General features: G+C 36.3%; 2 protein-coding genes across 4 annotated transcripts; both read right to left on the bottom strand.

Moving 5' to 3' along the window:
* Positions 1-45,403: 45,403 nt before the first annotated feature.
* Positions 45,404-60,932, bottom strand: LOC104668627 (killer cell lectin-like receptor 2). 3 transcript variants are annotated; one of them, XM_030939882.1, is made up of 9 exons: positions 58,765-60,932; positions 57,321-57,403; positions 55,843-56,009; positions 54,401-54,490; positions 53,200-53,439; positions 51,365-51,507; positions 49,807-49,910; positions 47,028-47,186; positions 45,404-45,515 (listed from the first exon to the last, which is right to left on the bottom strand). In XM_030939882.1, exons 3-9 carry the CDS (start codon positions 55,955-55,957, stop codon positions 45,512-45,514), a joined length of 855 nt encoding a protein of 284 aa, XP_030795742.1. In that variant the 5' UTR covers positions 55,958-56,009; positions 57,321-57,403; positions 58,765-60,932; the 3' UTR covers positions 45,404-45,511. The 3 variants fall into 3 exon arrangements, with proteins under 3 accessions (XP_030795742.1, XP_010369689.2, XP_030795743.1); XM_010371387.2 differs by lacking the exons at positions 45,404-45,515; positions 54,401-54,490 and having other exon boundaries at positions 46,818-47,186; XM_030939883.1 differs by lacking the exons at positions 45,404-45,515; positions 54,401-54,490; positions 58,765-60,932 and having other exon boundaries at positions 46,818-47,186; positions 57,321-57,699.
* Positions 60,933-63,842: 2,910 nt separating this feature from the next.
* MAGOHB (mago homolog B, exon junction complex subunit) lies at positions 63,843-71,873 on the bottom strand. Its single transcript, XM_010371389.2, has 5 exons — positions 71,703-71,873; positions 68,726-68,784; positions 67,925-68,035; positions 65,652-65,734; positions 63,843-64,205 (listed from the first exon to the last, which is right to left on the bottom strand). Exons 1-5 carry the CDS (start codon positions 71,794-71,796, stop codon positions 64,106-64,108), a joined length of 447 nt encoding a protein of 148 aa, XP_010369691.1. The 5' UTR covers positions 71,797-71,873; the 3' UTR covers positions 63,843-64,105.
* Positions 71,874-72,089: the final 216 nt, after the last annotated feature.

Below are 72,089 nucleotides of genomic sequence, written 5' to 3'. Positions count from 1 at the left end.
ATTACTTGAAATATTGATATATTTACTTATATTATTTAGGAATACTTTACAATTGCTATATTATATATACAAACCACTAGTCTCCACACATAGAGTGTAGAGACTCTATATTAATTCAAAAGCAATAATACACAAATTTGTGTAAATAAATCACATTTTAAGTTAAAAAAGGCCAGTCACCAGACTGTACACAAGGTTATTTTTAATATGTTTAAAAATATATAGTTCATTAGAGGAAGATACATTCTGTAAGAAATAACTCAGGAAAGAGGAATACAGAGTGTAAAGGACTGTAATTTTAAATAAAATACAATTCATTTGAAAACTTAGATTAAATTCCAAGAAGTATTTAATTTATCAAAACTTACTCCAGAAGAAACTTTTTGAAATGTTTTATAGATGGCAGGGACACAACCAACACTTACAGACTGGTATGTTTTCAGGTTGGTTGAGCCTGTGTCATACTGGTCATTAATATTTTAAAATCCTATCCTTGTCTACAACCATCAATAAAAATAAGTCTAAAATATGCTCACAAAGTAAACAACAGCTCAAAGTAAACAACAGCTCTGTACTGTGTTAAAAGCAAATTCCTCCTAACAGTTGAAAGGACAGAATCGCTTAATACTATCTCAATTCTCATAGAAGGCAAAACACAAAAGTAAGAGAGGGTTAGGTGGGAGACAGTCCATTTAATGAAACTAGAAAAATGTGCATCTGAGTGGAGAGAGAAAGGAATATTCCTCTCTTACATTCCATCACAACGCTCATAGATTTCTCATGTTTTACATTAATTTCCTAATTGGTTTTAGTTGCTGTTGTTGTTATTGTTGTTGTTTAATCTTCAAATAATTTTTATCCAGAATCTGTCTTTGGCCCTTTCTCTGTTACTACAATCTCAGTGAATCATCTCATTTATTGTCATTTGAATCATCTCATTTATTATGTACAATCATACATAATTGATTATGAATCATCTCATTGATTATGAATCATCTCATTTATTATGTACAATCTCAGTGAATCATCTCATTTATTGTCATGGTTTCATCTGCCACTTACATCATAACGGACACCCAAATTTATATAGCCAAACATGATCACTTTCCTAATCTGCATACTCATGTATCTGATGTTAAAAAAAAAAAAAATCTCACAAGAATTCTCCACATGCATTGTAAACTCACCATCCAAAGCTGAACTCCTTACTTTACCATCCACCTGCTATCATGACCCTTCTTTTTGCATCTTGCTGAGTGGGACTATGATTGAAGTTTTCCAGTGCAAAAGCCCACAAATCATCATTGATATCTGGCTGTTTATTCGCATCATCTTACAATTGACCAAATCTTTTTTTTCTTTTTCTCCCTTAGAGATGAGGTCTCGCTCAGTCACGCAGGCTGGAGGGCAGTGGCATGATCTCAGGTCACTGAAGCTCAACCTCTCACACTCAAGTGAGCCTCCCACCTCAGCCTCCAGAGTAGCTGGGACTACAGGTGCATGCCACCATGCCTGGCTGATTTTTGTATTTTTTGTAGAGATGCGGGTCCCACTATGTTGCCCAGGCTGGTCTCGAAGTCCTGGACTCAAGTGATCCTTCTGCTTCAGCCTCCTAAAGTAGTTAGATGACAGGCATGAGCCACCGCATCTAGCCCAATTGACCAAATCTTGATGATTCTACCTCCTTAGTGCCTCTCTACCAAAATTCTTTCCTTTCTATACCCAAGATCACAACTGTACTTCTTATATTGATTTCTATCCTGTATTACTTATGCAAGCTTGGATTCTGTAATCATTCACAACCCTGTCGGCCACTGCTGGCCACTCCCCCATGTCGGTACAATCTCTTCACCTGGAACATTCCTTTATCTCCATCCCCATCAGAGTTATCCTAATCAAAAAAATTTTTCTGCTTAATCCAATTTCATTTCTGAACCAAGTGTTGAAAGAATACCCTTCTTTGACCTTCCATAACTCCAGTTTTATTCCAGATAGCATGTGTCCAAATCTGTATACTCTGTCTTTCTAACTGGACTATGAGACCCTTAAGGATGGTATTTCTCTCTTTTAGCTATGCAATATTAGTATCTATTGTAATGCTTAACATATGGTCCCCTTCAAGAAACATTCATTGAGTAAATGAATGAATGAATGAATGAGTCATTCAAAAATACCCATTGAGCATCAGTGGCATGACAGACACTATTCCAAGTGATAATGACATTTTAGTGAACCAAATAGGAAAAAATGTATCTAGCCTCATGGAGCTTATTTGGCAATCAGTATGTGAATAGGTAATAAGGCTGACTGGAATAGAAACTAGTCAGAGGAGAAGAGAATTTGAAATGAAGATCAAGTCACATAACACTATTGCTTTCACTCTTACTTTCCTCTTCTCGCAATCTTCCAAAACTAAACTTTGGAGAGAAACATCAGAGGACTTTTCAAATCAAACAAGGAGTCGAATAATACATTCTTTTGACAAGAGTTATGTGAATAGAAACTCCAAAATAAAGATCTTAGAAAGCCTAAAACATATCCAAATTTATACCTTCTCCTTTAGACCATTCGGGTCTACTGTGTCTCAGTGAATTAGGAGTGACAAGTGCATATTCCACATGAGATATCTTCTTGTCATTCTCTTCTGAGAAATAAAGTGAAACAAAGATTGATCCTCATCACAATAATTGCATAAAATCACAATTTATATTGTAATTAATCAAAAATATACAACTATAAATCAATATCAAGAATTTAAACATTTTGGCTCTCAAAAAACGACAATAACAATTAATAACCACATGATGTCATGTTTTACAAAATAAGAACTTATTAAGGGCCGGGCACTGTGGCTCACTCCTGTAATCCCAGAACTCTGGGAGGTGGAGGTGGGTGGATCACTAAATCAGGAGTTTGAGACTAGCCTGGCCAACATAGTGAAACCCTGTCTCTACTAAAAATACAAAAATTAGCCGGGCATGGTGTCACGCGCCTGTAGTCCCAGCTATTCGGGAGACTGAGGCAGGAGAATCGCTTGAATCCGGGAGGTGGAAGTTGTAGTGAGCCAAGATTGCGCCACTGCACTCCATCCTGGGTGACAGAGTGAGACTCCATCTCAACAACAACAACAAAAAGAACTTATTAAATATCTCCTATTACATCATATGGGTAGCTAAGAATGAGTTCTTCAATTTGTCTGTCAATATAATATTCTATAATTCCAATTTACCAATTTAATAAAGATGTTAAAAGAGATGAAATTACTATATCACAAAGAGATTAAAGGCAATAATGATGTCTTCTGAGTTTTCATTTTCAAATTTTAATCCTAGGTATCCATACCATTTATATAATTGTTTATGCTCAAAGAACTGATCACATGAAACTGATACTTTTATAGTCAAGTCAAACTATCCTTTTCAAAACAGGATGTTCCCTACATATTGTTTGAGAGCTAAATAATAACCAAAAAAATCCCTCAGTAAATAATTATTAAAAATATTTTATAAGGTCAGGTGCAGTGGCTCTCACCTGTAATCCCAGCACTTTGGGAAGCTGAAGGCAGATCGCTTGAGTCTGAGAGTTCAAGAGAAGCCTGGCTGGGTAACATGGCAAAACTCTATCTCTACCAAAAATACCAAAAACAAAAACAAAAACAAAAACAAAAACCTAGCTCAGTGTGGTGGCAGGCGCCTGCAGTTCAGCTACTCAGGAGGCTGAGCTGGGAGGACCGCGAAAGCCCAAGGGATCAAGGCGGCAGTTAGCCATGATCACACCACAACACTCCAGCCTGGACAATACAGTGAGATGCTATCTCAAAAAACATATGCATGTATATATATGTGCGTGTGTAAATTCAAATACTGGTTTTATGACTGTGCGGGTCTTTGCATTCTTCCACTAAATCGAATATCCCTCACTTGTTATTTGTAGGCATGATGAGTGACTGTCTTTTTCATTCAGGTTAATAATAATAATAACCACATTGAGAAAATTTATATTTTACTCAACACTCTGCCCATTTTTAAGAATAAAGACGTGCATTTTTACACTTTTGTTTGTTTGTTTTTCTTTTTCTTTTTGAGACGGAATCTCGCTCTGTCACCCAGGATGGAATGCAGTGGCGTGATCTCGGCTCACTGCAACCTCTGCCTCCTGGGTTTAAGTGATTCTTCTGCCTCAGCCTCCTGAATAGCTGGGACTACAGGCGCACACCACCACGCCTGGCTAAATTTTGTATTTTTAGTAGAGACAGAGTTTCACCACATTAGCCAGGCTGGTCTCTGATTCCTGACCTTGTGATCTGCCCACCTCGGCCTCCCAAAGTGCTGGGATTACAGGTGTGAGCCACCGCACCCAGCCTTAAGGGATTTTTTAACTTAAAAAGTAGAATTCTAGCAGATAGGTCTTAAAATTATTTTTCCTTCTTTATTAAAGCAATACAGTAATTAATTTTTTCATTTTATATATAGTTACTGATTATGTAGTTTTATGCCAGGGTATGTGGTAGAAGTTAGGAATATAGCAGTCAACAAATACAGCAAGTAAATATCTCCCTGCTCATGAAGTTCACATTATAGTAGGGTGGAAAACAATAAACAAACAAGTCAAGTGTATACTATGTTCAATTGTGATAAAAGCTAAGAAGAAAAACATATTGGGAAAGAGGTGATAGGAAGTGCAGGAGTGGTAACAGGAGACTTCACTAGAGAAGGAAATATCCAAAAAGATATGAGAAGAGATCATGAATCTAAATATAGATTGCTAACTCCACCAGACCAGAAGCCATATCTTATTATTCACTATATATAAATAATAATTGACTGAATACATTTAGACAACACATGTGTCTTATTTTGTCAATAAATAAAATTGTGCTGCCATGAGCTCAGCACCCGTGGCTGCCTGTGGTGGCTCAGGGTGGCTGGCGCTCCCTGTGGCAGGGTTGGGCCCCACCTGACACAGCTGTGAATATCTTATTATTCACTATTATATAAATAATAATTGACTGAATACATTTAGACAACGTATGTGTCTTATTTTGTCAATAAATAAAATTGTTTGATACTCATACAATAAAAAAATCAAAATTACAGAGAAATAGATCAAAATACATATGGATAATTTGTTTTATAACAAAGAAAGCATTTTAAAATCTATGAGTTCTTTATCATTCTATAAGTCATTTCTCAGGCCCCTGCTCCTTCTCTAGCTATCCTCTCTTTTTTTTCTCTAATCATGTAATCGAATTGCATTCATTTTATTGAATCCATCATCTTGGCTTGAGTCTACTCCCTTGTTTCATTTGTCAGTTCCACTCCTCTCTCTTCCCTCTTCCCAAACCACAGCTGGTTAGTCTTTCAGGTCTTGGATGAAAAAAAAAATAAATCATTTATTTAGGAAAGTTTCATTGATTCTTAAACCAGATTACAATCAGCTATATGTTCCCATTATTCCAAGTATTCCCTATCCTAAAAATATTATGCAATAATGTTATCACTCAGTTTCTATTATATTACATGACCCATGAGGTTTGACACCTATCTAGCTCATTAATCTATTGCTTCCAATCATCGTATCTGGTACATTTTAAACATTGAATAAATATGTGTTGAATTATCTAATAAATAAATGATAAATTGATTAATTTGTTTTCATAAAGACTGTGAAATAGGTAAGGAATTTTATATTTGAGCTCAGAGAAATTAAAAGGCTTACTCAACATCACAGCATAATGTGGACAGGAAGCTCAGTTCTTAGACTCTTTCTACTGAAATAGGCCCTCTTGTCAAACTTAGACATTTATGGCCGGGCGCGGTGGCTCAACCCTGTAATCCCAGCACTTTGGGAGGCCGAGACGGGCGGATCACGAGGTCAGGAAATCGAGACCATCCTGGCTAACATGGTGAAACCCCGTCTCTACTAAAAATACAAAAACTAGCCGGGCGAGGTGGCGGGCGCCTGTAGTCCCAGCTACTCGGGAGGCTGAGGCAGGAGAATGGCGGGAACCCGGGAGGCGGAGCTTGCAGTGAGCTGAGATCCGGCCACTGCACTCCAGTCCCGGCGACAGAGCGAGACTCCGCCTAAAAAAAAAAAAAAAAAAAAAAAAAAAACTTAGACCTTTACCTATATGATATCAAGGTTAAATCTAGAAAGTTAATAAAAATGCTAATATAAAGGTTCAAGCATCTCCATAAATGAAATATTTTATTGATTTGTCATTTACATATACTAATTTTCACCTTAAGAGTACAGTTGGATGAATTTTAACAAATGTATACAGTCAGTATCCACATGCATAATCAAGATACAGAATGTTTCCATTCCCAAAAAGTTACCTCATGCCCCTTTGTAGATAATCCTCTCACACCACCTGTTTCCCTGGCAACCACTGGCAACTACTAATTTCTCTGTTTGCCCTTTCTGCAAGCTCGTATGAATGGAGTCATATGATATACAAGTGCTCATTTATGAATTATTTCTCTTATTAGAATGCTTTTGAGATTTATAAATGTTTTGAGTATCAGTAGTTCATTCCTTTTAACAGCTGAGAATTGTTCCATTGCCTGAATTGCTATTCATTCACCAGTTGGTGGATATTTGAGTTGCTTATGATTTTCGGTAATTATGAATAAAGAAGTCATAACATTTATGTCATATGGATTGTGTGGATGCATGTTTTCATTTCTCTGGGTAAATACCCAGTCGTGATTTCTGGGTCATATGTTAAGTATATATTTAACTTCATAAGTAATAGCCAATTGTTTTATGAAGTGGCTGTACCACTTCACATTCATATGAAGGTTTTTACAGGTTCCACATTCTCGAGAGCACTTGGTATTGTGCATCTTTTTAATTTTAGCCAGTCTGATTGGCTGTATAGTATGTCATTGTAATTTTAATTTCATTCTCCTAATAACCAATAATTTTTACACTTTTTTTTGACATCTGTATATCTTTTCTGGTGAAGTATCTATACAAATAATTTAATCATTTTTAATAATCTTTTATTTATAGTTTTCTAAGAGCTTTGGTCTTGAACTTGGGGGGTGGGAAAGTGAGGATCCTCCGGAAGGCCTGGGTGTCCCAGAGGGGCAGACGTGGCCCTGAGGCTGGCAGTTGGGAGGAAAGTGAATCAAGGACCCTCCCCTCAGTGCTGAGGAAAAGGTATTTGGCTCAGTCTCCTGCCCCCACTCCCCTACCTGTGAAGAGATGGGGTCCGCCTCTCCTCGCCTCTTTCCATGGTCCAGAGGCCATTCCTGGTTGAACCTCTGGAGGCAGCTTTTGCTGAACCCATAAAGGCTGATCATGATGGCACAGGACAGGGCAGCCTAGGAGATCCTCAAGAGGAGGTCTGCAGAGTCCCCTGGTGCCCCACTGGGCCTGATGGAGTCAATGTGATGGGCGGAACATCACTATCACAGCCTCCACCACTCCCAGGGCAGCCTGCCATTGAGTCTTCACCATGTCAAAGGGTAGTGTCAGGACCACTGTCACCATCCCTGAGACGCCACCAGCCACAAAGTTGAGGCCTGCTTACCTCTAGTCCTTTGGCATTCAACCAGCTCTTCTCCAGCTCAGAGTTGGACCAGTGCAGGGTTGAGAAGGGCACATCTTGAAGGCAGTGGGGCCCAACTCTGCCACAGGGAGCGCCAGCCGCCCTGAGCCACCACAGGCAGACACGGGTGCCGAGCTCATGGCAGGCTACGTGCTGAGCCTGCAGCTGTGTCCCCACAAGCTCCGGCAACCAAGGGTGCGCAGAGATCAGAGGTCAGGGCTCTGTCACACAGGACGGCCTGGAGTTTTGTCGTAAGCCAGTGAAGTAGATGGTGGTGGCTGGCAGGGTCATCACCAGGGTAGCCAGGAGGCTGTCCCCAGGTGTCCTGGTGCCTCACAATCTTCACAAAGGCACCCATGATGCCAGTGAAGCGGGTCCTGATGGCACAGCGGATACCATTTGGAGACAGGTGCGGGGGCTCCAGGACACCACTGCAGCACAGGAGGTCCCGCCCTGCGGCTCGGAGGGAGGAGGGCGATTTGGCTTAGGAGAGGTCCAGGGTCTGGAGCGAGGTGTCAGTCACAGCAGGGCATTGAGAGCGCAGGCGGACCTTCACCGCGTCCAGGGGTGTCCTGGAGATGGAGGTGACTGCTGCCCGAGGCCACCACTTGTTGGAGGAGGCTAATGCCCTCAGGTCCTGCTCAGCCACCACCTGACTTCAATCCTGCCTCCAGGCCGGGCAGGCGCAGTGGCGCCCGGGGGCACTGCAGGATCTGCGCATGCTCGCCTCCAGCCAAAATCCACTCTGAGAGCATTGCCGAATTTGATTTGCTGATATTTTGTTTAAAAAGATTAGTTCTATTGAGGGAGGATATTCGTCTGCAGTTTTCTTTCCCCAACATGCCTGTCTAATTTTTATGTTAGAGGAATTCTGGTCTCATGAAATGAGTTGGGAAATTCTCCTTCCTCATCTAATTTCTGGAAGAGTTTAAGTGGAATAGGTGTTACATTGTCCTTAAATGTTTGGTAAAATTTACCATGAAAGTGTGAGTTTTCTTCGTGGGAAGGCTTTTTAACTGCCAGTTGAATTACTTTAATAGATATAGAACTAGTTAGGTTAACTATTCCCTCGAAAGTGGACTGTGGAATTGTGTCTTTCAAGAAATTTTTACACTTTACATGTTATAGAATTAATGAGCAGAAAAATACTTAATATTCACTTATTATCCTTTAAATATCTGTAGCATCTGTATTACTTTTCCTACTTTTATTCCTGATAATGGTAATTTGTGTCTTCTTACAGTTTTGGGGGAATAATCCATTTTGCTGGCATGTTAAAAGAATCAGCTTTTGATTTATTTTTCTCTATTGACTTTCTATTTTCTATTTCATGGATTTCTGCTCTTAATTTTATTATTTCCTTTCTTCTGTTGGATTTGGAATTAATTTTCCTTACGTTTTAAATTCCAAAATTGGAATTTTGGATAACTGATTTTAGACCCCTCTTTTCTAAATAGCATTTTATAACTTCTCTCCAAGCAGTACTCCAATAGTAGCAGAATTTTGCTATGTTGCACGTTTATTTTCATTCAATTCAAAATATTTGCTAATTTTGACTATAATTTCTTCTTTAACCTATGTGTTATTTATAAGCGCATTTTAAAATTTTAGCATATTTGGGAATGTTCCAAATATCTTTCTGTTGTTGAATTTTTAGATTTATTTGTGGTCAGAGAACATGCAATGTATAATTTAAATTATTTTAAACTTTTGGGTCAAAATATGGTCTATCCTGGTGACTGTTCTATGTGCACTTGAGTATTTTTTTCTATTGTTGAGTAGGATATTCTATATATGCCAGTTATTTCAATTTGGTTGATAGTGCTCTTCCAGACTTTTTATATCCTTACTGATTTTTCTCTAAATGTTCCAGTAACCACTGAGAGAGGTGTGTTGACATGTTTGACTATAACTGAGGATTTGCCTATTTCTTCTTTCAGTCCTGGCAGTTTTGATGCAGGAGAATATGGTCAGGAGACAGGGAACCTAAGATTGATTCACGCTGACCTCTTAGAACTGAATCAAAAGGAAAACCCCACTTCTCTACACCCAAGTAACAAAAGAATCAGGGACTACTCCCTTTGCAACATCCCCTGCCCCTTTTCTGCATTGAAGATGAAAAATGAAAGTATCTTTGATTGGTTCCCTCGTGAAACCAATTAGACTGATCACAGGCCAAGTCTTCATGTGTAACCTTGTAACTTTACTTCAGCCTCCGATTGGTCACCTCATGCAACCAATCAGACTGATCACAGGCCACTACTTCATTTACGTAGGGTGTAAACCAAGTAACCAATTGGAAACCTCTAGAGGGTATTTAAACTCCAGAAAATTCGGTAACCAGTTTCTTGAGCTGCTTGCTTGGCCTGCTCCCATTCTGTGGAGTGCACGTTTGTTTCAATAAATCTGCTTTTTTTTTTTCATTGTTTTGTTTGTGCATTTCATCCAATTATTTGTTCAAAATGCCAAGAATCTGGACACCCTCCACCAGTAACAAGTAACAGTTTTGGTTCTGTGTATCTTCAGATCTGTTATTAGGTATATATACATTTAGAATTGTATGTCATCTTACTGCTTTTGATCTCATCAACATTATGTAATATTCTTTATCTCTGTTGCAGTAACTGACAGAATTTTCTTTCAGTATAACAAAAATGTCACTTTGTCATCTTCTGATCTGCGCAGTTTCAGATGTGAAATTATAATTCTTATTGTCTCTAAACTCTTAGATGACCTGTTACATTATTGTTTAACTCTTTTTTTATTTTTGGTAGTTTAGTTGGGATAATTTCTGTTTATCTTCAAGTTCACTTGATTTTTTTTCCCTATCCTGTGTCCAGTTTTTCTAAGAAGTGCATGGAAGGAATTCTTTATTTCTGATATCATAGTTTTATCCTTGGCATTTCCATTTGACTCTTTTTAAAAACATAGTTTTCATCTCTGAAAAATTTCAGCATATATCCATGCATTTTTAAATATTTCCACTGTTTCTTTGACATATTAAAAAATTAAGTTTCTCACTGATAATTTCAACATCTTGAACACACATATCTTGAATTTTTTCAGCTAATATTTCTTTTGGCAGGGGGTCCTTTTCTTGCTTTTTGTGTGTTTGTCTCTTATAATTTTATTGAATGGCAAACACTGTATGTCAGGCCAGCATGGCAATACCTCTTCCGTAAATCTGCAAAGTTGGGATGTTGAGCTAGTTTATGTTTCATTGTTCCTGTGGTCACCTTTAGTACACCACAGACTTCAAATTTTCCCGGTGGTGTACTGCCGCTACCTTACACTTCGTGCAGGGTCTGGGGAGTGGGAGGGTTTTTCTTAGTGCTCTTTTCTGATTTCAGCAGGCCCAGGACAACTGCAGTGTGAAGGAGTTCTCCCTCTAAGCTCTTGGCCCTCCTCTCTTGTGGCTTGTTATGTGAAAATAACGATAGTGTTGGGAGAAACAGAAATTCTAATTTATTTTGGCCTATTAGTCTTGGGCAAGGCCTTATGTGCCTTGGCCTCAGGAATGTGGTTTCCTCAGCATTCCCTCCTCCTCCTCCTCAGCACCCAAGCTCTTCTTGTGTCTATGGGGAGTCTTGGGCAGGAAAGAATTTCTCCTCTGCTGGCAGAGCAGATCTCTGCCTTGTGTCACTGTGAGATCCTCAACCCCAGAGGGTTTCCTGCTCCTTTCTCAGTTTGAACATCTTTTTCTTCTCCCCTTCCTTCAACAGCAGAATGTTTTTGTCTAGGATCAGTAATGGGGGAGTTTTCTGCCCCTCTTCAAGCAGTAGACTGTTATCGTGTGTTGCTTGGTGCAAGGTTTGTGGTGGGAAGTATGGTGGTTTCCTCCTCTTTTCTCTGCTACAAAGAAATGTTGCTTCTAGCTTTCTCTTTGCATCACGTTACGTTCTCTATAGAACAGGAGAAAGAGAGAGGTTTATCCTACCCCTCCCCCAAGGGAAGAAAACTTTTGCTTATACTGCTTCTCTAAAAGCACTCAAACTTTGCCTGATTCCTGGGAGCAGGAGGGTTTGTTGGCCCTCCCTAAGTATCTTAAAGGTTTTGCTTCAGGTGAGAAAAGGCACTGGGAAATGCTGAGGTTTCATGCCTAGACATCGCCATGGCTAAGGGGCTTTCTCTGGCTCTGCCCTGCCCCAGGCCTTCTAATGAGCTCCCACTTGAGGCTTGTGGAAAAGACCTGGAGACTCCCCTTGCAGCTAGGACTCTGAGTGACATATGAAAGCCCAACTGAGCTTAAGACTGTTCAAAATTTAGCGTTTTTATTTTACTCTTATGACTGCCATCTTTTCCTCTTATGCTCTGCCAAAAATGAAACCGTCTATGAGTCCCATCTCTCCTTAGTGGCGCATGTCCCTCTTGTAGTTCAGTTTAAGTGGTTGCCTTGTGACCTCAGCACTCTGATATCCTCAAAGTTATAATTTTATACATTATCTGGATTTTTCTTGTTGTCAGATGAGAGCGATTATCTCTGTGACTTTTTGTTTTCTAAGCACAAGTCCGAGCAAGATGATTTTTTTTTTAACTCAGCTGGTTCAGTTTCTGTTAATACATTATTTTTGAGTTAGCATTATAATATTGCTTTGCTGGAATAAAGTCCTTTGTAAAAATATATTTCTGGATGATTTTCAATGAGGGCACTCTACCAAGTGAACTGTAGGCTACACTTTATATAATTTTATTTCATATGTTTATAATAAGAATCCATGATACCTTTTAACTTAAAAATTGAATCAAAATCAGGCATACGAAATTAATAGTGATGATCTTAAATTGATTTAAATACAGTTGATACTATTAATCTGAAAATAACTTTGGAAATTGAGGAAGGAAACATGAAAGTGTTCAAGTCTTCACGTTTTCATACCAGAAAAACAATCTTTATTACAAGTAAAACATATTTTTAAAAGAATAAAAGTCTAGTGACTTCAAAATCTTTGTAAAAATGTATTTCTCTTAATCTTAAAAGGGAAAACTTAAGAAATAATGTCTTATGCTTAAGAAGAAATATTCTAAATATTCATTTAGTTTAATTTTCTGTCTTTATTTTCTACTAGATCCTGCTAACATAAAATTTAATACTTTCTTTACAATTAAACCATAATATGTAGAGTATTTTACTATTTTACTATTTTACTAAATGCATTTCTGCCTTAATATTCTGCTTATTCATCTGTATATATGTCCAACTATAATACATTAATAGATGGTATAATCACAATGACTATTTCTTGGTTACATATAACATTTTGGATTTAAAAAAATTTTTCCTTTGTAATTATCTGCAATTTTAAGTTTTAGTATAGAATCTATAATGTATTTTAAGAAGCAATTGTTTGTTTAATTAAACAAGCTTTGTAAAATTTTAAAATGGCTAGGAGTATTTTAAAGAATTTTTAAGTAATTATAAATGGTGAAATTTGTCTTCTTTGTGCTTTTATGTAACTATTTCTAATAATAATATTTCATTCTGGCTTCCAGATATTTAATCTGCACATGGTCATGCCTTTGAGAATATTGTACAAACACATTTGTAAAATTTCATATGTCATATGTATTATGAGGTAGACACATAGAGAAGAGCACACAATAACTGGAGAACATTGTGGAGAGACTCCAGAAATGTGTTCAATAAAATATAGCACCTTAAAGCAAAACAAAAAATAAAAATAAAAAATTTAACTCTTGGTGTTTCTGAGATAAAAACAAACAAAATACCTGTATATTTGTATCATAGATCAATTCTACATCATTTTTGATTAGAGATTAGAAGTAAAATCTAAAACACATACACACTAAACACACTCCTTACATATATATTATACTAGTGCATTTAAATATATGTTTAATATGCAGATATATGTTTAATATATAATGTATACCATTTGAATTTAATTAGGAAATAGTATATGTAGAGGGAAATCAATCTCTTAAAAAGTGGTGGTTAGTGTTAGCAAAAGGCACACAGGGCTCAATAAATATCTGTAGAAAGAATGTATGAATGAACAAATGTAAGTATGAATTAGTATCCAAATCTAGAGAGACAGAGTTATAGGGATAATAGCCCAGTTGTTTTCTTATTCTCAGGGATTTTCCCTCCCTCTCATTCATACCCCAGCCAAGAAAACACTCTGAAGAGTCTGAAGTAAAAGTTCATTTGTTGAACCCAATGTTTTCCCCGAGGCATTGGGAAGGCGAAGGCAGAAAAGCAGAGTGCAAAATGAAGTGATAATGGATGCTAACAAGAGAACCTTTGAACACCATGGGACAGAAACAAGGTCATGCATTTTCTACTATCTGTCTGTCACCTGTGGACAACTTGCCACTTCAACAGTTCTGGTCACTTTTAAGCTCCCCTAAGGAGAAGATAGGAAGCTTGGACACCCTGTGTGGGATTGAGAATCACAAAGGGACAATCTCGCCAACTGGTCAAGACAACTGAACTGAACTCTTCATTCACAAGTGGGATTCTCATAAGAGGAAGGAAAGCAGACACCGTCTGACACTACCCACATCAGGAAGAGGTGAACCTTCATGAGGGAAGAAAACAGATTCTATTAGAGGAAAAAACATTTAATCAGAAAAGAAGGCTCTGGAAAGAAAAGGCCAATTGGGGTTTTGTCTAAAGAAATAACAGAATATTTTTCTGCCAGAGAAAGCAATTCCAAGGACGGAATTTTCAGATTGACTGAAGAGTATTGGTCAGCATCATTAGTACTTTCAGTGAGAAATAATTGAAAATAAACCAGAGCAAGAGTTCCCCACGTGGAAACTCTTAAACAGTCACCTGGGAACTGTTAAAAATGCAAATTCTTGGACTCTCCACCAGAATCACTGAATCAGAAACTCTGAAATGGAACTCAATAATCAGTAGTTTAACAAGCTCTCCAAGTGAGTCTTATGCCAACTAAAGTTTGAAATCTCCAGGTGCTAGCACTGGAAGCAAATGAATCACAGCTGTGAACAATCCCTACCATTAATCCCCTGGGTGGGATAAATAAAAATGAGAAACTAAAAAGTTAAATGATAGAGGTTGACCATAGTTCAAAAGCAAGGCTATACCTGAATATAAAATTCTTTCTTAACCTAGATACAAAATGGGACTATGTTTAATCATTTATATAGCATCTCATTGTTTTTTATCCAGCTTAATTGAGGTATGATTGGCAAACATTATATATATTTAAAATGTACATGATGTTTTCATATACATTGTGAAACAATTACCACAATGAAGCTAACATAACCATGACCTCACGTAGCCACTATTTTGTGTGTGTGTGTGTGTGTGTGTGTGTGTGTGTGTGTGTATGTGGTAAAAACCCTTAAGATCTACTCTTAGCAAATTTCAAGTATGCAGTACATGATTATTAACTACAGTCACCATGCTGTATACATTAGGTCTCCAGAACTTACTCATCTTTTAACTAAAAGTTTGACTAACTTCTCCCCGCAACCCCCGGTAACCACCAGTCTACTCTCTGTTACTGTACGTTCAACTTTTTTAGATTCCACATACAAGCGAGATCATGCAATATTTGTCTTTTGGTGTCTGGCTTATTTCGCTTAGAATAACGTCCTCCAAGTTTATCCATGTTGTCACAAATAGCAGGATTTCTTTATATACTTATAGAATAAAAACTAGACTGAATTATGCTTTACGTTTCTTTCCTCTTCCCAATTTTTAATACCTGGAAATGATAATCTCCAGGTTGAGCCTAATAGAGCACTGTCTCTTGCCTGATGGTAATAACACCAAGAGCAGGTGCAGTGCCTATAGGGGGTCAATTTATAGCGTAGACACCATAGCTGTAAACACATTCTCAGTGATTCATTCCAATTACTCCCCTACCTAGTGGGTTTACACTGGCATTTTTTCATGCCTGCCTAGGTTCTTCCTAGTACCTCACCTTTTCGGCCCACTTTCACTGGCCATCCATTGTTTAAAACTCAGCCCATGTCATACCATCTTGTCAAAGCATATTCAAACCAACAGCAAATAATATAGTAAATAATAATGGAAATAATTATAGTGAATAATAAATAGTACATAAAATATATAATTAAATAACACATAAACGAGTTCTACATCACCATGCCAACTCAATCCTCCAACCTCATAAGCATTGAAAATCTATTATCAAAGACACTATGAAAATACAGCATAAAATAGACCTAGATACTTCCTGAGAGGTTAGCAACATCTAGCCCACCAGAGGAAGAGCTGCAGCTGGAGCTACCTGGGCTCCGTGAGTTAAAACCACACAGGAAGCCTCAAACACAGGGGCTCACTTACTGTGTACCAGGAGGCCCAGGGTGACCCTTGCAAGATCGCCTCTCTTCTCCCGCTTTCATCCAAGGTCTAGGAACAAGGCAAAAGTTAATTGTTAAACTAACAGGGATTTAAGATGTACCTTTAAATCCTTGGTTTGCTTTAAATTTGGCCTCTTGAGTATGGATTCTCCCCATAGGTTTACTGTAAGAAACATTCACACGAAAATGTGATATTGGACTAAAATGTCTGATGATTGAAAATAGAATGTTTGGACCCAGATTGGTGATTTTTGTTTTTTGTCTTCTTGGAAGTTTTCCTTCATATTTTTAAATGACTTCTCTTTTTTTTTTTGTCTTTTTTTTTTTTTTTTTTTTCCTTTTTTTTTTTGTGGAGAACGGGGTCTCGCTGTGTTACCCAGGCAGGTCTCGAACTCCTGGGCTCAAGCTATCCTCCTGCCTCTGCCTCCCTGAGAGCTGGGATTACAGGCGTGAGCTTAATAGTCATACTTTACCTTAGATTCCATATTTTTGTAAAGTACTTACTTTGTTGGGTTTATTTATTGAAAGTGAAAAAACTAATTCTTTTTATTGACTCTCTTCAAAAATAAGCATTGGCGAATTCTTTGTGCAGTCATTCATATTCCATGGTTTACTAGCTGAATCAAACCCATATATAGAAAAGACACGTGCCAAATACAGATTTTTGGGGGCTAGGGTTTTTGTTGTTGTTGTTATTGTTGCTGTTTGACATATATATCATCTTATCTAATTCTCCAAAATGATATCCATGTTTCAGAGATGAAGAATTAGGGGCATTAGGTGACTCACAAAAGGACATTCAATTGACTAATGCACATCTATATTTTATGTAGTCTATTTTAATCCTCGCTTATACTTACATAGGTAGAAAGAAGAAGATAACTTTTATGATCATTCTTACCCTACTTTTCTGTAATTAATTATAGAAAATATTTGTCAAATTTTTTTTAAAGGCCTTTCCATACAAATCACTTAGTTTTTTACATTCAAGGGCTATCACACACATGTGGTTTTTGTTTGTTTGTTTTTCTGGTTTTGAGACAGAGTCTCACTCTGTTGGCCAGGCTTGGGTCAGTGGTGCCATCTCAGCTCACTGCAACTTCCACCTTCCAAGTTCAAGTGATTCTCCTGCCTCAGCCTCCCAGGTAGCTGCGACTAAAGGCGTGCACCATCACGCCTGGCTAATTTTTGTATTTTAGTACAGATGAGGTTTCACCATATTGGTCAGGCTGATCTCGAACTCCTGACCTCTTGATCCTCCTGCCTCCGCCTCCCAAAGTGCTGGGATTACCACTGCGCCCAGCCCCCCCACAAATTTAACTATGAGCTCCAGGGATGGAACTGGGACAAGCTGGATTTTTGCCTCCAGGGGGCCAACATGAGCTCACAGTGATACCAGAAAATGAATGAGAAGAGAGGAAGTAGCTAATATGAGGGCTGAAAAGTAGGCAGATTGGGAGTTTTCTGGAGAACTGTGTGGAATGGGGAGAGAGCCACTAAGCAGTGTCCTTTTGCAGCCTAAATAAGGAAAGGTGTTCACTCTCATTGCCCCATAGAAAGCGTTTTTACACCCACCTTTCAGCTTTCAAAATGATTGCTCAGTGTCTCCATCATCAGAATTGCAACTTCAGTGTTTAGCAAGTTGAGAGTCCTCGGCTAGACCCTCAGCATAAACTCTTCTTTTTAGGAAAAGAGATTTTATACTCTCCCTAACATAGCCTTAAGTTCACAGTTCAAAGTCCTAACAATACCTTAGCCGGCTATGGAGCTCTGAACCCTTCAAACCTTAGTGCTTGCTCATCACAATTCAATCATCTGCTGCTAGAAAGAGGAAAACCATCTTTAAAAGCAGCTTTCCAAAGGTAACTCCTCCTCTCCAAACAGAGCTGCCTATACATATTCTCCCTCTTCACATATAAATTCTGCTGTGTTAAAACGCTGAGTTCTAGAGAAGAGGGGCAATCTTGTGGAAATCCATATTATTAAAAATCATCTCAGCCTCACAATTCAAATGTTGGAAAAATCAAACCACCAAGATATTTTATTAACAGTATTTTCTACCATAATCTGCCTTAATAACAGCACCAATAATCTTTTTCTCACAGCTAGATATCCTTTCCAACAGAGAAATATCTGTAACAAATGCAAATACTTTTTACTCATGTACCATATTTGCTGTTGGAAATCATTATACAATGAAAAATATATGTACAAAGTACAGTATGTCACATAAACCAAATATTATAGAATAATTCAAATGGGAAGAGTTGCAACTATTAAATGGGATGAAGAAAGTTTATTATACCATTATTAGTCTTTAGTATTGTACTTTTTATATTATTTTACAAAGTATCTGTTTATATAGCTTCAATCCAAGTTGATTATATATTCAGTGAAGGCAGAAATTCTGTTACTCACTTTTGAACCATCAACATACAGTGCAATGTCTGGCATATAAAAACCACTAGACAAATAATTACTGAATGAATGCTTTTTCTTTGATTTTTGTTTTTTGTTTGGGACAGGGTTTCACTCTGTTACCCAGGCCACAGTGTGGTGACCTGATCATAGCTCACTGCAGCCTCTACTTTCAATTGTCTCTGGTGCTCAGGCAATCCTCCCATCTCAGCTCCCTGAGTAGCAAGAACTATGGGCATGTGCCACCATGCCCAGCTAATATTTAAAATTTTTCCCTTTTTATAGAGACACGGTCTTGCTCTGTTGCTCAGGCTGAACTCAAAACTCCTAGCCTCAAACGATCTTCCCACATTGGCCTCTCAAAGTGCTGAGATTATAGGCATGAACCACCATGCCTGGCTGAATGAATACATATTTTTATGGTTTAACATAATAGAAGACAAACAGTTTTAAGTTACAAGTACTAAAAAGCTTTTAATTTCTTTGACACAGAGTCTTGCTCTGTGGCCCAGGCTGGAGCGTAGTGGTGCCTTCTTGGCTCACTGTAATCTCAGTCTTCCAAGTTCAAGGTATTCTGCTGCCTCAGCCTCCCAAGTAAGGTGGGACTACAGGTGTGAGCCACCACGCTCAGCTAATTTTTGTATTTTTTGGTAGAGATGGAGTTTCATCATGTTGGCCAGGCTGGTCTCAAACTCCTGATCTCAAGTTATCCACCTGCCTCAGCCTCCCAAAGGGCTGGGATTACAGATGTGAGCCACTATACCCAGTCGTAAAAAACTAATGTTATGTTATTGTTAACTTGATTTTTTCTTATTAACATATGATGTTCCAATGAGTCATTGTTGAAAATTGGAGTAACAAGGAGAAATATGAAGAGAAAAAACACTTCCTTATAAAATTACATTAATATGTTTCCTTTCTATAATTTCTATGCAACATACTGGGAATCACACATTAGTTTACAACCCAATTCATAAATTAGTATTATGCCAGAAGCATTTCTCATGTCGTTGAATACTTCATAAAAGTCATTTGAAAGTGTGTATGTGTTTTAGTTGTATGATTGTATCATATATACTAACCCTTTCATTACTGTTGGACACAAGATTTTACCTGGTACTTGACAATTCCAATAATGCTAAGGTAAAATCTTGAGTGTGTACCATTTTGTCCACGTTGTTTTCTGAAGATAGATTTCTAGTAGACTCTTTGGCTCAAAAAGTACTACCATTTTTAAGGTTATAAATATATTTTGCCAAATTTATGTGCAGTATTTATCTACTAACATTTGCTACAGCAGTTTATGAGAATACAGTTATCACTTTATTCTGACCAGCAAGACTTACTTTAAAATAAGCCTTGATTTTAGAGCTTGGCTTATGTGGTGATGCCATCTGGTGGCCATAGTAGAAAATTACAGAATCAGAAGTGAAAAACCTTTTGAAAACTGTCATGAGCTGGCAAATCGCACAAGTCTCATACGTTTTCAGAAAGCATTCTTGCTGTTTGGATTCATAAAAATTATCAGGAGCCATATAAAATGAAGATTACAAACTCAAACAGTTTGTAACACTCAACAGTCTGTAGCTCAACAGTTTGTAGCTCAAACATATAAAATGAAGATTACAAACTCAAACAGTTTGTAACATTCAAACAGTTTGTAGCTCCCTAATTCACCTCTTCAACCTGAGTTTTTGGAGTACCTACCACATGGTGGATATTCTATTCCCTGCTGATGAAAAAGATGAAGTCTCCATGCATGATTTCCAGGAATTTATAGTTTAATGGGAATATATAAATGCAAATTTACCACTATAAATTTTACCAAGGGTTTTTACAAGTGGTGACTAGTATTTACTAATATTTGTCATTTGAATCATTTTGAGTTTATCAAATGTACAATACCTAATTGTGGTTGACAGCCTCTAAAATAACTCCAACCATCATTCAACTTCTTGGTATTCATGCCAGTGTGTAATCTTCCCAGAGCATGTGCTCAAGTTGGCATCTCTGTTTCCCTTTCTCTCACACATACACACCCCCAGCAGAAAACAAACTAACAAACTGCCATGAAGTGAGTAACTCTATGGAGAGGTCTATGAGGCAAGACATTGACATTTCTCCCATTAACAGTGAGTGAGGACCTCAGACCAGCCAACACATGTGCATGAGGTTGGATATGAGTCTGCCCCAACTGAGCCTTCAGATGACTGTAGCACTCACCCACACCCCAAAGGCGGCCCTGTGAGAAACCCTAAGTCAGAGTCACCCATGACTGGATTCCTGACCCACAAAAAGCATAAGTTGTGGGATAATTTAGTAATTTGTTACACACAAATAGTTAACTAATTAGCAAATAAAAAGAATGTGAGGCTGGCCTGGTGGCTCATGCCTGTAATCCCAGCACTTTGGGAGGCTGAAGTGGGTGGATCACTTGAGGACAGGAGTTCAAGACCAGCCTGCTCAACATGGTGAAACCCCATCTCTACTGAAAATACAAAAATTAGTCAGGCATGGTGGCCCATGCCTGTAATCCCAGCTACTTAGGAGGCTGAGGCAGGAGAATCACTTGAACCTGGGAGGCGGAGACTGCAGTGAGCCGAGATTGCCTATTGCACTCCAGCCTGGCTGAAAGAGTAAGAAACCCTGTCTTAAAAAAAAAAAAAAGAAAGAAAGAAAGTTATTCAAACATTTGAATAGTGATTTCAACATAATTATTCAAGTCCTATACAAAATTACTTAAGTCCTATATAAAATTTAAACTACAATTACAGATTTAGTTAAGCTAAGTCTTTTTTTTTTTTTTTTTTTTTTTTGAGGCAGAGTCTCGCTCTGTCGCCCGGACTGGAGTGCAGTGGCCAGATCTCAGCTCACTGCAAGCTCCGCCTCCCGGGTTTACGCCATTCTCCTGCCTCAGCCTCCCGATTAGCTGGGACTACAGGCGCCCGCCACCTCGCCCAGCTAGTTTTTGTATTTTTTTTTTTTAGTAGAGACGGGGTTTCACCGTGTTAGCCAGGATGGTCTCGATCTCCTGACCTCGTGATTCGCCCGTCTCGGCCTCCCAAAGTGCTGGGATTACAGGCTTGAGCCACCGCGCCCGGCAAGCTAAGTCTTTTGAGTACCTCGAACACCTTAAATGGCAAATATATCCCAAGAAATTATTACAAAACCTATTGCTTGCTCTTAAAACTATCCTAAAGTATAACAATAGTTTTTAAACTTCATTTTTTTTTTGTTATTCCTATAATTTTTATTCTTCTCTAAGGCTATAATTCCACTTGATAAACCTTCCATTAGTTGTATTAATGCATCCTTTTATGTCTTTCTGGGCTTGTCGTGATCTACCTAGACCAACAAGCAAAATATTTCAGTAAATGACTGGTCAAGCAACTGATTTTTAGTAAGTTTGGAATCTGTGTGTTTTTCCCATGATAATTAACCCAAGCTTCAGGCCATGAAGTCTCCTCTTCAACTTCTTTTGTTATAAAAATAAGACAAATTATCATTTTTCACATAGGTTTGGATTTGTATAACCTAATATCTCCATCATAACTCATACATGTTTTAAGTCTCAACCAACATTTCATTATGTATTATCCTATCTCTGTTACATACTGATATTTTATGTTAGCACTATTATAAAGTATGTATGATTTATTGCATTATTTAAATTTAAGGGCCACTTAGAAATTCTATATCCCAGGAAAAGGGAAAAGAAAGTTTTGCAGTAAGCTCCCTTTTTATTATTATTATTATTATTTTTGAATTACACTTTAAGTTCTGAGATACATGTGCAGAACGTGCAGGTTTCTTACATAGGTATACACATGCCATGGTGATTTGCTGCACCCATCAACCCGTCATCTACATTAGGTATTTCTCCCAATGCTATCTCTCACCTAGCCCCCCACCCTCTGACAGGCCCTGGTGTGTGATGTTCCCCTCCCTGTGTCCATGTGTTCTCATTGTTCAACTCCCACTTATGAGTGAGAACATGCGGTGTTTGGTTTTCTGTTCCTGTGTTAGTTTGCTGAGAATGATGGTTTCCAGCTTCATCCATGTCCCTGCAAAGGACATGAACTCATCCTTTTTTATGGCTGCATAGTATTTCATGGTGTATATGTACCACATTTCTTTATCCAGTCTATTATTGATAGACATATGGGTTGGTTTTTGCTATCATGAACAGTGCTGCCATAAACATACATGTGCATGTGTCTTTATAGTAGAATGATTCATAATCCTTTGGGTATATACCCAATAATGGGATTGCTGAGTCCAATGGTATTTCTGGTTCTAGATCCTTAAGGAATCGCCACACTGTCTTCCACAATGGTTGAACTAATTTACACTCCCACCAACAGTGTCAAAGCGCTCCTACTTCTCCACATCCTCTCCAGCATCTGTTGTTTCCTGACTTTTTAATGATCGTCACTCTAACTGGTGTGCGATGATATCTCACTGTGGTTTTGATTTGCATTTCTCTAATGACCAGTGATGATGAGCTTTTTCTCATATGTCTGTTGGCCACATAAATGTGTTCTTTTGAGGAGTGTCTGTTCATATCCTTCCCCCACTTTTTGATGAGGTTTTTTTTTCTTATAAATTTGTTTAAGTTCCTTGTAGATTCTGGATATTAGCCGTTTGTCAAATGGATAGATGGCAAACATTTTCTTCCATTTTGTAGGTTGCCTGTTCACTGTGATGATAGTTTTGTTTTTTTTTTTTGTTTTGTTTTGTTTTGTTTTGTTTTTTGTGCTGTGCAGAAGCTCTTTTGTTTGATTGGATCCAATTTGTCAATTTTGGCTTTTATTGCCATTGCTTTTGGTGTTTTAGTCATGAAGTCTTTGCCCATGCCTATGTCCTGAATGGTATTACCTAGGTTTTCTTCTAGGGTTTTTATGGTTTTTGGTCTTTAATCCATATTTAAGTCTTTAATCCATCTTGAGTTAATTTTTGTATAAGGTATAAGGGGGTATCCAGTTTCAGTTTTCTGCATTTGGCTAGCCAGTTTAACCAATACCATTTGTTAAATAGGGAATCCTTTCCCCATTGCTTGTTTTTGTCCAGGTTGTCAAAGATCAGATGGTTGCAGATGTGTGGCATTGTTTCTGAGGTCTCTGTTCTGTTCCATTGGTCTATGTAGCTGTTTTGGTACCAGTACTGTTATTTTGGTTACTGCAGCCTTGTAGTATAGTTCAAAGTGAGGTAGGGTGATACCTCTAGCTTTTTACTTTTTGCTTAGGATTGTCTTGGCTATATAGGCTCTTTTTGGTTCCATATGAAATTTAAACTGTTTTTTTGTTTGTTTGTTTTGTTTTGTTTTCTAATTCTGTAAAGAAAGAGAATGGTAGATTGATGGGGATAGCATTGAATCTGTAAATTACTTTGGGCAGTATGGCCATTTTCACGACATTGATTCTTCCTATCCATGAGCATGGAATGTTTTTCCATTTGTTTGTGACCTCTCTTATTTCCTTGAGCAGTGGTTTGTTGTTCTCCTTGAAGAGGTCCTTCAAGTCCCTTGGAAGCTGTATTCCTAGGTATTTAATTTTCTTTGTAGCAACTGTGAATGGGGGCTCACTCAGGATTTGGCTGTTTGTCTATTACTGGTGTATAGGAATGCTTGTGATTTTTGCACATTGATTTTGTATCCTGAGACTTTGCTGAAGTTGCTTATCAGCTTAAGGAGATTTTGGGCTTAGATGATGGGGTTTTCTAAATATGCAATCATGTCATCTGCAAAGAGAGACAATTTGACTTCCTCTCTTCCTATTTGAATACCATTTATTTCTTTCTCTTGCATGATTGCTCTGGCCAGAACTTCCAATACTATGTTGAATAGGAGTGGTGAGAGAGGCATCCTTGTCTTGTGCCAGTTTTCAAAGGGAAAGCTTCCAGCTTTTGGCCATTCAGTATGATATTGGCTGTGGGTTTGTCATAAATAGCTCTTACTACTTTGAGATATGTTCCATCAATGCAGAAAAGGCCTTTGATAAAATTGGACACCCCTTCATGCTAAAAACTCTCAATAAAGTAAGCTCCCTTTTTAAGACATTTGGCTAAGTCATCAATTTATAACACAATATTCAACTCCCCTTTCTCTCTCCTTTCTTATTGTACATGATCATCCTGGGTCTAGTTCTGCTTTTTCTAGACTGCTTGACTCACAATTCCCAATATTTTTTATCCTTTACTTATGCAGTTTTTAAAAATGCTCCTGTATAAACACATATATTTAAAAGAGGAAATAGAATAATTTAGATATATTAACATACAACTTACTAACATTTTTATTACTTTATTGAAATACATTTTTAAAATATAATCTATTATATTCCTCCTCTTAGATTACAACTACCAATAGTAAAACATAATATCTTCTTAATATCACTGGCAGCTAGCACAGCACTTGGACAGGTGACCTGCAAGTAAACAATTCATGATTATATTGCAGCAGGAACATATTGGCATGATAAATCAGATGAAAGAAATTAACATATAAATTAAACGTACTATTGCAACAGTGTTTGAAACAAAACAAATATTAATTATCCAGATCAAAACAAAATTACAGAAGCATAAAACTATTGAGGAGGCAACAGCATAATGTGGAACACTGCCCAACAAAAGACATCAAAAAAGATGAATGTAAGAAAATCTTTTCGGCCGGGCGCGGTGGCTCATGCCTGTAATCTCAGCACTTTGGGAGGCCGAGGCGGGCGAGGTCAGGAAATCGAGACAATCCTGGCTAACATGGTGAAACCCTGTCTCTACTAAAAATACGAAAAATTAGCCGGGCGTGGTAGTGGGCGCCTGTAGTCCCAGCTACTCAGGAGCCTGAGGCAGGAGAATGGCGTGAACCAGGGAGGCGGAGCTTGCAGGGAGTCGAGATTGTGCCACTGCACTCCAGCCTCGGCGACAGAGCAAGACTCCGTCTCAATAAATAAATAAATAAATAAAATATTTTCATCAAAACATGCTATGCACATGCTGCAGTCTCTGCCTCAAGTTGATTAATGGGTGTGTCTGTGTGTATGCAAACACACATTTACACATACAAATAATGACTTTCTACATTGAGAATAAAAGGTTAATGTGTAGAATTTTAACATTTAATAAATTACTAGAGTGGATTGATAGAACTCACATTTGTCTTAAACCCACCTTCCTAAGGTCACTCACAACAAATTATAGCATGTGCTTTTATTTTCTTTGATTTTTTTACAACTGCTATAACTACAAGAGCAAGGATAATTGCAAATCAGACTTTTATATGCCAGGCATGTTCTGAAGTTTTCCAAAGCTATTAAAGACGAGATAGTTTCCTTCAGTTCTTCCGCTGGTATGGCTATCTGTTGATGGAGGAAACAAGGGCCAGCATTAAATATTCACTTGGATTACTGAGAAGGATAGTCAAAAAAGAACTAATAGAGAATTAGAAGAATGGTGATAAGAGCCTAAACTTTACTGTATAATGCATTGTACACATTTGCCTGACATTCATGTGATTTCCTTAAATAACAAGAGTCTTACATTGCAAACATACATTGACTCTATTAGAAATAAAACAAAACAATCTCTCCTGCATTTTATGCACTGTAATTAATTCAAAGATCCAGGAAGAGATGATGAAGTATTGCTCTGAGTTCTTGGGCTCAGCCTCAGAAGCCATTAGGGATGTTATTTCAAAGAGATTACTTTTTCTTTGCTATTAAAAGGCTTATAAATAAGTCTTTCATTATTTATATGTAAGCTTATAAATAAAAGGCTTATAAACTTGTATATATCAAATGCAGAAAGAAATATTTTGATTTAGAATAAAGAAAAATAGTCTAGGAGCAGGTAAAGTCTAGGAGCAGGTAAAGTCTAGGAGCAGGTAAAGTCTAGGAGCAGGTAAAGTCCATGACTGCTACCTTGGGGAGAAATGAGTTACATTTCCCTGGAGGTATTCAACCAGAAAGACAAGTACTTGGCAGGGAAATTGTAAAAAGAAATTCACAAACTCATTGAATCGTTGGATATAAGATCCTACTCAAAATTTAAGATTATATGAGAATAGGTGTTTACCATAACTATATTGACTGCCAGTAGTTCTGGACTGTACTTTTTCTTTTGTCATGAGATTTCACCTCTGTGTAAATATTCTCCCCAGTCATTTCTGAAGAGTAGAGAAACATAACGAGATAAAATATGGGGAAAGAAGAACTTTCTCCATAATCATTCAAGATGTAAACCAAAAACAAAATTCTAAGCCCCCCAACCATCTGAATGGACTCTGCCTCTCAGTCAAGAGCATTTAAAAGTCAACCTGGGCCGGGCGCGGTGGCTCAAGCCTGTAATTCCAGCACTTTGGGAGGCCGAGATGGGCGGATCACGAGGTCAGGAGATCGAGACCATCCTGGCTAATACGGTGAAACCCCGTCTCTACTAAAAAATACAAAAAAGTAGCTGGGCGAGGTGGCGGGCGCCTGTAGTCCCAGCTACTCGGGAGGCTGAGGCAGGAGAATGGCGTAAACCCGGGGGGTGGAGCTTGCAGTGAGCTGAGATCTGGCCACTGCACTCCAGCCTGGGCGACACAGAGAGACTCCGTCTCAAACAAAAAAAAAAAAGTCAACCTGAAAAACTAGTTGAGGCCATGATGGGAAGGAGGAGTCAGACATGCCTCATTATACCCTCCTGCCTTTTGGAATTACTGATGGAACAGACGCTTTCAGTCCCCTAAGAAACATTTACAGCCTATTCTCTCTGAGGCCTGCTAGCTGGAGACTTCATCTGCATGATAAAACCTTGGTCTCCACAACCCCTTATCACAACCCAAACATTTCTTTTTATTGACTCCAGGTCTTTAGATAATAACTCTTTCAACCAATTGCCAATCAGAAAATCTCTGAATCAGCCTATAACCTGGAAGACCCTGCTTCCATTTGTCCCACCTTTCTGGACCAAACTAATGTACATCTTTCATGTATTGATTGATGTCTTATGTCCCCCTGAAATGTAAAATTGTAACCCAACCACCTTGGACACATGTTCTCAGGTTCTCTTGAGGGCTGTGTCATGGGCCATCAGTCATTCAAATTTGGCTCAGAATAAATATCTTCAAATATTTTACAGAGGTTGACTCTTCATCAACAAAGAAAACAATCATTATAATTCATACATCTCATACAACATATTGGAAGTAGTTGCTAAAAAAAATTATAATTGAGTAGGTTTTCTTCATTTACAAGAATTTCTTTACAGGCCTTCCTGAGTAAAGTGTATATTGGAGTTCTCCACCATTTGTGGTCTTCCACAGGGTTGAAGATGCTGTTGCGTCAGTGATGGGTGGAAAAAGATTTGATTGGAAAGAGACAAAACTGTAAGATGTTATCATTTCAAAGAGGCTCTCCTCCTACTATAATCAGAAGAAAATTAAAATAACAGGTCAGAATACATAAAGGCAGAGCTGTCAGGAAAAGGGCAAGCTGAGAAGTTGCAGCTTTGGCTTCCTGAGAGATTTAAGACCCTGTTAATTTTTAAACCACAAACCATAAGGGTTTCCTGTTTTCTTTGGTCTTGTTTTGTTTGTGTTTCATCTGAAACCAACTTGTTTTGTAGTATGGCACCAATTGTACACTGTAATGTCAAATTGTAAGAATATAATTTATAGCTACAGCAATAATAAATCCAGAATTCTGATTTATTCATTCTGCTTATCCTACAAGTCCATTTCTACTTGTCAGATAATCTGCATCTGCATGGACTTCTAATTCAGTGTGAGACCTCTTTTTTGTGTGATAAGGAGCCCACTGAAATCTATAACAGTCGCAGGTAGGTAGATCTTATAAATTTGGACATGTGTAATAAAAAGTCTAGAGGTCAAGAGACAGAGGGCTGTTAGCAGCTCAACAGCATCATCAATGCCATTTGCTTTCTAAATCCTTCTAATCTTCTGTGTTTCGACATGTGGACAACTTTGTGGCCACACATAGCTGCCATAGCCCCAGATCAGTATTCATGGCAAGAAAAGAATAGAGGCAAAGCAAGACACTCCAGAAGTCCTCTAGCCAGCTTTGTCTTTAGTTTGATGGCCAGAGGTGGGTCATAAATGGACACTCTGTAGCTGCAAGTGTGCTGGGAAAGTGAGTAACTTGTGAGAATGGGAGGAGATTTGGAATGATTCATGGATTGGCCAACAGTCTCCGCTACTTGATTCCAGTGGTTACACAAGATTTAACCTTTAACCAGATATCAACAAATTTTTTAGGGCCTATTATTCATACTCCAAAATAAATACAAAAGTTAGGGATCCAAGAAGGCTCTTTCAGTTCCCAGAAAGGGGATAACATATATGCTATATTCCATAGTACATAGTGGATAAAGAAAACAATATACTATGTTTTTGGTGGTATTTTGATCCTCTGCTCAGTTACCTGCAGCAATTATCAGTAAAAAAAATATATAAATATAAAAATACTTTTAAGAAAAGGAACTTGAGCAAATGCCTTTGAGGAAATAAAAACAGTAGAGTTAGAAAAAGTTCACCTGAGGTGTGTGTCAGGGTTAATGGTGATTCCAAAGATGCCATAGGCAGTAATGACTAAATGGAAAAGGAAAGATGGGTGAGTTTCTGGAATCTACACCAAAGAAGAAAGGAAGAATAGTTCGGCCCTAAGCAGAAATAGTTGGATATTTTAAAACTCCTATACAGTATTCATTCTTACATCTATTATGGAAACCTTTTTTTTTTTTTTTTTTTTTTTGCCTACTCCAGCTAAACATGTGCTGGTTATCCCCATCCATAACTCCTCCCAAAGGGCCCAATAGCCTACCTTCCAGCAAAACTAATAGTCCATGGTTTAAGTTATTTATTCGGACTATAATAAATCTAAATAAAATGTCATTCTCCCTTTTATCCAACTGCAAAATACATACTCTTCCTCTAAACTCAATTGAATGGAGTTCTTTGAGAAAACTTCCCTGATAATGTGCTGTGAGTTCTTTGAACACCTTAATTATGGCCCAATGACTTATGTCTTGACATTGCATTTCAATTACCTGTATTTCTGTTCTCTGAAGTTTGAGCTTCCTGAGGGAAAGATCTAATTTATTTACCTTTACAATTTCAGTACTAAGTATAATATTTTGCACATAGAGTTGAATAAACAACTGTTGGACAAATGAGTAAAGGAACAAATAAATGTTCTGTTAAGGGAAATAATTATAAGCAAAGGAGTCTTAAAAAAGGAGCCATTAATTCTGTATCAAGGCATCTAAAAAGATCAATTTGACTTACTTGAATGGCTTTGTTTCTAAACTAAAATACAAAGTTTATGTTTTGAAAGTTTTCAACTTATAAAGAAAAAAGTCATATAATAGTCTGTATAACTCCAGATAATAAAAAATCCCTGTCTAGATTATTATAGTTTATAAGCTAAGAATAAAGGCTAACTAAAAAGGCTGATACAAAATGTTCCACAAAAAATATTACCATTTCTAAAGAAAGGGAAAGATAAACTTACCTCTTCTCTACTTTCTTAGTCTGTTTAATTCACATTATTCAGTTCCAAAAGAAAGAAGTTTTGGAAGACTCAGAATTATTCCATTATCAGAACAGAAATTCTTTCACTCAATTACCTGGGTTTTTTTTTGTTTTGTTTTGTTTTGTTTTGTTTTTTTGAGACAGAGTCTTGCTCTGTCACCTAGGCTGAAGTGCAGTGGCATAATCTTGGCTCACTGCAACCTCTGCCTTCCAGGTTCAAGCAATTCTCCTGCCTCAGCTTCCTGAGTAGCTAGGATTACAGGCTCATGCCACCACGTCTGGCTAATTTTTGTATTTTTAGTAGAGACAGGGTTCACCACATGTTGTCCAGGCTGGTCTTGAACTTCTAATTTCAGGTGATCCATCTGCCTGGGCCTCCCAAAGTGCTGGGTTGACAGGTGTGAGCCATCAATTAACTGCTTTTAACTCACTTCAACTTGGCAATATTCTAATCCAGGGAATTCACTCCCCTTTCCTAATGTTTTAATATTCTGAATTCACTCTCTCTGAATTTCAAATATCAGTCGCCATCAGATAGAATTAAAGGTATTAACAAAATCTTTAGAAACAATAACTGATGACACTTTTGTCCTTTACCTGAAAGCTCCACGAACAATTTGATCAGAAATAGAGTTGAGAGCCTCTCACTTTCCCTGATAAATGCTGAACAGGAAGAAAATATCACATGTCCAGAACAACTGCAAATATTGTCAGCAGCACAACAGGAGATGCTGACATTTCAGCAGCATTCTGACAGTTTCTGTTCTGGTCAGAATTCTCATAGATGTTTACATTGACACTTTTCACTTAGGGAATAGAGCTAAAAACAAGTGCCTATGAAATAAATATCTTTAACTGGTAAATGGAGAGAAAAAAATACCACAGATAACTAGACAAGGAAGGATGGAAAAAACAAATGAGAGAAGAAAAAAGGGAAACAAGGAAAGAGAAAGGGAGTGAAATGAGAAATAATCTAGTCAAAACTCTAAATGAATTAGATAATCTCTGTAATCACTTTACATGTGGTTTCCATATTGAGATCTTGTCTTTCCTTGATTTTTGTATGATGGCAGAGGAAATTCAAGCCAAAAACTCCAAAAAGCTCCTTTTGGAGACAAGAATGTTCTGACAGCACCTCCTACGATATGACAGAGTCAAAGAAGAAAATATACAAGAGAACTCTGCTATAGAAAATTACAAATTCAAACCATGGGAAAATGGGGTATAGAAAAATTATCTCTTAATTTAGACAGAGAAAGGATTATAAATACTGAAAATTGTCATTTCTATAAATGTCACTGCTCTTATGTTTTACACTGTGTAAAGATGTGGAAGAAAATGGCACAATTTTCTTTCAAAAAAAGGAAAACATTCAAAATATTGAAATTATATATATTATATATGCAACATGATCCGCAAGTCTGGAAACATAATGAAGTTTTATAGTAGTGATTTATTCCTATGGTGACATTACTTGATATGTTCAACGTGTTGTTCCTCATTAGCAATGTGTTATGCATAATGGGGACCAACATGGGACATTAATGCAACATTTCTATCAATGCCTGCACATGTTTCTATGATATGTTGCCTCCAATGATTTTTGTCTCTAATTTTCAGAATATAAACCTGCTCCATTAGCATTTTCTGGAAGAAGCAATCAAATGGGTTAATCTGTGAAAGTAAATGTTGCCTATATTTCCCAACATTATGGCCATCCTGTATTAATGTATATTATGTATATTCTGAACTGCTCCATAATTGGAATAGTCATTCCTTATCAATAATTTACTTGCTATCATGGACAATCATTTACTTGCTATCATGGATATGTGTCTTTTAGTTAATGATCCCTTTGCCAACTAGCCCGGGTTATAGGCAGTGAATAGATCATACTCATTTTGAATTCCCAGTACTTACCACAGCTTCCTATACATGGTAGTTGTTCAGTAAATAATTCTGGAAAAAAAATAAACTTTAAATATTTCCTTTTTATTTAGCCTTGGAGTACATCTTGGATATATGACACTTAAGCACATATCCTTATTTCCTCTGATGGTTTTATCATAATAATTGCTCTGAGAGATTTTTCCAATGAAGTCTTAGCGTTGCCACATCTCCGCTTATGCTTTTCACCACTGAAAGATAGCTTTCTCCATATTCAATTTTTTAAAAGCTTCTTTTTTTAAATGCTCACTTCGCTTCTAAGATATCTGGACCTAATGGTTTTCATTTTGTATTGTTTTAATGACAAAAGCCAAACTTCTAAGTGAGGAAATAAACTGTTTAAAGTTTATACAAATTGTAAACAAGTGTATGAGAAAAATATTTTTCAGTGGAATTCGAATGACAGACATTTACTAAATGCAATCCAAAGTGACATGATAAAAGACAAAGAGTTTCATAGAGCAGGAAAATGGGCAGTTAATTCTGGCTGGGATGAAACGTGAGAAATTAACATGCCGCTTCAGTTGATTCTTGATAGAAAAATTTTAGCTGTAGAAATGGGAGGGATACAGCACTTCAGGTCAAACGAAACACAACTAGAACACATAATAGGTGAACAAGTAGCATCTAGCATACAGACTTCAAAGCACACAATAATCACTTCTAAAATAGAATTATGGAATTCTGTGTAAAAAAAACTGGATTCTACTTTGAGACTTTGACAGAGATAGGCAGATAAAAGCAAGGAAAAAACTGAAAACAACCCTATTCCACATTATTGATTCCCAATATTCTTCTCTTTGCATCATGAGTCAGAATCTACCATTAAGGATAAACTCAGTTTCAGGCTCAACCTTTTTTCTTTTATTTAGTTTAATTTGTATCTCCATTTGGTCTTCTTACTGCTGTAACAGACCGAAACAGTTTTTTTGTTTTGTTTTGTTTTGTTTTTTGGCAGTTTTTACATAACTGCCATAATAACTTGCATGATTTTCAAATGCCTATGATAACATATATATCTGCCTTCATAGCTGGGAAAATGTCCATTATTCTCACTAGTAAGATAATGGAAGATATCATAAAAAAGCCTCAGATGGATTTGAATATTCCCAACATCGTGGCAGAAAAATACTATGTGAAATTTAATATGATTTTAATGTCCAAATAAGGAAAATCCTACTTTGTATACATTAGGTAAATTATAAGAAATTTTATTTGCCAAGTAGAGTAGATTATGGCAAAAATGCTAAATAAATTAACAGAATGTAAAAGACAAGCCACTGATTGGGAGAAAATATTTGCAAAACCATATTTTTAATCAGCAAAAGATTACCTATTGAGGAATATTTTGGTTGTTTCTGAATTTTTTTTCTTCTCTTATAAAGCTAGTATAAACAGGTATAGAGAGACACCTCACAGATAGCAAATAAGCATCTGAAAAGATATTAAACATCATATACTATTAGGATATTGCAAATTGAAAGAATGAGATACCACTACACACCCATTAGCATGGTAAACACTTAAAATACTGACAACCCAAATTCTGACAAGGATGTAGAGCAACAGCTCCATTCTCATTCATGACTGGTGGGAATGCAAAATAGTACAACCTCTGAAAGATAGTCTGGCAGATGCTAAAAAAAAAAACTAAACATACACTATGAGCCAGCAATCATACTCTTTGGTATTTATTTAAATGAGCTGATAGCTTAAATCCACAAAACAACCTGCACATGAATGTTTATAGAAGCTTTATTCATAATTGCCAAAACTTGGAAGCAACCAAGAGTCCTTGTCCAGGTGCGATCACCTGTGGTGGTACTTCCTGACAATGAAATATTATTCAGTAAAAAACAAATGAGGTATCAAGTTATAGAGTCATGGAAGAAACTTAAGTGCATGCTGCTAAGTAAAAGAAGCCAATCTGAAAATTCTGTATGAGGTATGATTCCAACTATATGACATTCTGGAAAAGCCAAAACTATGCAGATGGTTAAAAAAAAAAAAAATCAGTATTTGCCAGGGCCTCAGAGAGAGGAAGGAGGAGAGGAATAGATGAAGCATAGGATTTTTAGAGCAATGAACATATTCTTTGTAACACTGTAATGGTAGATATATGTCATGCATTTGTCAAAACCCATAGAATGTAAAATACAAAGAGTGAAACTAATATAAACCATGAACTTTACTTAGTAATATATCAATATTAGCTCATCAGTTATAACAAATATACCACACTAATGCTAGATATTAATAGGAGAAACTGGGAGGAGGGTGAGTGAGTATATGGAAACTCTCTGTACTTTCCACTCAATTTTTCTGTAAAACTAAAACTCAAAATTGTAGTCTACTATTTAAAAAAATTCTAATGATATCACTATATACATATCAGGAGGGATAAAATTTAAAAATAATGACATCACCAAATCATGGCCAGTATGCAAAGAAAATGAATCACTCATGGGTATATAAAATGTTACAGCCTCTTCGGAAAACAGTTTGGCAGTGTTTTATAAATCTAAACATGAACTACCATAGGACTCAGTAATTGCATTCTTGGGCATTTATCTCAGAGAAATTAAACATGTTATGTTCACACAAAAATGTCTATCCCTGTTCATAGCAGCTTTATTTGCAATAGCAAAAAGCAAAAACAAAAAACCCTATTTCCTCAAATATTCCTCAATAGGTAAATGGTTAATCAAATTGTGATACATCCATACCTACTTGGCAATAAAAGGAACAAACTATTGATACCTACAAAAACTTGTATACATTTTCAGGAAATTACGTTTAGGTCACAGACTATATGATTTCATTTACTTAACAGTCTTGAAATAAAATTATAGAAACAGAAGGAGTCAGAAACAAGGAATGGAGAAAAGGAAGCAGGTGTGGCTATAAAAGGGCAATAATAGGGAGCCTTGTAATAGAATCACTCTGTATCTGTATCAATGTCAATAACTAAGTTGTGATATTATACTATGATTTTACAAGATGTTACCGTTAGAGGTGCTCTGGTTTGAATGTTCCTTCCAAAACTCAGTGTTGAAATTTAATAGCCACTGTGACAGTATTGGGAGGTAAGATGTTGAAGAGCTGATTAAAGTCATAAGGACCCCACTCTTAAGAATAGATTAATTCCCTCATGAGAGTGAGATCATTTTCCCAGGAGTCGCACTGTTGTAAAAACAGACTCGCTCTCTCTCTCTCTCTCTGCCTCTTACTGTCTCTCCATGTAATCCCTTCACCATGGGATGACCCTTGCCAGATGCCAGCGCCATGCTCTTGGACTACCTTGGTTTATAGATGCATAACTAGCCTTTCCTCTGTCTTCACATGGCATTCCCCTCTGTGTCTCTGTGTCTTTTCCTATCTCTTAAAAGAACATCTATCATTAGATTTAAGGGCACCTTAAGGCCCACCATAATCCAGCATGATCTCAAGATCTTTACCTTAATTACATATGCAAATACGCTTTTCCCAAATAAGGTCAAAAATAAGGTCATGTTCATATTCTTCAGGAGGAGGGCTGGAGCCTACCTTTTGGGGGACACAATTTAACATGCTGTACTACTGAATTAGAAACTCTGGAAGTGAGACTCATCAGGCTGTGTTTTCCAGGTGAATCAAATATCAGATTTTGATTTTGAGAAACTAGAAACTAGTAGTAAGATCCACTGACACTGACCAGTACATACCCTTGAACTCTTCACTGGCTTGCCTGATTACACACCAGAACCAGCTTTGGCCACAGGCCAGCCTCCCAACAGCATTTCACACTACTGTATAAGTTTTTTCAGTTTTATTTTTTATGGACACATAATAATTGTACATATTTATGGGGTATAGTGTGATGCTTCAATACATGTATACATTGTGTAATTATCAAATCAGGAATCAGAGTAATCGGCTTATCTATATCCTCGAACATTTATCATTGCTTTGTGGCGAGGACATTCAAAATTCTTTCTTCCAGTTATTTTAAAATAGACTCTACAGTATCATTAACGATAGTCATTCTACTTTGCAATAGAACACCAGAACTCATTCCTTCTATCTGTAATTTTGTACCTGTTGACCAATCTCTCTCCATTCCTTCCTCCCTATACCCTCCCCAGACTCTGGTAACCACTATTATACTCTGTACTCCCATGATACCAGCTTTTAAAAATTCCACAAAACAGTGAAACCATGTAGTATTTGTTTCTGTGCCTGGTTCATTTCACTTAACATAATATTCTCCAGGTTCATCTAAATTAATGCAAAATACAGGATTTTTTTTTTAATGACTGAATGCTATTTCATTGTCTATATATACTAAGTTTTCTCTTTTTTTTTTTTTTAAGGCGGAGTTTCACTCTGTCACCCAGGCTAGAGTGCAGTGATGCGATCTCAGTTCACTGCAACCTCTGCCTCCCAGGTTCAAGCGATTCTCCTGCCTCAGTCTCCCAAGTAGCTGGGATTACAGGCATGCACCACCATGTCCAGCTGATTTTTGTATTTTTAGTATAGATGGCGTTTTGCTATGTTGGTCAGGTTGGTCTTGAACTCTTGACCTCGAATGATCTGCCTACCTCAGCATCCCAAAGTGCTGGGATTCCAGGCATGAGCCACCGCACCTGACCTATATACTACATTTTTTAATCCATTAATTCATTGATGAGCACTTAGGTTAATCCCATATTTTGGCTATTGTTAATAGTGCTGCAGATGATCTCTTCGACATACTGATTTTATTTCCTTTGGATAAATACCCAGTAGTGGGATTGTTGAATCATTTTTAATTTTTTGAGGTACCTCCATATTGTTTTTCATAGTGACTGAACTAATTTACTTCTCCACCAACAGTGTTTAAGTGTTTCCACTTTTCTACATCCACACCAAGGCAGCATTTTTTTTTCTCTTTTTCATAATAATCATTCTAATGGGCATGAAGTGATAACTCATTGTGGTTTTGATTTGCACTTCCCTGATGATTAGTGATGTTGAGCATTTTTGCATATACCTATTCCCATTTGTATGTCTTCTTTTGAGAGATGTCTATTCAGATCTTTTGTCAATTTTTTAATTGAGTTGAGTTTCTTATGTATTTTGGATATTAACCCCTTCTCAGTTGCATAGTTTGTAAGTATTTTCTCCCATTCTGCATGTTGTCTCTTCACTCTTGATTATTTGATTTGCTGTGCAGAAGCTTTTCTGATGTATTCCCATTTGTCTACTTTTGCTTTCGTTGCCTGTGCTTTCAAAGTTTTAACCAAAAAATCATTGCCCAGACCAATATTATGATGCATTTCCACTATGTTTTCTTCTAATAGCTTTGGTCTTACCTTTGAGATTTTAATCCTTTTAGAGATGATTTAAGTATAGGTGAAAGATGAGGATCTAGTTTCCTTGTGCCTGTGGATATCAAATTTTCCCAGCACCATTTATTGAGGAGACAGTCCCTTCCCCAATGTGTGTTCTCAGTGCCTTTGTTGAATATCAGTTGGCTGTAAGTTTGTGGATTTATTTCTGTATTCTTCATTCTGTTCCATTGGTCTGTGTGTCTATTTTTATGATACCATGCTGTTTTGGTTACTATAACTTTGTGGTATACTTTGAAGCTAGGTAATGTCTTTTTGCTTAAGATTTCTACTATGAGCAGGTGGCCAATGGGCACATACAGAGAGGCTCAGCATCACTGATCATTAGGGAGATGGGAATCAGAGTCACCACAGAAAACTATCCAATCACAAGGTAAACAAGAGACAAAGAAAGGATCAAATAATCTATAAAACAAACAAAAAGGATTAATAGAATGCCAATGCACAGTGGGCTTAATACCTAGGTCATGAGTAGATAGGTGCAGCAAACCACCATGGCACACGTTTACCTATGTAACAAAGCTGCACATCTTGCACATGTACCTCAGAACTTAGAAAAAATAAAATAAAAGTAATAATAGAATGTCAGGACTAAATCCTCATCTATCAATAATAACCCTGAATGTAAATATATTAAGTTCTCCAATTAAAATATTGGAGAGTGTAGAGTGCTAAATTGATTTTTTTAAAGAATGATCTAACTTTATGATTCCTACAAGTGAAGTACTTCACCTGTAAGAGAAGCACTTCACCTCTAAGGACATAATAGACTGAAAGTAAAAGGATGAAAATAATATCCCAAATGGAGACCAAATGAAGACAGGAGCAGCTATATTTATGTCAGTTAACTAGGCTATAATTGAAAAGCTATAAAAAGAGACAAAAATGGTCGTTATGTAATCATAAAGAGGTCAATTCAGCAAGAAGATATAACAACTATATAAATACAGCTGGACCTCTGTATTCACGAGTTCTACATCCATAGACTCAACCAACTACAGAACGAAAATATTTTTTAAAAATATTCAATATGTACTGAATATATATAGAGCTTTTATTATTGTCATTATTCCTTAAACAATAAAGTATACCAAATATTTTACATTGTATTATATTTATAAGTAATCTAGAGATGATTTAATGCATACAGAAGGATGTACATAAGTTTATACAAATTCTATGCCATTTTATATCAGGTACTTGAGCATCAGTGAATTTTGGTAAATGCAAGTGAGAAGTGAAGCCAGCTGGACTTCCTGGGTCAAGTGGGGACTTGGAGAACTTTTCTGTGTAGCTAAAGGTTTGTAAACACACCAATCAGTGCTCCGTGTCTAGCTAAAGGTTTGTAAACACACTAATCAGCACTCTGTAAAAACACACCCATCAGCGCTCTGTGTCTAGCTAAAGGTTTGTAAACATACCAATCAGCACTCTGTAAAAACACACCAATCAGTGTTCTGTGTCTAGCTAAAGGTTTATAAACGCACCAATCAGCACTCTGTAAAAACACACCGATCAGCACTCTGTGTGTAGTTAAAGGTTTGTAAATGCACCAATCAGCACTCTGTAAAAATGGACCAATCAGCACTCTGTAGAATGGACCAATCAGCGCTCTGTAAAACAGGCCAATCAGCAGGATGTAAGCAGGGCCAAATAAGGGAATAAAAGCTCACCACCTGAGCTGGCAGCAGCAACCCTTTAGGGTCCCCTATCATGCTGTGGGAGCTTTGTTCTTTCACTCTTCACAATAAAGCTTGCTGCTGCTCACTCTTTGGGTTTGCACTACCTTTATGAGCTGTAACACTCACTGTGAAGGTCTGCGGCTTCACTCCTGAAGTCAGCCAAACCACAAACCCACCGGGAGGAACAAACAACTCCAGACAGGCCACCTTTAAGGGCTGTAACACTCACTGCGAAGGTCTGAGGCTTCACTCCTGAAGTCAAATGAGACTGGAAAGAAGAAACTCTAGACACATCTGAACATCTGAAGGAACAAACTCCAGACACACCATCTTTAAGAACTGTTACACTCATCATGAGGGTCTGTGGCTTCATTCTTGAAGTCAGCCTGACCAAGAATCCACTGGAAAGAACCAATTCTGGACACAAGGATTTCTGGAAACAATTCCCCAGGGATACTGAGAAACAACTATATATAGGCACTCAACAATGGAACACCTAAATATACAAAGCAAATACTATTAGATCTAAAAGGATAGACTGCAATACAGTAATAGTAGCAGACTTCAACATCCCACTTCCTAAAACGGACAGATCATCTACGTGGAAAATCAACCAAAAAAACCCCATTTAAACTGTACTCTAGATCAAATGGACCTAACAGATATTTACAAAACAGTCCAACCAACAGCTGCAGTATACACATTCTTCTCATTAGCACTTGAAACTTTCTCCAGGATGTATTATATGTTAGAACACAAAACAGGTCTCAACAATTTCTTTTAAATATCAAAATCATATCAAACGTCTTTTCTGACCACAGTGGAATAAAAGTAGAAATTAATAACAGGAGGAACTTGAAGAACATATTGGTCAATAAATATATTTTAAAAGAAATTAAAAATATCTTGGGACAAACAAAAATGGAAACACAATATCTCAAAACCTATGGGATACAACAAAAGGAGTTCTAAGAAGGAAATGTATAGCCTACATCAAAAAATTAGATGTCAAATAAACAACCAAACATTGCACCTCAAGGAATCAGAAAAAATAAGAACTAAATCCGAAATTAAAAGGAAAGACAGATAAAGATTTTTAAAAAGTGGCACATACACACCATGGAATTCTATACAGTCGTAAAAAAGTATGAGTTCATGTCTTTCGTGGGGGCATGATGAAGCTGGAAACCATCATTCTCAGCAAACTAACATAGAAACAGAAAACCAAACATTCCATGTTCTCATTTATAAGTGGGAGTTGAACAATGAGAATACATGGACACAGGGAGGGGAACATCACACACCGGGGCCTGTTGGGGTGGAGGGTAAGGGGAGGGAGAGCATTAGGACAAATACCTAATGCACACAGGGCTTAAAACCTAGATGATGGGTTGATGGCTGCAGCAAACCACCATGGCACGTGTATACCTACGTAACAAACCTGCACGTTCTGCACATGTATCCCAGAACTTAATAATTTTTTTTAAGAAAAAGAAATATAAACATTAAATTAGAAATGAAAAAATAGAGACTAAAACAATACAAAAGATCAACAAAACAAAGTGTTTTCTGAAAAGATAAAATGAACAAATCTTTTGCTAGACTAAGAAAAAAGAGAAGATTGAAATGAATAAAATAAAAGATGAAAATGAAACATTACCACTGTGTATTTTTTAATCATTTTTGATGCTTCAACCTTTCCTGTTTCATGCCGAGATCATCACCACATCCTACTCACTCTATTCAAATAAGAAAATCTAATCTTGAGTTACAAATTTATTAAAATTCTTTAATGATAGAATTTCATTTCTATGGACACTGAAAAACTCTTCTCTACTGCTATATACTGAATATTTATGTCCCCCAAAAATTCATTTGTTGAAACCTTATCCCCAGTGTGATGCTATTTGGAGATAGAGACTTTGGGAGGTGATTAGGTCATGGGGGTCGTGCCCTCATGAATGGGATTAATGCCTTTGTAAAAGATATCCTAGAGAGCTTCCTTGCCTCTTCCTCCACTAGAGAACACAGCAAAGATGGCCATATGTGAACCACGAAGCAGGCCCTCACCAAGTACTGAATTTGTTAGCACTTTGATCTTGGACTTCCCAGCCTCCAGAACTGTAAGAAATAAATTTCTGTTGTTCATAAGCTATCCAGTTTATGGTATTTTCTTATAGCATCCCAAAAACAACTAGGTACCAAGAAATTGATATTTTAGTTCCCAGGACCATGCCACGGGTATAATTCATTAATTCATCAAATATTTATTTAGTAACTACTGAGAAAAGACCCTTTAATGCCCTGTGGATACAACTATAAAAAACAAAGATTAATTTTAAGGTAGAGTAGAACATATAGACTAGTGGATGAGACAGAACAAAACTTTAAAATATGTGAAGCAAAACATAACAGATAAGTAGACAAGTAAAAATCATATTTAAACATTTAAAAACCATTATTTCAATAACTGATAATCAGACCAAAAAAATCATTAGGACAATAGAAGTTCTGAACAAAGCTACCAATTACCTTCACCCAACTGATATTTATAGAACACTCCATTCCACTAGAGCACAATGCACATTGTTTTCAAGTATACATGGAACATTTATCATGATGGACTATATACTAGGACATATAACAAGTATTGACATATTTTAAAGTATTAAAATCATATAGTATATTTTCTGGACACACAGAAATTAAATTAGAAATCGGTAACAAAATTGTATCTGGAAAATCCTTAAATATTTGGAAATTAAACAATTTTTTTCTTTTTTTTTTGAGACAGAGTCTCATTCTGTTGTCCGGCTATGTTTTTGTATTTTAGTAGAGACGGGGTTTCACTATGTCGGTCAGGCTGGTCTCCTACTCCTGGCCTCAAGTGATCCACCCACCTCAGCCTCCCAAAGTGCTGGGATTACAGGTGTAAGCCACTGCACCCCGCCTAAAACAACATACTTTTAAGACATGAGCCAAAAACAATGACCTAACAAAATTTGTGGTATGCAGGAAAATAGCACTTGAAGGGAAATTTATAGCTTCAAGTAGTTATATGTGAAAAGAGACTTTCACTTATGAAGTCAAGATTATAAAAGCAGTTAAACTCAAAATAAGTAGAAGAAAGGAAATAATAAAAGACATATAAGAAACTGAACCAAAAACAAGAAATAAAAAGAATGTTCATTGAAAAGATTAATAAAGTGGATATAAATCTCTAGACTGATCAAGGAAGACAAATACAGTATCAGAAAAGAAAGAACATAACTACAGGTCTTACAGACAGTAAATACATAGATTATAAAGGAGTATTATTGTTACGGGTTGAACTATGTCCTCCAAAAGTATATGGTTAAATCATAACCCCCATACTTGTGAACATGACCTTATTTGGTAACAGGGTTGTTTCGCAGATGTAATCACGTTAACATGAGATCATTAGGGTGGGCCCTAATCCAGTATGGCTAGTGTCCTTATAAAAAGAGAAAACCACATTGAAGGCAGAGATAGACAGGGAGAAATTCATGTGATGACAGAGTCAGAAATTGAGGAATCAGCTGAAAGTGCAGTAACACCAGGTACTGACAGCCACCACTGGATGCTAGGAAGAGGCAAGGAAAATTCCATCCAGAGTCTCAGAGAGAGTGTGGTCCCGTTAACACTTTAATTTTGGACTCCTGGCCTCCAGAACAGTGAGAGAATAAATCTTTGTTGTTTTAAGCCACCAAATTTCTGGTACTTTGTTACAGTAGCCCTAGGAAACTAACAGGACTATGAAAAGCAATATGCCAGTAAATTTGACAATTTAGACAAATGAAACAATTTTCTTAAAAGACACAGATTAACAAAATTGACAGAAGAGACAGAATATCTAAATGGGCCTGTCTGTTAAAGAAATGGTATTCCTAATTCAATACACTCTCCCAGAGAAAACCTCAGGCCTAGATCATTTCACTGGTAAATTAGATCAAATTTGAAAGAAAAATACAAATTCTGAAAAAAAAAAAACTTTCAAAAATAGAAGCATATTCAAAAATATCCCAGATGAGTCTATAAGACCAGTGTCTTCCCTATACTGTAAACATTAACAATTTTTTAAATAGATCAATATCTCTTATGAATATAAACACAAAAATCCTTTAAAAATTACCCAGTTAAGTCCAGCAACATATAAGGAATATAATATATTGCAACCACATGAGATTTTTCCAAGAAGTGTAAGTTTTGTTTAACATGCAGAAATCAATCAATGCAATTCACCATATTAAGTGACAAAATGAGCGCTATGTAATTATCTCAACACACACAGAAAAATGTATAAAAAATCAACTCCCATTCATGATAAAACTCTTAACACACTAAGAATAGAAGAAAACTGCCTCAAAATGATCTAGAGAATCTATGAGAAACCAACAGCTGACTTCATATATCATAGTGAGAAACTAAATACTTTTCTCTGTAAGATTGGGAACAAGGAACAAACGCCTATTAGAACCACTTCTCTTTAACATGGTCCTGGAGGTCCTAGCCAGTACAATAAGACAAGAGAAAGAAAAGGAAAGGAAAAGTAAAACTTCCCTTGTTCTTATAGGACATGATTGTGAACACAGAAAACTCTTAAGGAATCTACAAAAAAAATTGCTAGAAATAAGAAGTACACTTAGCAAAGTGATAGGATATGAGGTTAATTTACAAACTCAATTTTATTTCTATAAACTAACAACAAATACTTTGAAAACTATTTTAAATTCCATTTAAAATATGATCAAAAAATAAATTTCACAAAATATGTGTAATGTATTCTCTAGCCAGGTGTGGTAGCTAACGCCTATAATCCCAGCACTTTGAGAGGTCAAGGCAGGTGGATCACAGGAGGTCAGGAGTTCGAGACCAGCCTGGCCAACATGGTGAAACCCCATCTCTACTGAAAATACACACACACACACAATTAGCTGGGCATGGTGGTGCATGCCTATAATCCCAACCACTCGGGAGGCTGAGGCAGGAGAATCGCTTGAACCTGAGAGGTGGAGGCTGCAGTGAGACGAGATGGTGCCACTCTACTCCAGCCTGGGTGACAGAGTGAGACTCCGTCTCAAAAAGAAAAAAAAATGTGTAATATATTCCAAAAGGTATCACATTGCTCAGAGAAATTTAAAAGACCTAACTAAATGAGAGATAAATCATGTTCATTAATTCTAACAATATTATTAAGACATCAGTTCTCTCAGATTAATCTAAGGAGTCAAGGCAATCCTGGCCAAAATCCCATTAGGTATTTCTGAAGAAATTTTGAGAAAACGCAAGAACCTGGAATAGCCAGTATACTTTTGAAAGAGAATGGATTTGGAGAATTGGCACATTTGATTTCAAGGGCTACTATAAAGCTACAGTAATTGAGACATTATGGTACTATTACAAGAATAGGCATATAAAATGCTGAGACAGAATAGAGAATACAGAAATTGACCAACACAGGTAGGTCAATTAATTTTGTACAAAGGCACCAGTAGCTCAATGAAGAAAAGGAAAGTCTTTTTAACAGCTAGTGCAAAAACACCTGGATATCCATATGGAATAATAGTGAACCTCAACTTTTTTCTGACTTATATAGGAAAATTAACTTGAAATGGATATAAGCTAAACATAAAACTATCAAGCTTCTAGAAGCAATTATATGAGAAAATCTCTGTGCTCTTAACATAGGCAAAGATTTCTTAGCTAGAACATCAAAAAGTATGAATAAGGAAAAAATGATGTTAGGCTTCAGTAAATTTTTATTTATTTATTTATTTGTTTGTTTGTTTATTTATTTATTTTTCCATAGGTTATTGGTGAACAGGTGGTGTTTGGTTACATGAATGAGTTCTTTAGTGATGATTTGTGAGGTTTTGGTGCACCCATCTCCTGAGCTAAAATTTTAACACTTCTGCTTCTTGAAAGACACCATTAAGAAAATGAAAAGGCAAGACATAGCCTGGGAGAAAATATTCATATTATCTATATCTAACAAAGGATTTGTATCCAAATTATATAACGAACTCTTACAACTCCATTATCAGAAGACAGATGAACTCAATTTTTTAAGTGGGCATATGAATGTTTTACAAATATACATATGGCCAATAAACCCATCAAAAGATGTTCAGTATCATTAGTCTTCAAGGAAATGCAAATTAAAAATGACAATGAGATACCACTATACAGCTCCTATAATGGCTACAATTAAGAAGACACAATATCAAGTGTTGAAAATGATGAGGAACAAATGTAATTTTCATATGTTGCAACTGGGAAAGTAAAATTATGCAACCACATTGGAAAATAGTTTAGAAGTTTTTTATAAAAGTAGGCCAGGTACGGTGGCTCATGCCTGTAATGACAACACTTTGGGAGGCCAAGGCTAGAGTATTGCTTGAGGCCAGGAGTTTGAGACCAGCCTGGGCAACATACAGAGACCCCATTTATTAAAAAATAGATAAATAAAAGTAAACATACACTTACCATACGGCCCAGCAATCGGACTCCCAGGTATTTACTAAAAAGAAATTAAAATATGTCCACACAGATACTTGCACACAAATGTTCATGGCACCTTTATTCACAATAGCCAATAAATGGAAACACATCACATGTCCACAGGTGGATGAAGAAACAAATTGTGGTATATCTGTACAATAGAATACTACCTAGTAAGAAAAAGAACGAAATACACAAAAGCATAGATAAAACTCAAAAACATGCTGAGTAAAAATAAGCCAGATACAGAAGAATACATGATGCATTAAATTCTAGACTAAGGTAAACTAATTTGTAGTGATAGAAAGCATATCACTAGTTGCCTGGGGCAAAGTGGGTGGGGAAGTACAGAAAGGAACTTTTAGAGATGATGAAAATATTCTATATCTTGATTTCATACTGTGTAAGATATATACATATATATATATGTTAAAACTCATATTCTTCATGACTTAAGTGAGTGCATTTTATTGCATGAAAAGTAAAACTCAATAAAGTTAATTTTTAAAATGTCAAAGTCAAGAAAAAGCCTAAAGAACTGTTTCAGATTAAAGGAGGCTAAAGAGACATTACAATCAAATGTACTGCATTATCCTGAACATGGAGTTTTTAAAAATACATATAAATGACATTATTGGGACAAGTGACAAAATTTGAACATGGATTACAGATTAGATCATCGTACTATAACAATGCTAAATTTTCTGAGTTTGATAATTGCACTGTGATTATATAAAACAAAGTCCTTGATCTTGGAAAATATTTAGACAAAGGGGCATGAAGGCCTCAACTAATTATTAAGTGGAGGATAGAAAGAGAGAGAAATATAAAGCAGAGCAAAATATAAACAACCAGTAAGTAAGAGTAAAGATTATATAGAAGTTCCTTGTACTATTCTTGCAACTTTCAGTAAGTTTCAAGTTATATTTTATAGCAAAACAAATGTTTTAAAAGATGAGGTAACTTCTAGATGGGAAGAAAAAAATAACTATATTCTAGTTCACAACTGTTTATCAAAACCAGAAGATGCTGAAATAATTTATCCTATTGATAAGAAAAAGATGCAGGATATAATATCAGAGTTCTCTAACTGGTTCTGTAGGTAGTTCCAAGAATTTACAAAGAATAAATAATTCCTTAGGGACATTAAAGGAAGGATTAACCACTCTCAAAAGAGAAAATCTGGCCAGGCGCGGTGGCTCAAGCCTGTAATCCCAGCACTTTGGGAGGCCGAGACGGGCGGATCACGAGGTGAGGAGATCGAGACCATCCTGGCTAACACAGTGAAACCCCGTCTCTACTAAAAAATACAAAAAACTAGCCGGGCGTGGTGGCGGGCGCCTGTAGTCCCAGCTACTCGGGAGGCTGAGGCAGGAGAATGGCGTAAACCCGGGAGGCGGAGCTTGCAGTGAGCTGAGATCCGGCCACTGCAGTCCAGCCTGGGCAACAGAGCGAGACTCCGTCTCAAAAAAAAAAAAAAAAAAAAAAAAAAAGAGAAAATCTCCTCTTTTCCAGGAAGAAAGATGGCATCTGATCTTTAAAGTCATAGTCCAAAAGAATTTTCTTTTTCTTCCTGTTCATCTTTATTTTTTCAAGAATTAACTAAGTCCTGCAGTTAAAAGCAATGATTTATAATCACAAATTATTATAGGAAACAAAAAAAGAAAACATTCCATTTTCACCTTTTCTTCTTAGTGCACATTGAATCAGAGAAAATAGAGTCAGTTCTCTTCTCACAGATGCAATTGTACTTTTGAATGCAATCAATAGTTGCCATTCTTGTTGAGGTCAAAAATGCACATTCTCCTCTCCCAGAAGAAGAACGCATTATTGTAGAATTACTGTAGAACAGAAAACATATGTAGCCAGCTGTTTAATTCCAAAGCTTACAATTACATAAATCATGATTTTTTTAAAATTCTGTTGCCTAAATGTCTAGAATATGGAAATGTTTATCATAACTTCATCACTAAAATATTTTCTTTTGTTCTTAGTCCATTAAATAGAATCATGACCTCTTAATCACACCCACAATCTCCCATTTTATTCCACACTGACAATTTTTGGTCAGAAGGCAAAAGTACCTTGCAGTATTGCAATGAAATTATGATATATTGCTTTCCTGTGCTAATTTTTTTCCAATAAAAGTGAGAGATTAAAAAGAAGGTGGCCAGGTACAGTGGCTCACACCTGTAGCCCCAGCACTTTGGAAGGCCAAAGTAGGCTCATCACTGGAGCCCAGGAATTCAAGACCAGCCTGGGCAACATAGTGAGATCCCATCTCTACAAAAAATACAGAAATTACTAGATTACCACGGTGTGGTGGCACATGGCTGCAGTCATAGCTACTCAGGAGACTGAGGCAGGAAGATCACTTGAGCCCAGGAGGTCGGGGCTACAGTGAGCTGAGATCATGCCACTGCACTCCAGCCTGGTGACAAAGTGAAATCCTGCCTCTAAAACAACAAAAAAGAGAGAGAGAGGAATTGAATATCTGTAACATAGATAACCAGGGCTCATGTATATATATTGTAAGAAGAAAAGGGAAGAATTGGAATATAGTCAGAGATGAGATTGATTGATTGTGTTTTGTCTCCTTTCCTCCCCCACCCTATAGCTAGGAGTTATTAGCTAATGACAATTCTTTGAAAAATATCTAAAGCATGACTTCTATTTTAGCAAAATGGTTGATTAAGTGAGTTCTTTAAAAACAATTTAAAATACTGAATAAAAAACGTTAAACCTTCTTGAATAACTTCATAAACTGATAAGAAGCAGATTCATACTCAGGCTGAATATGAAGTAAAGTAAACCCAGTGCAGAGGGCAAGTGAAGCACTGAAGATAGTTTTTCCCTTAATGGATGTAGTAGGCTGAAATGAATTCCACTCAAGATGGAGATTCTAAGTAGAAGATAAGCTACATAGGACTGAGAACTCAAAGGGATATACGTTCAGTATAAACCACCCAGAATTGTCTTGAACCTTGGATCTAAGCAGAAAAGAAGACTGATAATCCAACTTAAGAATTCAAAATCAAAAAGCATCCCTCGTATGTTTGCATTTGCTGTATTACTTAAGAAAGTTCAAATCCGCTACAGGAAAATAAAGAAACAGGTAAGGAAGATAAATGAAACCAAGTAGCCTGTAAGGCATAGGTAGAACTCACAAGATGTGTTAGGTGTGAACAGGTAATATTAGTAACATATGAGGTGTTAGATATAGATACAGTAAATAAAGTATGTGTGCATTAAACATAAACAAAAAAGAAGGGACCAAACAGACACTAAACATACACAAAATACACATGAGGCTCATACACACTCAACATTCAAGAGGTCTTAAATTCACCACCCATTGGTGATTCCCATTCTGGCCTCTGCCCAAGAAACACAAATTAAATCCACAGCTGCTCATCAGGTTAACTGGAAACGTACAACTGTGGCCAGGCTTACACGTTCCTGTAAGACAGAATCTTCCCTGTAGAAAAACGTGTGTGCTGGCCACAAAAACTTTGTCTGTTGGGTCCCCTTACTCACACCACAAGATGGCCCTATATCATCATCAGGGGAGGATTATGCAGCAGAGAGAGTCAGGTCATATGAAGACTGCATAACCCAAGATTCAGGTGATCCTTTCACCCTGCACCTTATCCCAAGTGCAACAACTTATCCTCTCTTTCCCTTTGGGCTGTGCTATGGGTTTTATATTGGTTTAACCAACTGTGATTTGATGATCTTAATTTGGCCTGTAAGCCCTTCTGTTCTGTGACCTCTGGAATAGTTTGCCTGGGAGTGTGCTTGAAGAATATGATTCCATCAAGGTAATTCCCTCTGCATGACATCTTTTGCAGGTTTGCAGTCCAGAATTACAATACTTGCAGAACCCACCCTTAAAATTATAATAATTAAGATTTTTTTAAAGTCAGTGAATAGTTTAACCAGATTAGAACTAAATCTAAACCCAAGAGTTTACTAATAATGTACTTCAAAATAGAAGGTCTATAGTGAAGGTGTATATACATATATATTACATGTTTTATATGTATGTATGTATAAACTAATTATATAAAGTAACTTGAAATAAATTTTTTGGATACTCAGTATACTCATTTGTGGTTGTGGGAGAGATCATTATGGCTGACTTATAGGATGGTCCAGTCAGTTCATACCACCACCTTCCTTTATGATTTTGTTTCATTTTATGTACCTCATAATACATATTGCTGGGCATGTGTTTAACATAATACTTTTAAAATTATTATTAATAACTCTTTATGTCCCTTCTCTTCCTTTTCTACCTATACCTCCTAAAACATTCTTACTCATTGTTCTAATTGTTACTAAAGACTCCTGCTTGAAAATGAGTTAAACTGTGTGAAATGAGAAAAGATTCTCTTTAGACACAATCCTTTCACCCCCCCCACACCAGTGTTACAGTTTGAATGCACTCCAGACACTTACATTCCAGGTGTGTCATTATCAATCCATTTCCACTTACTTTCCCTTTCATCATATGATAATCCAATCCAGTAATTATTTTCATAAATCTGAGATTGAATGAAGGCCTATAATAGAAACAAAACATATTAAGTGACTGAATTCCCATCTGTGTGATGAGGGAGAACAAGGACAGGTCAAGGGGCCAGCTGTTTCTGTGGTCAGTACTCTGCTACTCTCCATATCATCCTTCATCCGTTCTCGCTAGAAAAACCTCTCTTCCCTAGATCCCTGCCTTTCCATTTCCCAAAGTCATTTCCCCCTCGTATTAATATATTATTCATTTATGTAAAAAAAAAAATGGCTATCAGTATCACAGATTATTTAAAACATGGAAAGTTTAAAATCCAAATATCTACCAATAGGAAAGTTGTTAAATATTTTTATAATGCTTTATGAAACTATCCAAAATCACACTCCAGGAGAATACTTAGGATGTAGAAAATTGAACATCACTTAATCTTAAGTGAAAAAAGGAGTCCTCAGAACAAATCTATTAAAATAAAAAGGTGTGTGTATGATAGGGGTGCAGTAAAATCTTAAGCCCCATAAGAGGAAGGCTTGCTATAGTTCCACAGCTGGAATGGGTGAAGTATTTGAAAGTATTTACTATGTCTAAAATGTAATATATCCAAGTGACATATTACATAATATCTGACTAAATGACTAAATATATTTTAAAATATAGGTTTAAATGTAACTGTTTTACATTTGATATGAAATTATTATATGAAAGTATTTCATAACTTGATAACATGAATTCTTTTATGCTATGATTTTAAACATTCATTAGATTTGCATATACATTTTCTGTTGTTTTCCTAAACAATAAATAAAGGTTTCAGGCTAATCTTTGCAAACATACCTCTATAAAAACATATTTTGAGTATTTGGATAACTTTTATTAGTAACACTTTTTAAAAATTTTAAACACAATTTTAAAAAAAATTCAATATTGTTATATTCAATATTGCTATCACTATCATTCAGTATTGTTACACTATGTCACTATATTTTCTCTTTTTACAATTCTGTTTTAAAGATACACATCTTGAGATAATATATAACAATGTTAAGTGAGTGTTACCTACGAATGCAATGAAAATCACTATTGAGGCAAATTTGTAAAGCTGTTATCACTTTTATGTTCCTCATTATTATTTCCATTTTGAAGACAGGCTCAGAGAGGTTAAATAAATACTAGAGGTCATCCATCTCCCCTTCTAAGGAGTCTGCAGTATAACCACTCACAGGGAGATGATTTGCGAAACGCAAACAGCATCCTTAATAATAATGGTCATCATGATTGATAACATGTATTGAATATTTAGTAAGTAGCAGAATTATATGACCACTAGCAGGCAGTGTTGCCTGGGAGCCTCTTAACTATACCATTTTGCTCACACAACAGACACACAAAGACTAGCTAAAGTCTCTCATTCTGGACTCCAGTCAGTCTTCAATATCTTAGGTCCAACACTGAGAGACAGAGTCCAAGAGAATAAAAGTGAATGTAAAATACCAGTTCATCTTTGTCATCTATCTTCAAAAGAGATGATCTACAATGTTGACAAGTTTGTTTACATCCCTTCCAGTCTTTCTTCTGCATGGTAAAATAATAACAGTTTACTCCACAACAGGACCAGTGGTCTTCAGAGAATTTGCCTACAATATATTAGGTGAATCATCAAACTTCTTGTCATCTGGTATTCTGCTAACCACAGCAATATGTTTCTCAGCCCTCCATAACTAAATAAAATCCCAATAGCAATCAATAATGATAATACAAGGTTCATCAAGATTCTGGAATACAAGAGATACCTTCACTCCCATGTCCAATGCAGCATTATTCACAATAGCCAAGCTATGGAAACAACCTAAATGTCCATTGATGGATGAATGGCTAAGGAAAATGTGTTATATACAAAAAACAGAATATTAGTCAGCTTCTAAAAGAAGTAAATCCTTCTGTATATGACAACATGGATGAACCTTGAGGGCATAATGCTAAGTGAAATAAGCCAGTCACAGAAGAACTAATACTTTATTATTCCAATTATATGAGGGATCTAAAATAGTTAAACTCACAGAAGCATATCATGGTGGTTGCCAGGGTTGGAGGGAAGTGGAAATGAAGAGTTGTTCAATGGTATACAGTTTCAGTCATACAAGATGCCTAGGTTCTAGAGATCTGCTGTGCAGCATAGTGCCAATAGTTAATGATACTGTATCGTACACTTAAAAACTTATTAAGAGGGTAGATCTCATGGTGTGACCGCAAACACATTAATAAATAAAAGGACATGAGGAAACTTTTGGAGATGACGGATATATTTATTATTCTGATTGTGGTGATGGTTTCATTTCTGTCCAAATTCATCAAATTGAAAACATTAAAAATATGCATTTTTGTATATCAATAATAATAAAATTGTCTAAAATAATAAAACTGAATTAAGTTTTTATAAAAGATTTTAGAATGTTTTCTAAATAAAAGAAAAAATTTTTCAAACTTTTTCTTTTCCTCATATATTTTATACCATACTAAATTTTAAAAATATTACTCAACCTTTAAAAATAGAGATGGTAAATTTCTACTAATTACCAAGCCTAAATGAGATTAAATATACAAAAGTTCTTTGTAAACTCTAAATCCTAAACAAATATTTAGTAATTGTTGATTAACCAAGTCAATTCCATCATTATGCAAGATAATAGAGTTTACTGTATGAAATTTAATATTTTTATACCTTAGGTGCTTTTAATGGTATCATCACACAGAGTCGCACAAACATTAACACTATGGCAAATCTTGCAGACGTGCAGGAGGGAGTACATATTGATCACAAATAAACCAAATATGTGAAATCAAGGCAGAATGGAAACACACATACGTGCATAACACACACAATTATCTTTATAACAGCATCCAAATAGAAGTCCTTGTGCCCATTTTAGTGCAAATATATTTTAACTGAAAACCTCCATATTCTATGTCAGCAAAAAGTAGAAGTCTTTAATTTGCTCACAGGACCGAAATGATCAGAATTTTCAGGGGAGTTTACATACTAGTTCACTTTTTGGGAGCAGTAATAACGTAAGATGTGCCAATGAGTTTTGGGAACTATAGGCTTTTACTAATCCAAACATGGATCCTGGAGTCCCAATCCCGTATTTGAAACAAGCAAACCTCCAAGATATCCACACTACATCTATAAGGCACAGATTAAAAGTTGCCCAGTAGACCTCAGAGATCACTAATACATATCATAAGCCTGTTTGTTAGGCTTCAAGGATTATGGAGGGGAAGAAATAACGTAAAATCATGCAATCTTTCTTTCAAGATTTCCTTCATACCTGTATTTTGCAAAAATTTTAAAACGATCTCATTTTCTCTATGACATCTGTTCTTTAGCATGAGGAGTGAATCCAGTTCCTTTTTCTGCAGAAAGCTGTCTTTTTTGAGAATGTCATATTTTAAAGTCTTATTTGTCAAAAGCTGCTCTTTTAAGTAGTTATCATTTTGCATGATGTACTTTTCACTACAGTTTCTTAGAATTTCCTGCTGTTCATGTTTTTCTTGAACACACTGAAAGACTAAAATTAATAGCATAGACATAATACAAATAAGTACTCATAATAGTTAAATATTGAAAGTTAAAACAAAGGAAAAAATTTCACTCTGACAACCATTAATCATTACTTTAATTAGTCATTACTTTAATTAGTCATTTGACATTTAGAAAGTAACACCTCAACAAACTGACCATAAAAAGGGAAACATACATTTCTCACCATTAGCAACTTAAGTGTAGGATAAATAAAAGAAAATATCTGAATAAAATGATGAAGGCGACACCTTATCTCTCAGTTTAGTTCATTTTTAATAACACATCATTTATAAATAAGCACTAAAGTAAAAGTCAATTTGCCAACATTTAACCACATATCTTCTGCATATGAAAATCTGAACTAAGAAACATGAAGGGATAGCACAATTATTATTGGAGCAGATAGAATATCCGCAGCAGAAAAGAGAGTAAGATCCAGGTATGTAATTTTATCTGAATATAAAATTTCAGTGACTTTTCTCTAAAGATATGAAGGAATTCAAACAAAAGATAAAGCTTAAATTTAATATTATATAACAGCATGTGTAGATTGTTTTACTAAACCATTTCGTCATTACATACTTTGAGAAATGTCAAGAGAAAGCCATAATTTCTGTCAAACAGTTGTCCCTCAAAGAATGTTTATCTCAGATTCACAACAATCAAACCCAAATGGCAGAATACATGTATTACTAAATCCTCTATGACAAGGAATATTACCATGTATTATACACAGTGAGACAGCTCATCACAGATTCAGGGTCAAGGTTAAGTACATTAAAAATGACACTGTGATATGCCCAGAAAAAAATCACCAACAAAGGCCAGAGCCACCTGGGACACTCTCTGATTACAGACGGGGAACAATGGATGGAGCATGGTTAATATCTGCACAATCAGGGGTTACTGCTGCTACTCAGACAAGAAAGTTGTATTTGGCTACTCACTCTTGGTCACCAACACTGTGACTATCATCAGAAGAAATAAACAGAGGAGCCCAAGAATCACTGCAATGAGACGCCAGGGCACCGAAAACTCTTTAAATACAAAAATAAGGAAAATAATCACCAGGGGAAGAGCTCGGTTCACTACTAACCTTGACCTGAGAAACCATTTGAAACAAAGAGACAATCTTCTCTAAAACTTTGACAAAAATATATCAAATATATCAAATATACCTAATTTCTTAGGAAATTAGGGAAAATGTGACTGGGTTAGAAAATTTTGTAAATTAAAAAAATTTAGAAAAGAATATGGTTACATGTGCAATTTGTTTTTTCGTATTTCTCGTTTCTTGGGTATCATCTTTTTATGTTGACTAACATAAGAAGTAAATTTTAGATATTTGCTGTTTAATTATTCTTTTCTATATTAACATTTATTAATAAATTGAATCTTTTATGGACATTAATGACTGCCTGTTGACAACTTTTATTTTCATATTGGCTTCTCTGGCAATATAATATACTGATATATTAAATGTGTAATCTGGAAGTTACATGCATGCATTGTAGAAATCCCACACCCAGGAATAGTTCTATAGGATTTAAAAAGTCCATCCCGCATAAAAGCACCAATAGCAGTAGACACAAAACATGTAGTAAAATCTAAGCTAACATGTGTGCTCCTTCCTGTGATCACAACTAATCATGAAGAGAAAGGAAAAAGCAGTCAATAATGCTAAGAAATTAGTAGTCAAATAGTGGATATTCTGAAGCTGCAAATATGGATGGCTCCATCTTTGAGGGAGTTTCTAGAAATCAAGTTTTCTTTCTTTTTCATCAATTCTATTTTTCTCTAAACAATACTATAGCCTTTCGCTTTTGAGATCCTCAGTGTCTGAAAGTTGTATCTCTGATTATATTAAAGCAGTAAAAGTTATTCTCATTGTAGAGTTTAACAATGATCATATTTGAAGGGAGAGAGAGAGCAATAGAAAAATTAGAATGCCCTTTTGATTCAAACATTGTTTCTGCATCATTGCCATTAAGATTTGGTAAATACTTAAGGCACATAAAATATCTTCTATCTGCATAAAAATGTTGTTTTAACATTGATTTTTCATTTCTTACACACTCTCTTATACTTTTACGTCCCTAAGAAAACGTAAGGTTTTCTTTAGACTCTAGTCTGTCCTTTATTATCAAGGCCTCACAAATTCTTCTTGACTAGATTTAAATAAAAACATTCTACTAGCTTCTCAAATTTAAAAGAATTCACTCATTTCTCCATCCTCACAACTTAAAAAAAAATACTTCTACTACTCTACCCCATTATAGCTTCTTATTACCAGCCAATAACCAGAAGTACAGATACGAATCTTTTTTCAAATGTCAAAAGTTTGACAATCCATAAGAAACAGGTGAATGTAGATGCTTAAAATGCATACCTTTGTCATCAGTTTTCCCAGGCCTTTGAGTATCATCAGGCCTTAATCTATTCTGTGACTCTGAAGGAGACTGCAAAAATCTCAGGGTTGAATAAATCTCTCCCTGATCATTCATCTTTAGAGTAAGAAGATAAGTTTTGCATTCAAATCCTGCAACAGGATGGCTTCTGTTGAAAGAAAAATTAAAATGTCAGCCAATAGGAACACACCAGGATTTGATGCTAAGAGATGTGCGTGTGTCTGTCTGTGTCTGTTGGTGTGTGTTTATTAACTAAGTGCCTAAAGCATGTAGAGTGAGCCTCATTTATAGAAGAAATGAAAAATCTTTCAACATTTTTGTTAAAGTCATTTATATTTCTAGTGATCACAGTCATAATAATTAGAAAATACAGAAATGATGAGAAAAAAAATCTACCAATAGATTATTGTTCTATTCATCCAGCCAATTTTGCTCAAAATATTCAAAATACATATACAAATGTTAGGCAAAATTGATACCACCATAAATCACTGAAACACTTTAAAACTATCAGTTCAACAAAAAATCTGAATTCTGAAAAAATAAAAATAGCTTGGCTTTTAAAAACTTACATGTATTCTAACATACATATAAATATAACAAAGTTCTTGCATTCTTTTCAACTATACTTGACTCTACCAGAGTGTTTCCCAAATGTATCACATATACCCTCTACAAAAGAATTATTTGAGGGTTAATATTGCAAATTGGTTAACATTCCAGATTCAGTGCCTTTTGCAAGATGTACTAAATAAAAACCACTTCGGTTGGAGCCCAGATAAATGTATTTTTAATCTCAAATGATTCCATGTACATTAAAATTTTAGAAATAATCTTCCAGTATATTATATTGCCAGAGAAGCCGATATGAAAATAAAAGTTGTCAACAGGCAGTCATTAATGTCCATAAAAGATTCAATTTATTAATAAATGTTAATATAGAAAAGAATAATTAAACAGCAAATATCTAAAATTTACTTCTTATGTCAGTCAACATAAAAAGATGATACCCAAGAAACGAGAAATATGAAAAAACAAATTGCACATGTAACCATATTCTTTTCTAAATTTTTTTAATTTACAAAATTTTCTAACCCAGTCACATTTTCCCTAATTTCCTAAGAAAAATAGGTATTTTCTATCATAGAGTCATTCAAGATGGATAAAATATATAAATCGTTAGACTTAAGTAAAAAGTAACTCCTCAAATCTCTATTCTTTATTTTGATAACACAAAGCAAAAGTCATAGCATATTGAGAAAGAGAAAATAACTTTTTGTTAATACTGAACTACAATTTCCTTCAGAGTAATGCAGATCTAATAGAATCAGTAGCAAATGCTTTCTTGTCATTCCTGTTATAATGCTAAGTCATTTGTAATTAAATGCCATATTTCTAGAATTAGTAAGGCTAAGGATAATCTGGTAGAAAGATCTGAGAAAATAAAAGCGGATATTACCTGTATCTGTGCTATGCAGTTGTGCAGGTGGAGAAAGCTGATTTCAAAATGAGGGAGAAGTTGGCCTTTCCGGTCCTGGATCCCTAAGGGGTTATAACATGAAAGCCAGAAATAAATTCTCTTCGAATGTTACTCTAACTCAAAATTTTCTGCCCCACCTCTTGACCAAAGTGGTAAGAGGAAATTGTATGATGAAAGCTGATACTGATGGGAAAGGAAAGATGGTCAAGAGCTGTAGATTCTCTATCTCAACTAACAACCACTTAGTACTCTTTGCAAAATAATATTCAAAATCAATATTTGAGGACTGAAAAGATAAAATTTTGTACACATCTTTGGAGAAAATAAAACTAACATCATTAACAAAAAACTAAGAGAAACTGCTGGTAAAAGAGATGACTAAAATGTCTACGTATAAAAATGTAGACATATATAAAAGAAGTGTAATGATTAAAATATTTAGCTCTTAGTTTAAATAATAGTCTCTCTGTTAGAAATGTTCTCCTATATGTTACTATTTTTTTAAAAGTTCCTTTTTCTATCTATGTTTATTTCAGGTAAATGTATTTTTTAAAATTACTTTAAAACATCCATAATTCCACTATAAAATTGTGGCATATATTCTTCCAGTTTTTTTCTCTGTATGTTATGTTTACTGTCAAGGTTGGTATCATTCCTTACACAGTATTTTTGATTTATTATTTTCTAATAAATAATACGTATTCCATTATTTTAAAGAAATTCATCTGAAATGTTATTTTTAAATATTATTCACAGGGATAAACCATCATTTATTTAGGCAATCCACTACTGTTGGATACTTAAATTGTTTTCAATTTTTTGCTATTGTAAAATCTATTTGGTCTGTACTTTTGAATATTTTGTTAGGGAAACTTTTTAAGCATAAAATTATATGTCAAAAGGTATATGTATTTAAAGAAGTCTAATATATGTGACCAAATGCCCTCCAGAAAAGATGTTCCCATTCATATTCCATCAGTTGTGTGTGAAAATGTTCACATTTGATTTTTTCAGAAAAAGATACTGGCAAATTATTTCTCTACTTGAAATCTACGAAATCTCACTTCATAAATCTGTCCCTAAAACCTTCCAGCAAGGCCTCACATTTTCACCTATACTGAAGACTTTAAAAAATTCATTTTTATCACTCTACCATGAGGTGGACCCTGCCAGAATGTACTCAGATCTCTCATTGACTTTCACTTTTACTGGATTCAGTTTCTTTCAATCTTCTGATTACAGTTGTAGGAAACCAATTTACATTGTTCTTCAAATCAGGTGATACTGGTTAATAAGGAGTGTGGGATAGAGAGGCACAGAGCAGCAGGGGAAATTGCTGATACAGGGACATGTAGTCCCTGAAGTCGGCCACATCATCATGTGTAGGCCATCAGATGAAACATCTCCCAGAGGCTAATTTTACTTGATAATGAAGGCAAAGTCTCATGCATGGAGTTTGGGCGCTTCAGGAATACTTGCTGCTGGGCATTTTCTTCTTTTCCTCCATCCTGGATTGGTTTTGTCAATCCCAAATCAGAGTAAAGATGGTCCGTATTCCTTTATCTCAATGCCAAAATAATAAATAAAGGAAGTTAGTTCTGTGAGAAAAGATAGGAAGTGGGTGACGGGGGCAGGGGCTGGGGTGTAGTAATAGCGGATGTTGAAAAGGTGACAGAGATACCGTCATGTATTGGAGTACCTCTTGTGCATATGACCATATTAAAACCTCCCAACATTTACAAGTATTTATTATTGTCCCCATTTCACAAATGAGGAAACTAAAGTGAAGAAATTCATTGACTTGCATAAGGAAACGTTATTGCTCATTCTTCATTCCTGTTTAAAATCAGGCCTGACTGAAGACAGAGCACAATGGACGATGAATTCAGAAGGACCTAGGCTTCCAACAAGGTCTTGCCACAAAGTATGAATCCTGGAACCAGGAAAATCTGGCTTGAAATGCTAGCCCCTAGCTCCCATATGTGACTTCAGGGAAGTTACTTCATTTCTCTAAGTCTTGTATTCACCATAGCAAAAGAGTGATTTTTCTTTTGCCATCCAAGGTTGCTGTGAGGGTTAAATGAGATAAGATCCATCTCAAAGTGTCTAACTACAACCTGGCATATATATGGGAGGCTCTCATCAATGTTAAAAATTGTTACTTGAAGTCCAAGATTCAAGTCCTTCTTATCTATAAAATTCGAATAAGTCAACCAAATCCTCAAGCCTCACTTTTCTCATAGGTTCAATAAAAGTATCACACGCTTCATAGGCTAGGACTAATAAATGTTAGCACTACAGACAGGATTTCTTACACTTCAAAATAAGTAACTGTTTTCTTGTTTTTCTTCCCCTCAGGTTGTAATAGGGGAAACACCAGGACTGCAGTTGAGAAATCCTGACATATCACACTGAGCCAGGTTCTCTATCCTGCCATGAGGCTTGGAGTACCAGTGCCACCATTGCTCTAGAGAAACCATTCTGTGGCTGCATATCTTACTGCCCCATGCAGATAGATACTGGTGATGTAGAGGCATTTTTCTGTTTTGATTTACATCCATATAGCCAGAGAGAAGGTGAATAGTTCTCAGGATAGAGACTAGACAAATGCAGAGCACCCTTTTTTATACTTTTTACATATTGTCTCTCCAACATAATATAAAGTCCGTAACTCTGTCTTTTTCATTATTGAAACTGTAGCACATGTAAGAGGTATGATGCCTACAAGTGCACTTGATGAACAAAGTGGATCAAGTTAAAAGGAATTGACTATAAAATCTAGATGTGTTCATAGTTTTGAAAAGAGGCGGAATGAAACTGATGATGGGAAAGTCAAATTTTCTAGCTGCTCCTTCTGTATTCTCTTCATTACCAAGCTCTGAATTGCTGGAAAAGGCAAATTTCTCCTTCAAAGGAAAACATAATCAGCACCAGAAGATAACAGTAACTTCAAATGGGATTGAAACTCCCTACTTGGCCTTTTGATTAAAGAGGCACAAAGTTGGAAGTATTAAACTTTATCACAACCAGTTAATAAAACAGAAAGAAGAGAAATACGAGAGTTTTGAATGTTCTGGTACTTTGTCTTCCAAATTCACTTTTGTGCAAAACATGCACGTAACACACAAATATGAATATATGAAGTATTAATTTGCTTATTTTCTGGCTCGTTTCCTGCAAAAGCCTTTTTTATTTGGGAAACCACATATTTTACTCACTCATTTCTGACCATACTGTTAGCCAGAAGCTTAGCACACAGCTTCTAGTCATACCTTCAAACCTTCAGGTCACACTGTCAAACCTCAATGGTTTATGATTTCACAGCAGCACCCTGTTCTTCCTGCCCCAGACTAAAATGAAGGATGTCTGGAAAAAACCCTAGCATGCAGGGAAGATAGTCTGAATCATTTCATTGGGAGGACTAACCTCACCCAGACAAGTTCTCATCTCCTTTTTTTATTTGTTCTAATGCCTAACTTTTATCCCACTGCATGACACTGGCTCTTATAGTAAAGAAAAAGATAAAAAAAAGGCCGAAGCAGGCGGATTACAAGGTCAGGAGATAGAGACCATCCTGGCTAACACAGTGAAACCCCGTCTCTACTAAAAAAAATACAAAAAACTAGCCGAGCGTGGTGGCGGGCACCTGTAGTCCCAGCTACTTGGGAGGCTGAGGCAGGAGAATGGCATGAACCCCAGAGGCAGAGCTTGTAGTGAACTGAGATCACGCCACTGCACTCCAGCCTGGGTGACAGGGCGAGACTCTGTCTCAAAAAAAAAAAAATCTCTAGCTTGAGATTTTCTGTTTCCCTAATCACCCTTTTTGTCCTTCTTGTCTTTACAGTAAGATATATTCAAATGCTCTAAGTTTAAAATACATTGTCTCAACTGGACCTCTAGTAACCGATCAAACAGTAACCATCCTTCCTCTTATTTCTGAGAAACCAAACAAGAGGGCCACCTCAGGAACTAAGTTAACCATGATGACATAAGGGCAAAAAAAGGATTGCCAATGGCAATTTAAGGGAAAATAGTTAAGCTGATCTGTAATTAAGACTTCTGATTCTTAAATCAGTATTCTCTCCACCACATCACACAGTTCAAATTAGGACAATGTAGATACCAGAGATTTTGAGTGGTAGTTATCCAACTTTACTGTGCATCATAGGAAAGTCAGCCAAGGCAGATTCTGAACTCACCCTGAAATCCTTCATTTATCTCTGTTATCTTTATTAAATTTTTAAAATTTTCTATTCTACTTCATTATCCATTCATGCTAGGAATCCAGTTATTAATTAAAGGGATCAGTGGTTAAACTTATAGCACAGTTCATGCTCACAGGTTCACACATTTCGAATCAAAACAAAGTAGTCTAACAATAGAATAAATAAATCATCTCAGTTAATTTATGTTTACATTAAAAATATTCATACAAATAGACTCAGCCTGATACCAATTCCTGATACCAATACCTATACCCAAGATAAATAATCTAAAGGCAAATAATCTAAAGACAGAGCAAGACAGCAACCAATTCAACAAACTTAAAAAACACCTACTATATGGAAAAGACTGTGCTAGGGTTCTGCACCATCTCATGAATAGGGAAGTGGTGGGATGAGGTGCAGAAACAGTACTTGCATTATTTCAAGTGGTCTCTTTATTAAGGAAAGAGGTCAAAGGAACATAACCTGAGTGCAATAAAAATCTAGTTTCATATAAAACTAGTACTATACAAAATTCAGTTTATAATGATCACTGTCCATCAGCAGCTTACGATCAAATAAAAGACAGATCAAAGTATAAGAAAATTGTAGACGATAATATTTTCCTAATGACCTAGTCTCCCATCTTGGTTTAAATATGAGAAATTCTAGTAGATAGTAGGTATAGAGCTAAATAACCAAAACATAAGGAAGTTAGAGAATGGGGACAAAGACTTAAAGATTTTTTAATATAAGCACTATTTCTCCTCAACCTTGTTCAGTTTTGAATGGATCAGCTTATTCAACAGGAGCCAGAGAATGAAGGTTATTTTGAGGAACAACCAAAAACTGCAGGCCCACTGGAAGTTCGAAAGGCGATTGTTCCTCTTTCTTCTTGAGGTTGACATCTAAATGCAAGAAAATTGTAATACGATTTCATACTGAACAATCATCAAGGTCTACAACTGGAACAGAAATATTTTACGTACAAAAGACCTGAAGATGATGGTGTACTTGCATAATGAAGTGGAAATCATTTGACTTTCCACGGCAAACCTGAAGACAATGGGCATGCATTCTGAGGAGTGAAAAGGACCATCTAGTGCTCCATGGCAAACAGGTTACCAAGCCATGCTCTAGAGCTATAATGTCCAAAGGGTAGCCACTAGACACATGTGGCTATCTAAATTTAATCAAAATTAAATAGCACTACAAAAAAAAAAAAAAAAAAAAGAAGAAGAAGTAGCTTACTGGCACCAATTACACCAGTTAAGTAAAAAACCAAGATTTATTATAAGAGCTATTACAATAAAAAAGATGTTAAGTATAGAATCTAGGTTGGCACATAGGTGTTCACTTTATAATTGTCAAGAGTTTTGTATGTTTTATCCTTTTCACGTTAGAAAAAAAAATTGTTTAAATAGCACCATAAGTTCAGTTATACGAGGCACACCTCAAGTAATCAGTAGCCTCATTTGGCCAGTGGCTACCCTACTGGACTGCACATAGAACATTTCCATTATTGCAAAAAAGTTATTGGACAGCCCGACTGTAGAGCCTAGTTGCTCAGGAGTCCTGGCAAGCCTCCAGAAACTAATTATTCCACCCAAAAGTCAGTGCTAACTTGTTCCTAGGGCAAGTGGATTATAACTACTGGAACAGTACAACTTTTAAAGAGTGGAGGTTCAGATGGAAGAATAAGAGGAAACAAGGGACATGGTTACTAAAAGTAACGAAAGAGGAAATCTATTAGAAAGAGGTTGAAAGGAACTGGGAAACTTAAGTGAGACCCGTGGTCAATAGGAGTTAAAATATTTCTGTTCCTTCATACGCACATGTACGTTTGTCTAAATGTTTAACAATTTATAAAGCTGAAAACTCATTTAGTTTTCCCCCTCCCCTACACACCAAATACATTGTGAAATAAGGAACAAGGACATAATCGAAGATATGCCTAACATGAGGTAGACTTCACTCTTGTAACACTTTAGGACATCACTGCTTATAATTGAAAATATTTAAATGTGAATAATCCCTGAGGGGTTTGTGATAACTGTAAAAAAAAAAAAAAAAAAAAAAAACGGACCTTCTGTAAGCCCCCCAAAATTAAATCCAATCATGTATGAAGGAAATAAGGGAAGATCTACAATTGCCTTTCATGGATGGGAATATGGCTACATATTTCCACCTAAAGTATCTTCTGTCACAGGATATACCTACCAGAACAATTTCTTATTATCTCTAAAGTGAATTAGAGATATAGCCTCCTAGAAAAAACAAAAAACTACTCTGCAACCAGGATTTGGTATGTTTTATTAGAGCAAATTTTTAACAAAAGGTGGCTTTTATTTACAGAATTTAATGTGTGTGGGGACTGTCCAACCCATGTGGACTCAAGCAAGGATAACCATTAAGCTTGCTAATGTATTTTCTTATTTTCAGTTTACATACAAATTTCTTTTTGTTTGCTTCACATTCATAAAAACCTCAATATTGTAAATGACAAATAACCCCTCCCATCCCTTAATTAAATATACAAACAGCTTGAAAACATACAATTTAAATTGGTTTAATCTTGAAGTGTAATCCAATAAGACTGAAAACTAAACATTTTAAGTCTTGTACCAAATAGTAAAATACTCGAAGACCTTCAGGATCCCTAAAATTTAAAAAGGTAAAAGTTACTTTTTCTTCCTAGGATAAAACAATTCTTTAAATTCCTAAAACAAAACAAAATTAAAATCTTATAACAATTAAGTTAACAAAATTTAGGAGAAGGGAAGGATTTTGCCAACAACTAGAGCATAAAATGAATATCTTTTCTATAAGAAAAAAATAGTTTCTTCATCAGTATTCATTTTAGTATTTATTCATCTCCTTATGAATGTCATAACCGCATCATAAAAATGTCTAATAAAAATACCGTAATGCCACCATTTCACAGAATAACTGTGAACATTTTGATGTTTCTCTAATTTTTAATAACTAAAATCATTCCCTGTGCCCCTTTTTACATTACTTTCCCCACAGCATTAAAAAAAAAATTCCCTAGTAATTTTTAATTAATTTAATAATTCTCTCCTTGTTAGACACTGGGGTTAATTCCCTATTATTAATAATACTTCAATGAGCATCTTCATGCATAATAAAGCCTTTCCAATACTTAGGAGTAGTTCCATAGAAGAGATGCTCAGAAATGAAATTACTAGGCCAAAGGTGAATGAAAAATGTCAACAGTTTTTGATGCATATTACCAAATTGCTTTCCAAAAACCACTACCAATTTATAATCCCAATAGGGTATCAATGCCACATCCTCACCAAATGTAGGAAAAGAAATTTCATAGTTTAAAAGTATCCAGTTGGTCTCTGTGAACACAGACTTTTGTGTCCAATAGTCATTATGCATTCATTCCTTTCTCCTTTACTCTAATAAATATTTATTGAAAGCATCTATTATGTGCAGGGCACTATGCTAACTTTGTGGATACAGCAAGGTTCTCATGGAGCTTACTTAAAGCAGACAAATAGGTTATTACAATTTAGAGTGACAGAAAAAGGTAAGAGCACTATGGGACACTTTGAGGGGAATGGGCACAAATAAGTGGCTTGGATCAGACCAAGAAAATGGGATGTACTACAAAACCCTGGGGCGGAGGAGAGAGAGATCTGGGGAGGACATTGGTAGCTAAAGGATACTTAGGCTAGACTGGATTTTTTCCATCTTTTTCCCAAGAATTGAGCCCAAGGAGGAAAGTGAGATGACATGGACCTAATGAGGCTGATATAATCCAATAAGGACTTCTTTTCTTTGGATTTTCTGATACTATATCCATATTTTTATACAAAATAGCTAATACAATTTGGGCATTATTATATACAGCTGTTGGATTAAACTTTTTTGGACAATTGATGAAATACTCTGCTAACTTCTACTGAGAGACAAGATAGTAAGCCTTTAATGACATAAAAATCAGAATTACATCTGCATAATAAACTGATAGGAAGCTAATGAAATTATCTTGGCTAACAAACTGACTATACTATAGTTCTAAATGAGCCTCTCTAATAATGACAACTTAGCCAAAATTCTTTAACATACTTACTTTGACTGATTTACGTCAATAAGAGAACCTATTTTTGATGTGGTAAAAGATATGTGCTCATCCCCAATTACAATTTCAAGCTCCTAAAAAAAAAATAGCAGAAAAATGTAGTTAATATAAAAATCTATCCCAGAGATATCTGTATTCTTGCTACAAATGGATCCCAATTTTAGTTCCAAGTTTTCTAGCAGTCAACCAGTCTAGCGGGGTGGTGGGGGAAAAGAAACTTGGTGTATTAGATATAAACTATATCCTTAAAATAAAAACTGCTCACGAGTACTACCCCCAAGTTTAGGACCAACAAAGAATTGCTTTCCAGAGACATAAAGAAGACACGATGAAACAAAATGACAAAGAAATATTTCTTACAATGTCAGTAAAAACTGAAGACATCACTTTGAAGCACATGTTGGAAAAATGATAGGAGTATAAGACCATTTTTAATATGATAAATAGGTATTTTTTCTTTCTGGAAGATTCTACAAATAAAATGTATAATATTAATCACCACCACCACCAGTTTAGCACTTACTGTATGTCAGGCTCTAGTGCTAGGGACTTTATACTCTCTGTAATCTTGAAAATACCCTTATTCACCTATTTTACAAATAGGTAATTCAAAACTCATAAAGCAGAGGAAAACACCTGTTGATATTTATAACCACTAATAAGGATGGTACTTATATTTGATCCCAAGACTGTAAGACTTCAAAACTAATACTCTGGGGCCGGGCGCGGTGGCTCAAGCCTGTAATCCCAGTACTTTGGGAGGCCGAGACGGGCAGATCATGAGGTCAGGAGATCGAGTCCATCCTGGCTAACACGGTGAAACCCTGTCTCTACTAAAAAATACAAAAAAACTAGCCGGGCAAGGTGGCAGGCGCCTGTAGTCCCAGCTACTCGGGAGGCTGAGGCAGGAGAATGGCGTAAACCCGGGAGGCAGAGCTTGCAGTGAGCTGAGATCCGGCCACTGCACTCCAGCCTGGGTGACAGAGCGAGACTCCGTCTCAAAAAAAAAAAAAAAAACTAATACTCCACAAAATAACTAAAATTAAGAACTAGTTTTTAAAAAAAAACCATACTGTAGATGTTCCTAGTGTGCTGTCATTACTGTATAGATTTTTCCCTATATTGTGTATCTGCAGGCCTAAAACCAGTAATTAAGAAGCTGTATCTGTAATGAATTTTCAAGTTAACAGATACTATTGAAGACAATCCTAGCTATTTAACCAGAGGCCTAATTATGCAGTTTATGACACACACCAAATGGAGAATTAGCTAAGATGCTCTAACAGCCATAAAACCTTTGACCTGATACAAAAGGCAACTTCTGAAGCATGCCTACTCCTCCCCACTAACCAAAACCCATGAACACATCCTTAAGAAATACTAGGCTGTCCCCGAGTCTAAATGATATAAAAGGTTAGCTGCTGTGGTTTGCTCTTTAGTACATCTGTATATCTGCATAAAACAAACTGAGGCCTAAATTTGCTTTTTAAAAGTGATATGATGCTTAAAATAAATACTGTTAACTATTACCTTTGCTCTTCTAAATAATGTTTCTTTAAACAGAAAAGTTAAGTTACTCCTACAGAGTGTCAGCATGTGTTAGATTTCTCCACATTTTCTTCTACTCAAAGAAGGTGATATAAAGTATAATCCTCAGGGATATACAAAAGTGAAATTAAATGTTTCTTCCTTCCAGGGGTTGTATCTCATTTCTCCAAGAGCTGAAAAGACCCAATTCAGAAACCAAACTTTCTTTTTACAGAGTGAAATTAGGCTTTCAGAGTTCTTCAGAAGCCTTTTGAGAAAAATCAATTATTCTGAAGGAATATGAGAGGCAAATGCAATCACAAGTTTTAACAAAGAAACCACCAATCAAGTCTCTCTCTGGGGTATAGGGATGCAAATAAGAATTTTAAAAGTTATGATTTGGCAAAAGTAAATTTTACATAGTCATATTCTTAATAAAAGTGATTAACACACAACAGAAATTATTCATAACACTGCACTGTGAAAGCATCCTAACGTTGGCTAGGGTGACTACAGAGAAAGGTATCTAAATTTAGAGCTATGCACTGACTCCTTCACTACTAGCAGGTAGCACAGAAAAACGGAACTAAGAGACAAAATTAAAGAGAATTTACCAGGTGTCTATTAAATGGAAAGCCAAAGAATCAACTTAGACTCATTCAAAATAAATAAGGGTAATCATAATAGTATTATCAATTTTTAATATTTATGCACTTAAAGAATCACTAAATACAAACCTGTCGGCCAACCCTATCAGGGGGAGGCCACAAAGCATCATCTTCTTTTGTAATTTCACTGTCATCAATAATTCTCTTCAGTTCTTCCATTACACTCTTGTGCACATAAGCCTAAAAATCAATCATAATAAAATTGATAATGTCCACCTATGTCACCCCTCAACTCCGAATGAAATAAGAGTTACAAACTCTGAATATTCAAATAGAGGAATATAGAAAAATTTAATTGATTCCAAAAGTAGAGAATGAGAGATAATCATTTATCCTTGTTATATTACTTTTCTTCATCTCTTGCCCTTTCCTCTCACATTTATTTTTCCCTCTTCTCATCATTACCCGTCTTTGAAACACTGTATTCTGCCTTTGTAACATTAAGATCCAAATACCCCCAAGTGGTTAGATCACAAGATCTGTAAGGTGAACAGTAATAAATGCAAGTACACTGAAGCAGGAGAATTGCTTGAGCCTGGGAGGCAGAGGTTGCAGTGAGCTGAGATCACGCCACTGCACTGCAGCTTGGGCAACAGAGCGAGACTCTGTCTCAAAAAATAAAAATAAAAATAAAAATAAATAAATAAATGCAAGTGTAGTTCACAACAAAGTTAGTTCTCTGAACTTTCTCATTCCTATGGATGCAACCATTGTATCTAATTTAAATGGCAACTCTTTCAATCTGTAAATTGCCTTCTTCTTTATGATACAGCCTTAGATGTACTTTTGTAAATTCAACACAGACTTGAAGAAAATGGGCTAAATGCAAAAAAAAAAAAAAAAAAAAAAAGACATTCAAATAGAACTTACCTCTTTTCTGATCATGACATCATTTTTGTAATTGCTGTTGTTGGCATATCTAAGCTTTCCTGTGGGAAGTGGAAAAAAATCAATTTACAATAGCAAAAATGGCTAAAAAAAATTAATGACATCATATACAATTTTGAAGGTAAAGACCATTTTATACTATTACTTTTATTAATATTTCCTCCCTCCTTGTGTAAAATCATTGTTAGACATGTAGACAATAAATATTTGCTGGTTAAGTTTGCTGAAGTTGAAGCTAGCCAAATATTTAAATAGCCCATGCCTACAATATATAGATATAGGGTCATTTTTATGGCCTATTTTCTTAAGCTACATCATGAACTAGAAAGAGAATCTGCAAAAGGCACTAACATTCCTTTCAAGTTTGTTATATGTACGTAGTGGTACTAAGTGCCTTACACAGATAATTTAATCTAATCTGTAAAACAATCCTAAAAATCAGGTTTTATTCTCTCACCTATTCATAAGAGAAAACAAAGTTAAGTAACTTAAACAAGGTCACACAAGATTCAGATCTAGATCTACTTTAATACTCAGGCTTTCTCCACTACAAAAAAATGTTCCTTTTTTCCCTTCAAATGTATGCATACAATTATATTGTAGACATTTTAGAATTATGACTAAGAAGGATACAAACGATGCTTCTGGATTGAAGTTGATGAGTTTGTTAGCTAGTTTATATTTAATTTTAATCCATCATGATTTTTGTATTATCTGATGTATGCTTCCCCTTATGGCTAGTCAGTTGCCCAGACACAGCTATACTATGCAGCAGCTACTCTAAAATGATAGAAATGCCAGTCTTTGATGGCTTGGTGCCAGGTGCAGTGGCTCACGCCTGTAATCCCAGCACTTTCGGAGGCCGAGACGGGTGGACTACCTGAGGTCAGCAGTTCAAGACCAGTCTGGCCAACATGGAGAAACCCCGTCTCTACTAAAAATACGAAAAAGTAGCCGGGCCGTGGTGGCACATGCCTGCAATCCCAGCTACTCGGGAGGCTGAGGCAGAAGAATCGCTTCAATCCAGCAGGCAGAGGTTGCAGTGAGCTGAGATCGCACCACTGCACTGCAGCCTGGGCGATAGAGCAACACTCTGTCTCAAAAAAAAGAAAGAAAGAAAAAAAGAAAAGAAAAGAGAGAAAGAGAGAAAGAGAAGAAAGAAAGAAACAAAGAAAGAAAGAAAGAAGGAAGGAAGGAAGGAAGGAAGGAAGGAAGGAAGGAAGGAAGGAAGGAAGGAAGGAAGGAAGGAAAGAGAAAGAAAGAAAGAAAGAAAGAGAAAGAAAGAAGGAAAGAAAGAAAGAAAGAGAAAGAAAAAGAAAGAGAGAGAAAGAAATGCAAGTCTTCGGGAGACTCAATATTACCAATAGAAGAAGTATGTGGAACAGTGCAGTGGCAGATACATTGATTAGAACCACTGTTCTAGCACAAAACTTCCCTGATAATATTCAGGTGCTTAATTTATGTGACCTGCTAAAAGTGATAGATACAAGCTTGATGGTGTCCACAGGCAGAGGAACTGAAAATAATACTACATAAAGAATAGATGAATTCAGGTAAATTTAGCTGAATTTATGGGGAGAGTAAGGTTGAATACAGTGATTAAGGTTTCTAAATAATTGCAGGGCTGGCACGGTGGCTCATGAGTGTAATCCCAATACTTCGGGCGGCTGAGGCTGGTGAATCTCTTGACCTCAGGGGTTTGAGGACAGCCTGGGCAACATGCGGAAACCCATCTCTACAACAACAGAGCTGGGCGAGGTGGCACGGGCCTGTATTTCCAGCACCTTGGGAGGCTGATTTCCAGCACCTTGGGAGGCTGAGGTGAGGGATCACTTGCGCTTGGGAGGCGGAGGTTGCAGTGAGCTGAGATCTTGCCACTGCACTCAGATCTGGGTGATAGAGTGAGACTCTGTTTCAAAGTCATAATTGCAGGACTGTAGTTCACGTGAGTTCGGCTTGAAATGCTTGATACTCTTCTCCTTTCCTAATATACGTTCCTCCTCTAATTTTTTATTCTTGCTCTCACAGAACATTGTCTAAAGCCTGCTTATAGGACTTAATATACCTACTGCTTTATAGTTAAATGTCTGTGTCCCCACCAAGACAAATCTCTTTGAGTTAAATTTGTCTTACTCATTAGTGTACCTTCCAATTTTGTATTTGCTTGTTGCCCAGCAAAAAACGTGCATTTAAAAAAAACCAAAACATATATATCCAAATGAACTTTCTTGTTGCAGGTAGGCAAGACCAATGTAACATGTTCTAATAGCGCTGTCAGAAAACAAATTGTTGCACGCTACTTGGGTAGCAGTTTCACCTTGTCCTCTGCTCTCACTGCTCTGGAAGTCTGTTTTTTTCTCTCAAAGGCCAAGTCTCTCACTTCGAGGCTCATCTCAAGAGTGTCTTCCTCTAGGAAGATTTTCCTGACTCCCTCCTGTGGAACTTTACCTCTCCCCTCTTTTTTGGTACTCTTCATGCGTCCTATGGTGAACAATTATACGTAAACACCTAAAACATATTATTATTCTCGTTTGTTAACACGTCGGGCTCCTCCCCTTCAAAGAACACACACAGCCTGAATGAAAAAAGGTACTGGTCACCACAAGATTTTATTCATCCATTGAACCACCCGCTGATGGGGGTGTTTTCAAAAAAGTGCTAGCATTTTTAATCAGGGCGACAATCTACAGAGTCCCTTCTGGTGCACTGTTACAGAATTCTGATTACTGTAGTTTCGACCTTTCAGTTTGTGACAGGATTAGCTTTAATTTACTGCAATTAGTTCTCTTTCATTTATAAAACCAACTTAGGCCTCCTCTAAAACTCCTATTTCCTTCGGGGGAAGCAGTGGCCTCCGCCCCCTGTACCTTCCACACCACCCGGCCTCCCCTCGCCTCCTCCACGGCCTCTCGGTCTCGCTCCCCTTTCCCAGCACCGCGTGCCGTGGGCCTCTTCTCACCGTCCGGCCGAAATTCGAACTCCAGAAACTCGTGCCCAAACTTGCCCTTGTGCCCTACGTAGTAGCGCAGGTAGAAATCGCTAGCCATAGCCATTTTTGTCCCCGGGAGGCCCGCCGAAAACCCAGCCAACGTGTCTCCCGGCGCCTGGGAGTCACGTCATCGCGCGGAATAAGCGCGTCACCACAGGCGCTTCTCTTCCTCCTGCCGTGCAGCCCTGGACTAAAGCGTGAAAGCTGAGTCTCGCGTGAGAGGCCCGTTGGTGCTGAAGGGAGGGTCGCATGCCGTGACTTTCTCTTTACTAGGATTGGAGGCACATTATTTTCAAAATAAAGATTACATTATATTAGCAAATATTAGAAATGTGAGCATATGATAGTCTTTTTTAT

The sequence above is a fragment of the Rhinopithecus roxellana genome, chromosome 10, assembly GCF_007565055.1.
Source record: "Rhinopithecus roxellana isolate Shanxi Qingling chromosome 10, ASM756505v1, whole genome shotgun sequence".
In the NCBI taxonomy this organism is placed as follows: Eukaryota; Metazoa; Chordata; class Mammalia; order Primates; family Cercopithecidae; genus Rhinopithecus; species Rhinopithecus roxellana.
Note: the sequence above shows the minus strand (reverse complement) of the source record. Positions and strands in the feature narration are given on the sequence as shown.

Bases quoted from the DNA above. Each gene is read 5' to 3' on its own strand.
- LOC104668627 (XM_030939882.1), bottom strand. From the start codon at position 55,957: ATGAATGATCAGGGAGAGATTTATTCAACCCTGAGATTTTTGCAGTCT. The intron at 49,911-51,364 runs GTATTTTACATT...TTTCTATTATAG, and splicing joins TAGATGACAAAGATGAACTG to GCCTTCATTCAATCTCAGAT. The intron at 47,187-49,806 runs GTAAGTGTCTGG...TCTGTTCTACAG, and splicing joins GATAATGACACACCTGGAAT to TAATTCTACAATAATGCGTT.
- MAGOHB (XM_010371389.2), bottom strand. From the start codon at position 71,796: ATGGCTATGGCTAGCGATTTCTACCTGCGCTACTACGTAGGGCACAAG. The intron at 68,036-68,725 runs GTAAGTTCTATT...ATTGATTTTTAG, and splicing joins ATGTCATGATCAGAAAAGAG to GCTTATGTGCACAAGAGTGT. The intron at 65,735-67,924 runs GTTTGTATTTAG...TTTTTTTTTTAG, and splicing joins CTGATAGGGTTGGCCGACAG to GAGCTTGAAATTGTAATTGG.